The sequence below is a fragment of the Salvelinus alpinus genome, chromosome 5, assembly GCF_045679555.1.
Source record: "Salvelinus alpinus chromosome 5, SLU_Salpinus.1, whole genome shotgun sequence".
Classification (NCBI taxonomy): Eukaryota; Metazoa; Chordata; class Actinopteri; order Salmoniformes; family Salmonidae; genus Salvelinus; species Salvelinus alpinus.
In genome coordinates this window covers 22,143,537-22,214,625 of record NC_092090.1, presented here as the reverse complement: position 1 = coordinate 22,214,625, position 71,089 = coordinate 22,143,537, and the positions used below count along the sequence as shown (strand labels likewise).

General features: G+C 45.7%; 2 protein-coding genes across 4 annotated transcripts in view; both read right to left on the bottom strand.

Annotated features, from left to right (window-relative positions):
* Window positions 1-3,672, bottom strand: part of lysmd2 (LysM, putative peptidoglycan-binding, domain containing 2) — a 15,766-nt gene extending 12,094 nt beyond the window's left edge. Inside the window, exons 1-3 of one of the 2 annotated variants that reach the window (XM_071400984.1) lie at window positions 3,157-3,672; window positions 1,770-2,122; window positions 1,203-1,260 (exon numbers count right to left, since the gene is read on the bottom strand). In XM_071400984.1, coding sequence (XP_071257085.1) covers window positions 1,218-1,260; window positions 1,770-2,122; window positions 3,157-3,408 — 648 coding nt within the window. In that variant the 5' untranslated portion in view covers window positions 3,409-3,672 and the 3' untranslated portion in view covers window positions 1,203-1,217. Of the gene's footprint in view, window positions 1-1,202; window positions 1,261-1,769; window positions 2,123-3,156 lie in introns of those variants that run through there. The other variant, XM_071400983.1, reaches the window with a different exon arrangement.
* A 41,239-nt stretch (window positions 3,673-44,911) lies between these two features.
* LOC139575736 (monoacylglycerol lipase ABHD2) lies at window positions 44,912-70,297 on the bottom strand. Of its 2 annotated transcripts, none has more exons than XM_071400979.1 (11): window positions 70,052-70,297; window positions 68,221-68,310; window positions 67,427-67,651; window positions 62,966-63,141; window positions 61,713-61,880; window positions 61,307-61,490; window positions 58,762-58,854; window positions 58,176-58,274; window positions 56,601-56,670; window positions 56,302-56,386; window positions 44,912-50,252 (listed from the first exon to the last, which is right to left on the bottom strand). In XM_071400979.1, exons 3-11 carry the CDS (start codon window positions 67,642-67,644, stop codon window positions 50,041-50,043), a joined length of 1,305 nt encoding a protein of 434 aa, XP_071257080.1. In that variant the 5' UTR covers window positions 67,645-67,651; window positions 68,221-68,310; window positions 70,052-70,297; the 3' UTR covers window positions 44,912-50,040. The 2 variants fall into 2 exon arrangements, with proteins under 2 accessions (XP_071257080.1, XP_071257081.1); XM_071400980.1 differs by lacking the exon at window positions 70,052-70,297 and adding an exon at window positions 68,490-68,622.
* Between the last annotated feature and the right edge of the window lie 792 nt (window positions 70,298-71,089).

Below are 71,089 nucleotides of genomic sequence, written 5' to 3'. Positions count from 1 at the left end.
ATAGTATGTGTGTGTGTGTGGAGAGTGTGTGCATTAGTGTGCACATGCCAGTCAACTTGCCGATCTTCACAGACGTGACTGTGTCTCAGCACGCATAGTCAGCGAGACAAGCTCAGGCCTGACTTATGCTGAATTCCAAATAGACCCCACTCCCCTAGAGACCCTACTCCCCTAGACGGCCCCTACTCCCCTAGACGGCCCCTACTCCACTAGACGGCCCCTACTCCACTAGACGGCCCCTACTCCACTAGACGGCCCCTACTCCACTAGACGGCCCCTACTCCACTAGACGGCCCCTACTCCCCTAGAGGGACCCTACTCCCCTAGACGGCCCCTACTCCCCTAGACGGCCCCTACTCCACTAGACGGCCCCTACTCCACTAGACGGCCCCTACTCCACTAGACGGCCCCTACTCCACTAGACGGCCCCTACTCCACTAGACGGACCCTACTCCCCTAGACTCCTGAAATCTGAAATGGTTGAATAGGTGGAGGACTTCTCCCTCCCTCCCTCTTTCAGTCTTCCCTTTCTATCTCACTCTTCCTCTCTTTCTCAGTCTGGGATCTACAAACTACTCTGCAAAAACAAAACATGTCATTGCTTGTTGTTTGCTTGTCTCTCAGTCGTGTAACGTCATCCGTTTGGAATGTAATCTGAGCAGTAATAGAGGTTTAACAGATAGGCTGTACTGAGAGTCAGGTGGCCTGGGATCAGACCAAGACACTGTGGATGGACATCTCTCTCCTGACGCATCAGTACACACACACAGGGTGAAGGCATCTGCAGTGACAACATCTTCTGCTCTCAGCCTCCTACGCCACACTCACTCACTGTCTCTCTCACACACACACACCTGATCTCAGCCCCTCACCACCCACAGTTTGGCAGGAAGTCTGCATGACTCAACATTTATGACTAGCAGCCAATCGCAGGCCAGGAGAGAGGGGCACTGGCCAGTGGGAACTCAGAATCCGACAGGCATCCGTCACCTGCATCTGAGTAAGCAGGACGTCACACTTCCACAGGCAGCTTTCTGATTCGACGTCTCGCTCACAGGCAGTCTGCTGATTTGACTGCTGGTTTGAGTGATGCGCCTGGACGAAGCAACTTTTAACTAAGACAAGAGTTGGCTAAAGGACAACTGCTAGTCTGAATTTCTAGTCTGAAAACCACTGCTAGCTCCTACCACTTCGTTAGACTTGAGGATTTGTGTTACCTACCCCAAGCTGATTGGTTTTATCTTAGCGGGCGAACACGTCCTGTGGTATGCAGAAGGGATAAGGTGAATGGTTGTCAACTCAGTTGTTCAGTTCAATGTGGTTCACTGAGTGTGCCAGGGGCAAATCTGACATTGAACACTATTACCTATATAGTGCACTATTTCAAATGGCACCCTATTCCGAACATAGGGCTATGGTCAAAAGTAGAGCACTATAGGCTCCCGAGTGGCGCAGCGGTCTAAGTGCTGGAGGCGTCACTACAGACCCTGGTTCGATTCCAGGCTGTGTCACAACCGGCCGTGATTGGGAGTCCCATAGGGCGGCTCAAAATTGGCCCAGCGTTGTCCGTGTTAGGGTTTGGCCGGGGTAGGCCGTCATTGTAAATAAGAATCTGTTCTTAACTGACTTGCCGAGTTAAATAAAGCTTAAATAAAAATAAATAAATAGGCCCTGTTCAAAAAGTAATGTACTAAATATGGACTAAGGTGCCATTTTGGACGAAACCCATGTGACTGGCTATCACCACATTGGCGTATTCCAACTCTTACCTCACTTCCTCTTCTTTGAGCCTGCGTGCTGCCTGCTTTGACTGTTTAATCTGCAAGTCCAGTCTGTGCAGGAAGTCTTGAGCCGACAGCTCTTCTGGCTGGGGCCGTTTATAACTACTACTGTCCTTATCCCCAGGGCCAGGGGCCGGAGGCGGCGAGGGGTCCTCCTCAGTGTCCCTGTCCTGCCCCACAGACAGGGGGTGGAAGTCCTGGTGCTGGGGATCTCCGTCGGGGGACTCTAGAGACAGGCCGTTGAAGGGAGAGTTCTCTGAGACCACAGGGATGTTGAGGGTGTTACGCAGGAAGATACAGTCGTTACTGAACAGCTTGTTAGTCCTCTTGATCTGCTCCATCTGGAATCATATATGTGACATAACGATTATAACACATTAATAACATGGTATAACAAAACAATAACAGTATTAATAACAGGTTAACAAAGCAATAACATCAGTATTAATAACTGCAGTCACAAAGCAGTCATAACATATAGAAATACTAACAAGATTGTAATAACAAGGCAGTAACAACAGTATCAATACTGATAGAAATGTAGGTAGTAACACATGTTGTTATTGAGTGAGAGATGAGCAATGTACTCTGTCAGGAAGTACATTGTCTGTCAGGAAGACAGACACTCCTAGAAGCCCCTAGGGCAGGGATGGGCTACTCCAGTCCTGGAGGGAGAGTGTGTGCAAGCATTTGTTTCACCACAATACTAACACACCAGATTAAAGGAAAACCAGCACACTGTGCTCCTTCAGGACTGGAGTAGTCCACAATGGTCATCAGTGACAGTGAGCTACAGAGATGGGAATGATGACTGCCAAACACTGCACGTGGCTGAAGTTCCTCACACAAGATCACATGACCCTTTGTGTAGCCTGTTCGTTCCAGTACTCTATTGCACTGGTGTCCTACAGGTATGGAGACAGTAGCCAACAGTGCTACACAGCACATTCTGTTATGAGTCATGATGACCATGTTGTTAATGCAACAATGTGACAATGTAGCTAATGTGGAGCAGGGACGCAACGCTCAGGCCTTGAATGGGATGAAATCTGATACTGAAGTTTCTGGGTCGAAGCCTGCCCAGTCCGTCCGTTGCATTCAGGTATCATGAGAGTAAGTCATAAATGTTTGGATCTAATAATAATTTAATCGTGTAGTAGGTCTATGCTAGTTCAATCTTGCAAGCCCTGGTTTTATTATACTCGCGACCATGATATGACAGCGTAGCAAATAGGTGGTCCCAAAAAAATGCTCGCATGCATGACAGTTGATGAAAACAAATGCGCGGTGAATGAGATTTCACATTTTAATATCCACAACCATAACACACAAGACATTCACACAAGACGTGTGTGTGTGCCGGTAATAACCTTACCGTTACTTCGTATTTGAGGGCTATGCCCTGCAAAGTGTCGCTGTCTGTGACCCGATGCTCTATGTATTTCTCGCCGAGAGAAGCCGCGACGCTAGCCGTACTCCCGTAAGACCGGATCTTGGTTCGGGCCAGACTCTGAGACAGTTCACTATCGGATTCTGAACCGGACCGGGACCGGGGAAAGATGGGCTGTCCGATACCAAACCTCGCTCCACCATCCCTCATCGGCAGGACAGGCGAGTACTCCGCCATCTTCTCTCGGTAGCTGCTGGTTGGTTTGTGATGCGCCGACTGCACTCAGCTAACCTGGGCTAGGAGGTAGCCAAGTGGCTGGCTAGCTTACTCAGTCAGGCTGCGGGAAGATTGCCATTTCTAGTTTGGTGACACATGTCGATCCTGTGTGAATGTGGCATATTTCAGGTCAGGCAAAACCGAGCCGTTCGCTGTTTGGTGCCACAGACAGACAGACAGACACTCACATACAGTCGTTACTTACTTACGTTGCAGACGTAAAAAAAAACGTACGCTCGGTGTGAATTTGGGGCAATGCAATTGGATACGCACTCCAGCGTGTCTTCGCCGCTCCAAGCCTGTGACGTCACCAGTGTCATTTGAGAGTACAGTTTTGGCATACTGCCAGCTAGGGCCCAAACATGCAGATGTTGTTTTACAGTAGGCCTATCTGATAAAAAAAAAATCAGTCTACTTTAAAAATATATATATGTTCACACCAAACCATTGTGAAATAGAGTGAATATATATTTTATTGTCGATTTGATTAGAATAGCACCCATGGATGGAGAGCAATTTTGGGGTTAAGTGCCTTGCTCAAGGACACAGCAGTGGTTTGTGGGCCTACCTACCAGCCTGAGGCTGCTGCTACTGCCTGGTTGTCCTTCTTGGTAAGTTCCATGTCCCTGTGAGCTGTGTGTCTGTGGAATGTAACAATGACCAGGGACACAGGGGCAGGGGAGGAGGAGAGGGGGGGGGGGGGGGGGGGGTGATGGGGGGAGGGAATATGGGGGAGGTATAGGTAGGGAGAAATCATTTTCATGTGGGAAGAACATTCAGCAACCCACGTCACCAATGTGATTCCTTGTGAGTGTGTGTGATTATTTCACTTTTGTTTATTCATTTCACTTGCTTTGACAATGTAAACATATTTTTCCCATAAAGCCTCTTGAATTGAATTGACTATTAAAACACTGTAAATAGCCGTAATATTTGAAATGCGTCTATTCCTTTGAAACTTGTGAGGGTAATGTTTACTGTTCATTTTTGATTGATTATTTCACTTTTATTTAATATCTATCACTTGCCTTGGCAATGTAAACTTAGAGAGAGAGAGAGAAAGAGAGAGAGAGAGAGAGAGAGAGAGAGAGAGAGAGAGAGAGAGAGAGAGAGAGAGAGAGAGAGAGAGAGAGAGAGAGAGAGAGAGAGAGAGAGAGGGGTGGATGGTGGTTTAGGAGAGTCTCTCATAGAGGAGTGGATGGTGGTTTGGGAGAGTCTCTCATAGAGGAGTGGATGGTGGTTTGGGAGAGTCTCTCATAGAGAGGAGTGGATGGTGGTTTGGGAGAGTCTCTCATAGAGGAGTGGATGGTGGTTTAGGAGAGTCTCTCATAGAGAGGAGTGGATGGTGGTTTGGGAGAGTCTCTCATAGAGGAGTGGATGGTGGTTTGGGAGAGTCTCTCATAGAGGAGTGGATGGTGGTTTGGGAGAGTCTCTCATAGAGGAGTGGATGGTGGTTTGGGAGAGTCTCTCATAGAGAGGAGTGGATGGTGGTTTGGGAGAGTCTCTCATAGAGGAGTGGATGGTGGTTTGGGAGAGTCTCATAGAGGAGTGGATGGTGGTTTAGGAGAGTCTCTCATAGAGGAGTGGATGGTGGTTTAGGAGAGTCTCTCATAGAGGAGTGGATGGTGGTTTGGGAGAGTCTCTCATAGAGAGGAGTGGATGGTGGTTTGGGAGAGTCTCTCATAGAGAGGAGTGGATGGTGGTTTGGGAGAGTCTCTCATAGAGAGGAGTGGATGGTGGTTTGGGAGAGTCTCTCATAGAGAGGAGTGGATGGTGGTTTGGGAGAGTCTCTCATAGAGAGGAGTGGATGGTGGTTTGGGAGAGTCTCTCATAGAGGAGTGGATGGTGGTTTGGGAGAGTCTCTCATAGAGGAGTGGATGGTGGTTTGGGAGAGTCTCATAGAGGAGTGGATGGTGGTTTGGGAGAGTCTCTCATAGAGAGGAGTGGATGGTGGTTTGGGAGAGTCTCTCATAGAGGAGTGGATGGTGGTTTGGGAGAGTCTCTCATAGAGGAGTGGATGGTGGTTTAGGAGAGTCTCTCATAGAGAGGAGTGGATGGTGGTTTAGGAGAGTCTCTCATAGAGGAGTGGATGGTGGTTTGGGAGAGTCTCTCATAGAGGAGTGGATGGTGGTTTGGGAGAGTCTCTCATAGAGGAGTGGATGGTGGTTTGGGAGAGTCTCTCATAGAGGAGTGGATGGTGGTTTGGGAGAGTCTCATAGAGGAGTGGATGGTGGTTTGGGAGAGTCTCTCATAGAGAGGAGTGGATGGTGGTTTGGGAGAGTCTCTCATAGAGGAGTGGATGGTGGTTTGGGAGAGTCTCTCATAGAGGAGTGGATGGTGGTTTGGGAGAGTCTCTCATAGAGGAGTGGATGGTGGTTTGGGAGAGTCTCTCATAGAGAGGAGTGGATGGTGGTTTGGGAGAGTCTCTCATAGAGGAGTGGATGGTGGTTTGGGAGAGTCTCATAGAGGAGTGGATGGTGGTTTGGGAGAGTCTCTCATAGAGGAGTGGATGGTGGTTTGGGAGAGTCTCTCATAGAGAGGAGTGGATGGTGGTTTGGGAGAGTCTCATAGAGGAGTGGATGGTGGTTTGGGAGAGTCTCTCATAGAGGAGTGGATGGTGGTTTAGGAGAGTCTCTCATAGAGAGGAGTGGATGGTGGTTTGGGAGAGTCTCTCATAGAGGAGTGGATGGTGGTTTGGGAGAGTCTCTCATAGAGAGGAGTGGATGGTGGTTTGGGAGAGTCTCTCATAGAGAGGAGTGGATGGTGGTTTGGGAGAGTCTCTCATAGAGGAGTGGATGGTGGTTTGGGAGAGTCTCTCATAGAGAGGAGTGGATGGTGGTTTGGGAGAGTCTCTCATAGAGGAGTGGATGGTGGTTTGGGAGAGTCTCTCATAGAGGAGTGGATGGTGGTTTGGGAGAGTCTCTCATAGAGGAGTGGATGGTGGTTTGGGAGAGTCTCTCATAGAGGAGTGGATGGTGGTTTGGGAGAGTCTCTCATAGAGAGGAGTGGATGGTGGTTTGGGAGAGTCTCTCATAGAGAGGAGTGGATGGTGGTTTGGGAGAGTCTCTCATAGAGGAGTGGATGGTGGTTTGGGAGAGTCTCTCATAGAGCGGAGTGGATGGTGGTTTGGGAGAGTCTCTCATAGAGGAGTGGATGGTGGTTTGGGAGAGTCTCTCATAGAGAGGAGTGGATGGTGGTTTGGGAGAGTCTCTCATAGAGAGGAGTGGATGGTGGTTTGGGAGAGTCTCTCATAGAGAGGAGTGGATGGTGGTTTGGGAGAGTCTCTCATAGAGGAGTGGATGGTGGTTTGGGAGGGTCTCTCATAGAGAGGAGTGGATGGTGGTTTGGGAGAGTCTCTCATAGAGGAGTGGATGGTGGTTTGGGAGAGTCTCTCATAGAGTAGTGGATGGTGGTTTGGGAGAGTCTCTCATAGAGAGGAGTGGATGGTGGTTTAGGAGAGTCTCTCATAGAGAGGAGTGGATGGTGGTTTGGGAGAGTCTCTCATAGAGAGGAGTGGATGGTGGTTTGGGAGAGTCTCTCATAGAGGAGTGGATGGTGGTTTAGGAGAGTCTCTCATAGAGGAGTGGATGGTGGTTTGGGAGAGTCTCTCATAGAGGAGTGGATGGTGGTTTAGGAGAGTCTCTCATAGAGGAGTGGATGGTGGTTTGGGAGAGTCTCTCATAGAGGAGTGGATGGTGGTTTAGGAGAGTCTCTCATAGAGGAGTGGATGGTGGTTTAGGAGAGTCTCTCATAGAGAGGAGTGGATGGTGGTTTGGGAGAGTCTCTCATAGAGGAGTGGATGGTGGTTTGGGAGAGTCTCTCATAGAGGAGTGGATGGTGGTTTAGGAGAGTCTCTCATAGAGAGGAGTGGACGGTGGTTTAGGAGAGTCTCTCATAGAGAGGAGTGGATGGTGGTTTGGGAGAGTCTCATAGAGGAGTGGATGGTGGTTTGGGAGAGTCTCATAGAGGAGTGGATGGTGGTTTGGGAGAGTCTCAGAGAGGAGTGGATGGTGGTTTGGGAGAGTCTCTCATAGAGAGGAGTGGATGGTGGTTTAGGAGAGTCTCTCATAGAGAGGAGTGGATGGTGGTTTCGGAGAGTCTCTCATAGAGAGGAGTGGATGGTGGTTTGGGAGAGTCTCTCAGAGAGGAGTGGATGGTGGTTTGGGAGAGTCTCTCATAGAGAGGAGTGGATGGTGGTTTAGGAGAGTCTCTCATAGAGAGGAGTGGATGGTGGTTTAGGAGAGTCTCTCATAGAGAGGAGTGGATGGTGGTTTGGGAGAGTCTCTCATAGAGGAGTGGATGGTGGTTTGGGAGAGTCTCTCATAGAGGAGTGGATGGTGGTTTGGGAGAGTCTCTCATAGAGGAGTGGATGGTGGTTTGGGAGAGTCTCTCATAGAGGAGTGGATGGTGGTTTGGGAGAGTCTCTCATAGAGAGGAGTGGATGGTGGTTTGGGAGAGTCTCTCATAGAGGAGTGGATGGTGGTTTGGGAGAGTCTCTCATAGAGGAGTGGATGGTGGTTTAGGAGAGTCTCTCATAGAGAGGAGTGGATGGTGGTTTGGGAGAGTCTCTCATAGAGGAGTGGATCGTGGTTTGGGAGAGTCTCTCATAGAGGAGTGGATGGTGGTTTGGGAGAGTCTCTCATAGAGGAGTGGATGGTGGTTTGGGAGAGTCTCATAGAGGAGTGGATGGTGGTTTGGGAGAGTCTCTCATAGAGAGGAGTGGATGGTGGTTTGGGAGAGTATCTCATAGAGGAGTGGATGGTGGTTTGGGAGAGTCTCTCATAGAGGAGTGGATGGTGGTTTGGGAGAGTCTCTCATAGAGGAGTGGATGGTGGTTTGGGAGAGTCTCTCATAGAGGAGTGGATGGTGGTTTGGGAGAGTCTCTCATAGAGAGGAGTGGATGGTGGTTTGGGAGAGTCTCTCATAGAGGAGTGGATGGTGGTTTGGGAGAGTCTCTCATAGAGAGGAGTGGACGGTGGTTTGGGAGAGTCTCTCATAGAGAGGAGTGGATGGTGGTTTAGGAGAGTCTCTCAGAGAGGAGTGGATGGTGGTTTGGGAGAGTCTCTCATAGAGAGGAGTGGATGGTGGTTTGGGAGAGTCTCTCATAGAGAGGAGTGGATGGTGGTTTGGGAGAGTCTCTCATAGAGAGGAGTGGATGGTGGTTTGGGAGAGTCTCTCATAGAGAGGAGTGGATGGTGGTTTGGGAGAGTCTCTCATAGAGGAGTGGATGGTGGTTTAGGAGAGTCTCTCATAGAGAGGAGTGGATGGTGGTTTGGGAGAGTCTCTCATAGAGGAGTGGATGGTGGTTTGGGAGAGTCTCTCATAGAGAGGAGTGGATGGTGGTTTGGGAGAGTCTCTCATAGTGAGGAGTGGATGGTGGTTTGGGAGAGTCTCTCATAGAGGAGTGGATGGTGGTTTGGGAGAGTCTCTCATAGAGGAGTGGATGGTGGTTTGGGAGAGTCTCTCATAGAGAGGAGTGGATGGTGGTTTGGGAGAGTCTCTCATAGAGAGGAGTGGATGGTGGTTTGGGAGAGTCTCTCATAGAGAGGAGTGGATGGTGGTTTGGGAGAGTCTCTCATAGAGAGGAGTGGATGGTGGTTTGGGAGAGTCTCTCATAGAGAGGAGTGGATGGTGGTTTGGGAGAGTCTCTCATAGAGAGGAGTGGATGGTGGTTTGGGAGAGTCTCTCATAGAGGAGTGGATGGTGGTTTGGGAGAGTCTCATAGAGGAGTGGATGGTGGTTTGGGAGAGTCTCTCATAGAGGAGTGGATGGTGGTTTGGGAGAGTCTCTCATAGAGAGGAGTGGATGGTGGTTTGGGAGAGTCTCATAGAGGAGTGGATGGTGGTTTGGGAGAGTCTCTCATAGAGGAGTGGATGGTGGTTTAGGAGAGTCTCTCATAGAGAGGAGTGGATGGTGGTTTGGGAGAGTCTCTCATAGAGGAGTGGAATGGTGGTTTGGGAGAGTCTCTCATAGAGACGAGTGGATGGTGGTTTGGGAGAGTCTCTCATAGAGAGGAGTGGATGGTGGTTTGGGAGAGTCTCTCATAGAGGAGTGGATGGTGGTTTGGGAGAGTCTCTCATAGAGAGGAGTGGATGGTGGTTTGGGAGAGTCTCTCATAGAGGAGTGGATGGTGGTTTGGGAGAGTCTCTCATAGAGGAGTGGATGGTGGTTTGGGAGAGTCTCTCATAGAGGAGTGGATGGTGGTTTGGGAGAGTCTCTCATAGAGGAGTGGATGGTGGTTTGGGAGAGTCTCTCATAGAGAGGAGTGGATGGTTGTTTGGGAGAGTCTCTCATAGAGAGGAGTGGATGGTGGTTTGGGAGAGTCTCTCATAGAGGAGTGGATGGTGGTTTGGGAGAGTCTCTCATAGAGAGGAGTGGATGGTGGTTTGGGAGAGTCTCTCATAGAGGAGTGGATGGTGGTTTGGGAGAGTCTCTCATAGAGGAGTGGATGGTGGTTTGGGAGAGTCTCTCATAGAGGAGTGGACGGTGGTTTGGGAGAGTCTCTCATAGAGAGGAGTGGATGGTGGTTTGGGAGAGTCTCTCATAGAGGAGTGGATGGTGGTTTGGGAGAGTCTCTCATAGAGGAGTGGATGGTGGTTTGGGAGAGTCTCTCATAGAGGAGTGGATGGTGGTTTGGGAGAGTCTCTCATAGAGGAGTGGATGGTGGTTTGGGAGAGTCTCTCATAGAGAGGAGTGGATGGTGGTTTGGGAGAGTCTCTCATAGAGGAGTGGATGGTGGTTTGGGAGAGTCTCTCATAGAGAGGAGTGGATGGTGGTTTGGGAGAGTCTCTCATAGAGGAGTGGATGGTGGTTTAGGAGAGTCTCTCATAGAGAGGAGTGGATGGTGGTTTGGGAGAGTCTCTCATAGAGAGGAGTGGATGGTGGTTTGGGAGAGTCTCTCATAGAGAGGAGTGGATGGTGGTTTGGGAGAGTCTCTCATAGAGAGGAGTGGATGGTGGTTTGGGAGAGTCTCTCATAGAGAGGAGTGGATGGTGGTTTGGGAGAGTCTCTCATAGAGGAGTGGATGGTGGTTTAGGAGAGTCTCTCATAGAGAGGAGTGGATGGTGGTTTGGGAGAGTCTCTCATAGAGGAGTGGATGGTGGTTTGGGAGAGTCTCTCATAGAGAGGAGTGGATGGTGGTTTGGGAGAGTCTCTCATAGAGAGGAGTGGATGGTGGTTTGGGAGAGTCTCTCATAGAGGAGTGGATGGTGGTTTGGGAGAGTCTCATAGAGGAGTGGATGGTGGTTTGGGAGAGTCTCTCATAGAGGAGTGGATGGTGGTTTGGGAGAGTCTCTCATAGAGAGGAGTGGATGGTGGTTTGGGAGAGTCTCTCATAGAGAGGAGTGGATGGTGGTTTGGGAGAGTCTCTCATAGAGAGGAGTGGATGGTGGTTTGGGAGAGTCTCTCATAGAGAGGAGTGGATGGTGGTTTGGGAGAGTCTCTCATAGAGGAGTGGATGGTGGTTTGGGAGAGTCTCTCATAGAGAGGAGTGGATGGTGGTTTGGGAGAGTCTCTCATAGAGGAGTGGATGGTGGTTTGGGAGAGTCTCATAGAGGAGTGGATGGTGGTTTGGGAGAGTCTCTCATAGAGGAGTGGATGGTGGTTTGGGAGAGTCTCTCATAGAGAGGAGTGGATGGTGGTTTGGGAGAGTCTCATAGAGGAGTGGATGGTGGTTTGGGAGAGTCTCTCATAGAGGAGTGGATGGTGGTTTAGGAGAGTCTCTCATAGAGAGGAGTGGATGGTGGTTTGGGAGAGTCTCTCATAGAGGAGTGGATGGTGGTTTGGGAGAGTCTCTCATAGAGAGGAGTGGATGGTGGTTTGGGAGAGTCTCTCATAGAGGAGTGGATGGTGGTTTGGGAGAGTCTCTCATAGAGAGGAGTGGATGGTGGTTTGGGAGAGTCTCTCATAGAGAGGAGTGGATGGTGGTTTGGGAGAGTCTCTCATAGAGGAGTGGATGGTGGTTTGGGAGAGTCTCTCATAGAGGAGTGGATGGTGGTTTGGGAGAGTCTCTCATAGAGGAGTGGATGGTGGTTTGGGAGAGTCTCTCATAGAGAGGAGTGGATGGTGGTTTGGGAGAGTCTCTCATAGAGAGGAGTGGATGGTGGTTTGGGAGAGTCTCTCATAGAGAGGAGTGGATGGTGGTTTGGGAGAGTCTCTCATAGAGAGGAGTGGATGGTGGTTTGGGAGAGTCTCTCATAGAGGAGTGGATGGTGGTTTGGGAGAGTCTCTCATAGAGAGGAGTGGATGGTGGTTTGGGAGAGTCTCTCATAGAGGAGTGGATGGTGGTTTGGGAGAGTCTCATAGAGGAGTGGATGGTGGTTTGGGAGAGTCTCTCATAGAGGAGTGGATGGTGGTTTGGGAGAGTCTCTCATAGAGAGGGAGTGGATGGTGGTTTGGGAGAGTCTCATAGAGGAGTGGATGGTGGTTTGGGAGAGTCTCTCATAGAGGAGTGGATGGTGGTTTAGGAGAGTCTCTCATAGAGAGGAGTGGATGGTGGTTTGGGAGAGTCTCTCATAGAGGAGTGGATGGTGGTTTGGGAGAGTCTCTCATAGAGAGGAGTGGATGGTGGTTTGGGAGAGTCTCTCATAGAGAGGAGTGGATGGTGGTTTGGGAGAGTCTCTCATAGAGGAGTGGATGGTGGTTTGGGAGAGTCTCTCATAGAGAGGAGTGGATGGTGGTTTGGGAGAGTCTCTCATAGAGGAGTGGATGGTGGTTTGGGAGAGTCTCTCATAGAGGAGTGGATGGTGGTTTGGGAGAGTCTCTCATAGAGGAGTGGATGGTGGTTTGGGAGAGTCTCTCATAGAGGAGTGGATGGTGGTTTGGGAGAGTCTCTCATAGAGAGGAGTGGATGGTTGTTTGGGAGAGTCTCTCATAGAGAGGAGTGGATGGTGGTTTGGGAGAGTCTCTCATAGAGGAGTGGATGGTGGTTTGGGAGAGTCTCTCATAGAGAGGAGTGGATGGTGGTTTGGGAGAGTCTCTCATAGATGAGTGGATGGTGGTTTGGGAGAGTCACTCATAGAGAGGAGTGGATGGTGGTTTGGGAGAGTCTCTCATAGAGAGGAGTGGATGGTGGTTTGGGAGAGTCTCTCATAGAGAGGAGTGGATGGTGGTTTGGGAGAGTCTCTCATAGAGGAGTGGATGGTGGTTTGGGAGAGTCTCTCATAGAGAGGAGTGGATGGTGGTTTGGGAGAGTCTCTCTTAGAGGAGTGGATGGTGGTTTGGGAGAGTCTCTCATAGAGGAGTGGATGGTGGTTTAGGAGAGTCTCTCATAGAGAGGAGTGGATGGTGTTTTGGGAGAGTCTCTCATAGAGGAGTGGATGGTGGTTTGGGAGAGTCTCTCATAGAGAGGAGTGGATGGTGGTTTGGGAGAGTCTCTCATAGAGGAGTGGATGGTGGTTTAGGAGAGTCTCTCATAGAGAGGAGTGGATGGTGTTTTGGGAGAGTCTCTCATAGAGGAGTGGATGGTGGTTTGGGAGAGTCTCTCATAGAGAGGAGTGGATGGTGGTTTGGGAGAGTCTCTCTTAGAGGAGTGGATGGTGGTTTGGGAGAGTCTCTCATAGAGTAGTGGATGGTGGTTTGGGAGAGTCTCTCATAGAGGAGTGGATGGTGGTTTGGGAGAGTCTCTCATAGAGGAGTGGATGGTGGTTTGGGAGAGTCTCTCATAGAGAGGAGTGGATGGTTGTTTGGGAGAGTCTCTCATAGAGAGGAGTGGATGGTGGTTTGGGAGAGTCTCTCATAGAGGAGTGGATGGTGGTTTGGGAGAGTCTCTCATAGAGAGGAGTGGATGGTGGTTTGGAAGAGTCTCTCATAGAGGAGTGGATGGTGGTTTGGGAGAGTCTCTCATAGAGAGGAGTGGATGGTGGTTTGGGAGAGTCTCTCATAGAGAGGAGTGGATGGTGGTTTGGGAGAGTCTCTCATAGAGAGGAGTGGATGGTGGTTTGGGAGAGTCTCTTTTAGAGGAGTGGATGGTGGTTTGGGAGAGTCTCTCATAGAGAGGAGTGGATGGTGGTTTGGGAGAGTCTCTCTTAGAGGAGTGGTTGGTGGTTTGGGAGAGTCTCTCATAGAGTAGTGGATGGTGGTTTGGGAGAGTCTCTCATAGAGGAGTGGATGGTGGTTTAGGAGAGTCTCTCATAGAGGAGTGGATGGTGGTTTGGGAGAGTCTCTCATAGAGGAGTGGATGGTGGTTTGGGAGAGTCTCTCATAGAGGAGTGGATGGTGGTTTGGGAGAGTCTCTCATAGAGAGGAGTGGATGGTGGTTTGGGAGAGTCTCTCATAGAGGAGTGGATGGTGGTTTGGGAGAGTCTCTCATAGAGGAGTGGATGGTGGTTTGGGAGAGTCTCTCATAGAGGAGTGGATGGTGGTTTGGGAGAGTCTCTCATAGAGGAGTGGATGGTGGTTTGGGAGAGTCTCTCATAGAGAGGAGTGGATGGTGGTTTGGGAGAGTCTCTCATAGAGAGGAGTGGATGGTGGTTTGGGAGAGTCTCTCATAGAGAGGAGTGGATGGTGGTTTGGGAGAGTCTCTTTTAGAGGAGTGGATGGTGGTTTGGGAGAGTCTCTCATAGAGAGGAGTGGATGGTGGTTTGGGAGAGTCTCTCTTAGAGGAGTGGATGGTGGTTTGGGAGAGTCTCTCATAGAGTAGTGGATGGTGGTTTGGGAGAGTCTCTCATAGAGGAGTGGATGGTGGTTTAGGAGAGTCTCTCATAGAGGAGTGGATGGTGGTTTGGGAGAGTCTCTCATAGAGGAGTGGATGGTGGTTTGGGAGAGTCTCTCATAGAGGAGTGGATGGTGGTTTGGGAGAGTCTCTCATAGAGAGGAGTGGATGGTGGTTTGGGAGAGTCTCTCATAGAGGAGTGGATGGTGGTTTGGGAGAGTCTCTCATAGAGGAGTGGATGGTGGTTTGGGAGAGTCTCTCATAGAGGAGTGGATGGTGGTTTGGGAGAGTCTCTCATAGAGGAGTGGATGGTGGTTTGGGAGAGTCTCTCATAGAGAGGAGTGGATGGTGGTTTGGGAGAGTCTCTCATAGAGGAGTGGATGGTGGTTTGGGAGAGTCTCTCATAGAGAGGAGTGGATGGTGGTTTGGGAGAGTCTCTCATAGAGGAGTGGATGGTGGTTTAGGAGAGTCTCTCATAGAGAGGAGTGGATGGTGGTTTGGGAGAGTCTCTCATAGAGAGGAGTGGATGGTGGTTTGGGAGAGTCTCTCATAGAGAGGAGTGGACGGTGGTTTGGGAGAGTCTCTCATAGAGAGGAGTGGATGGTGGTTTGGGAGAGTCTCTCATAGAGAGGAGTGGATGGTGGTTTGGGAGAGTCTCTCATAGAGGAGTGGATGGTGGTTTAGGAGAGTCTCTCATAGAGAGGAGTGGATGGTGGTTTGGGAGAGTCTCTCATAGAGGAGTGGATGGTGGTTTGGGAGAGTCTCTCATAGAGAGGAGTGGATGGTGGTTTGGGAGAGTCTCTCATAGAGAGGAGTGGATGGTGGTTTGGGAGAGTCTCTCATAGAGGAGTGGATGGTGGTTTGGGAGAGTCTCTCATAGAGAGGAGTGGATGGTGGTTTGGGAGAGTCTCTCATAGAGAGGAGTGGATGGTGGTTTGGGAGAGTCTCTCATAGAGAGGAGTGGATGGTGGTTTGGGAGAGTCTCTCATAGAGGAGTGGATGGTGGTTTGGGAGAGTCTCTCATAGAGAGGAGTGGATGGTGGTTTGGGAGAGTCTCTCATAGAGGAGTGGATGGTGGTTTGGGAGAGTCTCATAGAGGAGTGGATGGTGGTTTGGGAGAGTCTCTCATAGAGGAGTGGATGGTGGTTTGGGAGAGTCTCTCATAGAGAGGAGTGGATGGTGGTTTGGGAGAGTCTCATAGAGGAGTGGATGGTGGTTTGGGAGAGTCTCTCATAGAGGAGTGGATGGTGGTTTAGGAGAGTCTCTCATAGAGAGGAGTGGATGGTGGTTTGGGAGAGTCTCTCATAGAGGAGTGGATGGTGGTTTGGGAGAGTCTCTCATAGAGAGGAGTGGATGGTGGTTTGGGAGAGTCTCTCATAGAGGAGTGGATGGTGGTTTGGGAGAGTCTCTCATAGAGAGGAGTGGATGGTGGTTTGGGAGAGTCTCTCATAGAGAGGAGTGGATGGTGGTTTGGGAGAGTCTCTCATAGAGGAGTGGATGGTGGTTTGGGAGAGTCTCTCATAGAGGAGTGGATGGTGGTTTGGGAGAGTCTCTCATAGAGGAGTGGATGGTGGTTTGGGAGAGTCTCTCATAGAGAGGAGTGGATGGTGGTTTGGGAGAGTCTCTCATAAAGAGGAGTGGATGGTGGTTTGGGAGAGTCTCTCATAGAGAGGAGTGGATGGTGGTTTGGGAGAGTCTCTCATAGAGAGGAGTGGATGGTGGTTTGGGAGAGTCTCTCATAGAGGAGTGGATGGTGGTTTGGGAGAGTCTCTCATAGAGAGGAGTGGATGGTGGTTTGGGAGAGTCTCTCATAGAGGAGTGGATGGTGGTTTGGGAGAGTCTCATAGAGGAGTGGATGGTGGTTTGGGAGAGTCTCTCATAGAGGAGTGGATGGTGGTTTGGGAGAGTCTCTCATAGAGAGGAGTGGATGGTGGTTTGGGAGAGTCTCATAGAGGAGTGGATGGTGGTTTGGGAGAGTCTCTCATAGAGGAGTGGATGGTGGTTTAGGAGAGTCTCTCATAGAGAGGAGTGGATGGTGGTTTGGGAGAGTCTCTCATAGAGGAGTGGATGGTGGTTTGGGAGAGTCTCTCATAGAGAGGAGTGGATGGTGGTTTGGGAGAGTCTCTCATAGAGAGGAGTGGATGGTGGTTTGGGAGAGTCTCTCATAGAGGAGTGGATGGTGGTTTGGGAGAGTCTCTCATAGAGAGGAGTGGATGGTGGTTTGGGAGAGTCTCTCATAGAGGAGTGGATGGTGGTTTGGGAGAGTCTCTCATAGAGGAGTGGATGGTGGTTTGGGAGAGTCTCTCATAGAGGAGTGGATGGTGGTTTGGGAGAGTCTCTCATAGAGGAGTGGATGGTGGTTTGGGAGAGTCTCTCATAGAGAGGAGTGGATGGTTGTTTGGGAGAGTCTCTCATAGAGAGGAGTGGATGGTGGTTTGGGAGAGTCTCTCATAGAGGAGTGGATGGTGGTTTGGGAGAGTCTCTCATAGAGAGGAGTGGATGGTGGTTTGGGAGAGTCTCTCATAGATGAGTGGATGGTGGTTTGGGAGAGTCTCTCATAGAGAGGAGTGGATGGTGGTTTGGGAGAGTCTCTCATAGAGAGGAGTGGATGGTGGTTTGGGAGAGTCTCTCATAGAGAGGAGTGGATGGTGGTTTGGGAGAGTCTCTCATAGAGGAGTGGATGGTGGTTTGGGAGAGTCTCTCATAGAGAGGAGTGGATGGTGGTTTGGGAGAGTCTCTCTTAGAGGAGTGGATGGTGGTTTGGGAGAGTCTCTCATAGAGGAGTGGATGGTGGTTTAGGAGAGTCTCTCATAGAGAGGAGTGGATGGTGTTTTGGGAGAGTCTCTCATAGAGGAGTGGATGGTGGTTTGGGAGAGTCTCTCATAGAGAGGAGTGGATGGTGGTTTGGGAGAGTCTCTCATAGAGGAGTGGATGGTGGTTTAGGAGAGTCTCTCATAGAGAGGAGTGGATGGTGTTTTGGGAGAGTCTCTCATAGAGGAGTGGATGGTGGTTTGGGAGAGTCTCTCATAGAGAGGAGTGGATGGTGGTTTGGGAGAGTCTCTCTTAGAGGAGTGGATGGTGGTTTGGGAGAGTCTCTCATAGAGGAGTGGATGGTGGTTTGGGAGAGTCTCTCATAGAGGAGTGGATGGTGGTTTGGGAGAGTCTCTCATAGAGAGGAGTGGATGGTTGTTTGGGAGAGTCTCTCATAGAGAGGAGTGGATGGTGGTTTGGGAGAGTCTCTCATAGAGGAGTGGATGGTGGTTTGGGAGAGTCTCTCATAGAGAGGAGTGGATGGTGGTTTGGAAGAGTCTCTCATAGAGGAGTGGATGGTGGTTTGGGAGAGTCTCTCATAGAGAGGAGTGGATGGTGGTTTGGGAGAGTCTCTCATAGAGAGGAGTGGATGGTGGTTTGGGAGAGTCTCTCATAGAGAGGAGTGGATGGTGGTTTGGGAGAGTCTCTTTTAGAGGAGTGGATGGTGGTTTGGGAGAGTCTCTCATAGAGAGGAGTGGATGGTGGTTTGGGAGAGTCTCTCTTAGAGGAGTGGATGGTGGTTTGGGAGAGTCTCTCATAGAGTAGTGGATGGTGGTTTGGGAGAGTCTCTCATAGAGAGGAGTGGATGGTGGTTTAGGAGAGTCTCTCATAGAGAGGAGTGGATGGTGGTTTGGGAGAGTCTCTCATAGAGAGGAGTGGATGGTGGTTTGGGAGAGTCTCTCATAGAGGAGTGGATGGTGGTTTAGGAGAGTCTCTCATAGAGGAGTGGATGGTGGTTTGGGAGAGTCTCTCATAGAGGAGTGGATGGTGGTTTAGGAGAGTCTCTCATAGAGGAGTGGATGGTGGTTTGGGAGAGTCTCTCATAGAGGAGTGGATGGTGGTTTGGGAGAGTCTCTCATAGAGGAGTGGATGGTGGTTTGGGAGAGTCTCTCATAGAGGAGTGGATGGTGGTTTGGGAGAGTCTCTCATAGAGGAGTGGATGGTGGTTTAGGAGAGTCTCTCATAGAGAGGAGTGGATGGTGGTTTAGGAGAGTCTCTCATAGAGAGGAGTGGATGGTGGTTTGGGAGAGTCTCATAGAGGAGTGGATGGTGGTTTGGGAGAGTCTCATAGAGGAGTGGATGGTGGTTTGGGAGAGTCTCATAGAGGAGTGGATGGTGGTTTGGGAGAGTCTCTCATAGAGAGGAGTGGATGGTGGTTTAGGAGAGTCTCTCATAGAGAGGAGTGGGTGGTGGTTTAGGAGAGTCTCTCATAGAGAGGAGTGGATGGTGGTTTGGGAGAGTCTCTCATAGAGGAGTGGATGGTGGTTTAGGAGAGTCTCTCATAGAGGAGTGGATGGTGGTTTGGGAGAGTCTCTCATAGAGGAGTGGATGGTGGTTTGGGAGAGTCTCTCATAGAGGAGTGGATGGTGGTTTGGGAGAGTCTCTCATAGAGAGGAGTGGATGGTGGTTTAGGGGAGTCTCTCATAGAGAGGAGTGGATGGTGGTTTGGGAGAGTCTCTCATAGAGGAGTGGATGGTGGTTTGGGAGAGTCTCTCATAGAGGAGTGGATGGTGGTTTGGGAGAGTCTCTCATAGAGGAGTGGATGGTGGTTTAGGAGAGTCTCTCATAGAGAGGAGTGGATGGTGGTTTGGGAGAGTCTCATAGAGGAGTGGATGGTGGTTTGGGAGAGTCTCTCATAGAGAGGAGTGGATGGTGGTTTGGGAGAGTCTCTCATAGAGAGGAGTGGATGGTGGTTTGGGAGAGTCTCTCATAGAGAGGAGTGGATGGTGGTTTGGGAGAGTCTCTCATAGAGGAGTGGATGGTGGTTTGGGAGAGTCTCTCATAGAGGAGTGGATGGTGGTTTGGGAGAGTCTCATAGAGGAGTGGGTGGTGGTTTGGGAGAGTCTCTCATAGAGAGGAGTGGATGGTGGTTTGGGAGAGTCTCTCATAGAGGAGTGGATGGTGGTTTGGGAGAGTCTCTCATAGAGAGGAGTGGATGGTGGTTTGGGAGAGTCTCTCATAGAGGAGTGGATGGTGGTTTGGGAGAGTCTCTCATAGAGAGGAGTGGATGGTGGTTTGGGAGAGTCTCTCATAGAGAGGAGTGGATGGTGGTTTGGGAGAGTCTCTCATAGAGGAGTGGATGGTGGTTTGGGAGAGTCTCTCATAGAGGAGTGGATGGTGGTTTGGGAGAGTCTCTCATAGAGAGGAGTGGATGGTGGTTTGGGAGAGTCTCTCATAGAGAGGAGTGGATGGTGGTTTGGGAGAGTCTCTCATAGAGGAGTGGATGGTGGTTTGGGAGAGTCTCTCATAGAGAGGAGTGGATGGTGGTTTGGGAGAGTCTCTCATAGAGAGGAGTGGATGGTGGTTTGGGAGAGTCTCTCATAGAGAGGAGTGGATGGTGGTTTGGGAGAGTCTCTCAGAGAGAGGAGTGGATGGTGGTTTGGGAGAGTCTCTCATAGAGGAGTGGATGGTGGTTTGGGAGAGTCTCTCATAGAGAGGAGTGGATGGTGAGACTGTCAGAGAGGACTGCTCTCTATAGTCTGTCTCTTCTCAGATGACATGAAGAGGAAGCAGGGACAGATTGGGACCAGAAACCGGACCACTTTTTTATCTCGAGGCCCCCATATTAGTCAAACAATAATCATTTTGCGCAAAAACACAAATTTAGACAGGCCCACAGGGCTAAAAATGGACCAGTCCACCTGGCATTTACCTGAAATGTCCTATGACCAGTCCTCCCCTGAGAGGAAGTGTATATGTGTCTTTATAGCAGACATGTTCCGAAAACAAACACATTTCCATGACAATCAACCACTTCTGGGTAGTAGGGCCACTCTCTCTTCCTCATTGGGGAAACCCAAGCAGCTGTTGCCACACACTATTGGGTGTAGTAACCAATGTATCTAATGATTAACTGAAATGCCCTATGACCAGTCCTCCCCCGAGGGGTCAGTGGGTCAGTGTGATGTGTGCTATCTGCTCAATGAAAAAAGGAACAGAAAACAAATGTCCATTGTTCTCTGTTAGATATGGACAATAAAGTTGTATTGTATAGTATCAACATTAAACAGTCTGTACCATTAAACAGTATCTACTCTGTTATTGTATACTGAAGTGACCCAGAACATCAACCACATATCACAGTCATAGTCAGTAAAACTTTCCTATTCTATAGTAGTCACTGTTATGCTCATCTTGGACAAGCCGGCAGTACTGTAGTGATGGCACGGTCTCAGATGCAGAGATTACACAGGGACACAACGACCAGCGAGTGCTGATGTCTCATACATAGACACAGACACACACACACGTACACACACATTTCTCTGAATGCATCACCATATTGAAATGTAATTTGCTCAAAAAACAAATATTGTGTTACTGAGGGAACAAAAGTGGAGGAATAGAATCATGAACCCTGTATGATTAATTCATATCATTAGATGGAGATTATACTTCTGTCATGTCCTTTTTTCTCTGACATTTAACTAATGGAAATCACATCATTAAAACACATGTACGGGCAGATGAACAGAGAGAGAGAAAGAGAGAGAGAGAGAGAGAGAGAGAGAGAGAGATGAAGGGAGAGAGATCGAGAGAGAGAGAGAGAGAGAGAGAGAGAAAGAGATGAAGGGAGAGAGATCGAGCAGAGTAAAATAGATTTGAAGGGTAGAGAAAGAGAGAGAGAGAGAGATGAAGGGAATAGAGAGAGCAGAGGGAAAGAGATAGAGATGAAGGGGAGAGGGAGAGAGAGCAGAGCGATAGATAGATGAAGGGAGAGAGAGATCAGAAAGAGCAGGGAGAGAGATGGAAAGAGAGAGGGGGAGAGTGATGGGGAGAGAAAGATAGAGAGATTGGGGCATAGAGATCCTATAATTGACTGTTGTATATAATTGTGTGGATGGGGAAACTGCAACAACAAGTGGGGTGGTGAAAGAACAAGAAGAGAGAGAGAAAAAGAGAGGGAAAGAAAGAGGACGAGAAAGAGAGCGAGAGAAAGTGTATGCACACATACACATACACACATTTCTCTGAATGCATCACCATATTGAAATGTAATTTACTCAAAAACAAATATTGCATTACAAGTGGGAAACAAGAGGAGAAATATATTAATGAATCCTGTATGATTAATTCATATAATTAGATGGAGATTATGGTTTTGTAACATTCTTTTCTCTCTGAAATTCAACTTATGGAAATCACATCATTAACACACATGTAAGGGCAGATGGGCAGAGAGAGAGAGAGAGAGAGAGAGATGAAGGGGGAGAGAGACAGCAGAGTGAGAGAGAGTAGAGCGCAGAGAGAGTGGAGAGAGAGAGCAAAGAGAGAGAGAGAGAGCTGACCACTTTGACTGACCCCAAATTAAGAAAATCCTTGACTATTTGCAGACTCAGTGAGCATAGCCTTGCTATTGAGAGAGTCTGCCATAAGCAGACCTGGTTCTCGAGAGAAGACAAAATGAGGTGGAAACTGAGCTACACTTCCTAACCTCCTGCCAAATGTATGACCACATTAGAGACACATACAGTACCAGTCAGAAGTTTGGCCCCACCTACTCATTCAAGGGTTTTTCTTTATTTTTACTATTTTCTACATTGTAGAATAATAGTGAAGACATCAAAACTATGAAATAACACATATGGAATCATGTAGTAACCAAAAAAGTGTTAAACAAATCAAAATGTATTTTATATTTGAGATTCTTCAAAGTAGCCACCCTTTGCCTTGATGACAGCTTTGCGCTCTCTTGGCATTCTCTCAACCAGCTTCATGAGTTAGTCACCTGGATTGCATTTCAATTAACAGGTGTGCCTTGTTAAAGGTTCATTTGTGGAATTTCTTTCCTTCTTAATGCATTCGAGCTAATCACTTGTGTTGTGACAAGGTAGGGGTGGTATACAGAAGATAGCCCTATTTCAGTCCCTCCAGGATTCTGCAATCAGCGCGGAATTATGCGAGAGCTCACAATCTTTATCAATCCCCGCACTTTTTTATTTTTTATTTTATTTTACCCCCTTTTCTCCCCAATTTTCGTGGTATCCAATCGCTAGTAATTACTATCTTGTCTCATCGCTACAACTCCCGTACGGGCTCGGGAGAGACGAAGGTCGAAAGCCATGCGTCCTCCGAAGCACAACCCAACCAAGCCGCACTGCTTCTTAACACAGCGCTCCTCCAACCCGGAAGCCAGCCGCACCAATGTGTCGGAGGAAACACCGTGCACCTGGCCCCCTCGGTTAGCGCGCACTGCGCCCGGCCCGCCACAGGGGTCGCTGGAGCGCGATGAGACAAGGATATCCCTACCGGCCAAACCCTCCCTAACCCGGACGACGCTAAGCCAATTGTGCGTCGCCGGCTGCAACAGAGCCTGGGCGCGAACCCAGAGACTCTGGTGGCGCAGCTAGCGCTGCGATGCAGTGCCCTAGACCACTGCGCCACCCGGGAGGCCCCCAATCCTCGCACTTTTAGCGCATAAAAGGGTCCAATCAAAAGCGGGGTTCGTAATTTTGACCAATTACTGCACTGTACCGTTGAAAATTGCCCAATCCAACCACACGTCAACAATGTTTTTCCCCCCTGGCCTGTCAGCGTATTCATGTGCGAAGGTGATGGGTGATTGTCGATGTCTGACAGTACAATGAACAGAAATCAATCTCATTTGCCAACAAAAATAACAGCTAAAGACCGTGCGAAACAATATCCAAATGTTTTTGGAAACTAGAGAAAGTCACTCCGAATCAGCAAAGCATATGAGAATGTCAGAACAGTTCCCACAGTGGTGGCAGATCACCATGACTGAAGTGGTAGCAGGGAAGACTGTGGGAAGCACTGGAAGAATCAAGGTGAGGGGTGTTTTACTCAACTTTTACTCCGCTAACCTTGGCTTTAGTAGGGTGGTCGGCACTCTGCTCTCCCAGTCTAACCTTGGCTTTAGTAGGGTGGTCGGCACCCTGCTCTCCCCAGTCTAACCTTGGCTTTAGTAGGGTGGTCGGCACCCTGCTCTCCCAGTCTAACCTTGACTTTAGTAGGGTGGTCGGCACCCTGCTCTCCCCAGTCTAACCTTGGCTTTAGTAGGGTGGTCGGCACTCTGCTCTCCCCAGTCTAACCTTGGCTTTAGTAGGGTGGTCGGCACTCTGCTCTCCCCAGTCTAACCTTGGCTTTAGTAGGGTGGTCGGCACTCTGCTCTCCCCAGTCTAACCTTGGCTTTAGTAGGGTGGTCGGCACTCTGCTCACCCAGTCTAACCTTGGCTTTAGTATGGTGGTCGGCACCCTGCTCTCCCAGTCTAACCTTGGCTTTAGTAGGGTGGTCGGCACTCTGCTCTCCCCAGTCTAACCTTGGCTTTAGTAGGGTGGTCGGCACTCTGCTCTCCCCAGTCTAACCTTGGCTTTAGTAGGGTGGTCGGCACTCTGCTCTCCCAGTCTAACCTTGGCTTTAGTAGGGTGGTCGGCACTCTGCTCTCCCAGTCTAACCTTGACTTTAGTAGGGTGGTCGGCACTCTGCTCTCCCAGTCTAACCTTGACTTTAGTAGGGTGGTCGGCACTCTGCTCTCCCAGTCTAACCTTGGCTTTAGTAGGGTGGTCGGCACTCTGCTCTCCCAGTCTAACCTTGACTTTAGTAGGGTGGTCGGCACTCTGCTCTCCCAGTCTAACCTTGGCTTTAGTAGGGTGGTCGGCACTCTGCTCTCCCAGTCTAACCTTGGCTTTAGTAGGGTGGTCGGCACCCTGCTCTCCCAGTCTAACCTTGGCTTTAGTAGGGTGGTCGGCACTCTGCTCTCCCCAATCTAACCTTGGCTTTAGTAGGGTGGTCGGCACTCTGCTCTCCCCAATCTAACCTTGGCTTTAGTAGGGTGGTCGGCACCCTGCTCTCCCAGTCTAACCTTGGCTTTAGTAGGGTGGTCGGCACCCTGCTCTCCCAGTCTAACCTTGGCTTTAGTAGGGTGGTCGGCACTCTGCTCTCCCAGTCTAACCTTGGCTTTAGTAGGGTGGTCGGCACTCTGCTCTCCCAGTCTAACCTTGGCTTTAGTAGGGTGGTCGGCACTCTGCTCTCTCAGTCTAACCTTGGCTTTAGTAGGGTGGTCGGCACTCTGCTCTCCCCAGTCTAACCTTGGCTTTAGTAGGGTGGTCGGCACTCTGCTCTCCCAGTCTAACCTTGACTTTAGTAGGGTGGTCGGCACTCTGCTCTCCCCAGTCTAACCTTGGCTTTAGTAGGGTGGTCGGCACTCTGCTCTCCCAGTCTAACCTTGGCTTTAGTAGGGTGGTCGGCACTCCGCTCTCCCAGTCTAACCTTGGCTTTAGTAGGGTGGTCGGCACCCTGCTCTCCCCAGTCTAACCTTGGCTTTAGTAGGGTGGTCGGCACTCTGCTCTCCCAGTCTAACCTTGGCTTTAGTAGGGTGGTCGGCACCCTGCTCTCCCAGTCTAACCTTGGCCTTAGTAGGGTGGTCGGCACTCTGCTCTCCCCAGTCTAACCTTGGCTTCAGTAGGGTGGTCGGCACCCTGCTCTCCCAGTCTAACCTTGGCTTTAGTAGGGTGGTCGGCACCCTGCTCTCCCAGTCTAACCTTGGCTTTAGTAGGGTGGTCGGCACTCTGCTCTCCCAGTCTAACCTTGGCTTTAGTAGGGTGGTCGGCACTCTGCTCTCCCAGTCTAACCTTGGCTTTAGTAGGGTGGTCGGCACTCTGCTCTCCCCAGTCTAACCTTGGCTTTAGTAGGGTGGTCGGCACTCTGCTCTCCCAGTCTAACCTTGGCTTTAGTAGGGTGGTCGGCACTCTGCTCTCCCAGTCTAACCTTGACTTTAGTAGGGTGGAGAATTTCAGAAAAGTTGCTGCAAAATCAAGCATTTTTGGCTGCAGAAATCACCCCCAGAAAATCCTGGATGGACTGTTAAAAAACCAAGTCCATATTATGGCAAGAACAACTCAAGTAAGCAAAGAGAAACGAATGCAGTCGCAAAAACCATCAAGCGCTATGATGAAACTGGCTCTCATGAGGACCACCACAGGAAAGGAAGACCAAGATTTACCTCTGCTGTAGAGGATAAATTCATAATAGTTAACAGTTCATTAGAGTTAGCAGACACATCTCATCATCAACTGTTCAGAGGAGACTGCATGAATCAGGCCTTCATGGTTCGAATTGCTGCAAAGAAACCACTACTAAAAGGACACCAATAAGAAGAGACTTGCTTGGGCCAAGAAACACGAGGAATGGACATTAGACCGGTGGAAATCTGCCTTTTGGTCTGATGAGTCCAAATTGAGATTTTTGGTTCCAACCGCCATGTCTTTATGAGACGCAGAGTAGGTGAACGGATGATCTCCGCATTTGTGGTTCCCACCGTGAAGCATCGAGAAGGAGGTGTGATGGTGTGATGGTGCTTTGCTGCTGACACGTAGTCATTTATTTAGAATTCAAGGCACACTTAACCAGCATGGCTACCATAGAATTCTGCAGCAATAAGCCATTTCCATGTTTTTTGCGCTTAGTGGGACTATCATTTGTTTTTTAACAGGACAATGACCCAACACACCTCCAGGCTGTATAAGGGCTATTTGACCAAGAAGGAGAGTGCTGGAGTGCTGCATCAGATGACCTAGCCTCCACAATCATCCGACCTCAATCCATTTGAGATGGTTTGGGATGAGTCAGACTGCAGAGTGAAGGAAAAGCAGCCAACAAGTGCTCAGCATATGTGGAACTCCATCAAGACTGTTGGAAAAGCATTCCTCATGAAGCTGGTTGAGAGAATGCCAAGAGTGTGCAAAGCTGTCATCAAGGCAACAGGTGGCTACTTTGAAGAATCTAAAATGTTAAATATATTTGGATTTGTTTAACACTTTTCTGGTTACTACATTATTCCATATGTTATTTCATTGTTTTGATGTCTCTAACACAGTTCGCTTTGATTACTCTACAATGTGGCAAATAGTAAAAAAAAGAAAAACCCTTGAATGAGTAGGTGTGTCTAAACTTTTGACTGGTACTGTAGTTCCCACAGATCACTCAGACGCACAAAGAATTTGAAAAACAAATCAAACAACTCCCATATCTGTTAGTCGAAATAACGCAGTGTGCGATCACAGCAGCGAGATGTGTGGCCCGTTGCCATGAGAAAAGGGCAACCAGTGTACAAACAACATTGTAAATACAACATATATTTACTGTATCTGTTTATTTATTTTCCCTTTCATACTTCAACTACTTGCACATGATTACAACACTGTACATGGACAATAATATAACATTTTAAATGTCTATATTCTTTTAACTTTTGTCAGTGTAATGTTCACTAATGTTTCCCTTGTTTATTTCCCTTTTGTTTATTGTCTCTTCCATTTGCTTTGGCAATATAAATATATGTTTCCCATGCCAATAAAGCCTCTTGAATTGAAATTGAGAGAGAGCAGAGAGAGAGCAAGGAGAGAGCAGAAAGAGACCTGAAAGAGGGAGATGAAGGGAGAGAGCAGAAAGAGAGAGATAAAGGGAGAAAGAGAACAGAGAGAAAGACACAGAACAGAGGGAAAGAGAGAGAAAGACAGAACAGAGGGAAAGAGAGAGAACGAGCAGAGAGAGAGCAGGGAGAAAGACACAGAACAGAGGGAAAGAGAGAGAAAGAGCAGAGAGAGAGCAGGGAGAAAGACACATAACAGAGGGAAAGAGAGAGAACGAGCAGAGAGAGAGCAGGGAGAAAGACACATAACAGAGGGAAAGAGAGAGAAAGACAGAACAGAGGGAAAGAGAGAGAACAAGCAGAGAGAGAGCAGGGAGAAAGACACAGAACAGAGGGAAAGAGAGAGAAAGACAGAACAGAGGGAAAGAGAGAGAAAGAGCAGGGAGAAAGACACAGAACAGAGGGAAAGAGAGAGAAAGGGAGAGAGAGAGAGCAGGGAGAAAGACAGAACAGAGGGAAAGAGAGAGAAAGAGCAGAGAGAGAGCAGGGAGAAAAACACAGAACAGAGGGAAAGAGAGAGAAAGACAGAACAGAGGGAAAGAGAGAGAAAGAGCAGAGAGAGAGCAGGGAGAAAGACACAGAACAGAGGGAAAGAGAGAGAAAGAGCAGAGAGGGAGCAGGGAGAAAGACAGAACAGAGGGAAAGAGAGAGAGAAGGAGAAAGTAAAGAGAAGGAGACAGAGAGTGAAAGGGACAGTGATAACAGAACGAGAGAGACTGTGAGGCTATGTGTCATCAATTATACATAGCAGTGAGCATGTGAGGTGATATATTTTCTCTGTCTGGCATAACCTGTTGGATGTGTTTAAATCAGTTCATTAGTGTCATGTAATAATACCAGCCCTCTGAGACAGCTGCTCACCTCAACACTACACCTTTAAAATACATCTACAGGGAGAAAGAGATAGAGAGAGCAATGGGGAGGGACTGAGAGAGATTGAGAGAGACAGAGAGATAGGGGAGAGAGTGAGAGAGATTGAGAGAGACAGAGAGAGAGAGAGAGAGAGAGAGAGAGAGAGAGAGAGAGAGAGAGAGAGAGAGAGAGAGAGAGAGAGAGAGAGAGAGAGAGAGATAGAGAAGGGGAGAAAGAGAGAAAGAGAGATGTGAGAGAAAAAGAGATTGGGGCAAAGCGATCCTATAATTGACTGTTCTATATAATTCTGTGAATGAGGAGACAGAGCAGCAACAGGTAGGATGGTGAAACAAGAGAAAACAAGATAGAGAAGAAGAGAGAGAGAGAGAGAGAGAGCAAGAGAGAGAGAGAGAGAGAGAGAGAAAGAGAGAGAGAGAGAGAGAGAGAGAGAGAGAGAGAGAGAGAGAGAGAGAGAGAGAGAGAGAGAGAGAGAGAGAGAGAGAGAGAGAGAGAGAGAGAGAGAGAGAGAGAGAGAGAGAGAGAGAGAGAGAGATGAGGGAGGGAGATAGAGAAGGGGAGAAAGAGAGAAAGAGAGATGTGAGAGAAAAAGAGATTGGGGCAAAGCGATCCTATAATTGACTGTTCTATATAATTCTGTGAATGAGGAGACAGAGCAGCAACAGGTAGGATGGTGAAACAAGAGAAAACAAGATAGAGAAGAAGAGAGAGAGAGAGAGAGAGAGAGAGAGAGAGAGAGAGAGAGAGAGAGAGAGAGAGAGAGAGAGAGAGAGAGAGAGAGAGAGAGAGAGAGAGAGAGAGAGAGAGAGAGAGAGAGAGAGAGAGAGAGAGAGAGAGAGAGAGAGAGAGAGAGTTTTAAATCATCTTTATTGGGTCTGGGAGCCCACAACACAATAAAAACTCATACAAAACCATAATTACACATCAATTAAAAACACAACACCAAATCCTCCTCCACAGTAACTAAACACAACAGACTCTGAATACCCAATATACTCATAAACAGATCAATATTGTTAACCAGTTTGTAATAGGCTGTCCCCGAATGACCTGTACTTTAGCCCAAATATATACAGTTGGGAAGAGAAAACCTCTCCCAAAGCTGAGAACCAAGAAGTGATCAGGTCAATCATCCCGACCAACCTGGGACACTGTAAAAACAGATGTGCCAGAGTTTCAGACTCAGCACAGAATGCACATCCTTCCCCAACTGTCGGATCCAGGTGTACCAGATGCATATTGGTGGCTATGGCTCCATGTATTATCCTCCATTGGAGGTCAGCTGTCCTCTTATCAATAGGAAGTTTGTGAAAAGAGGCTCTTCAAAAAGCCACATCCCTGGTGGCGTGCCGGTCTTACGGGACTTGACAAGAACTCTCCAAGCCTGCATTACAGACTCATAACATGGAGTCAGGCCAGACAACTCACCCCCCTCCAGCTTTAAGAGGAAACTCTCCAAGCCTGCATAACAGACTCATAACATGGAGTCAGGCCAGACAAATCACCCCCCTCCAGCTTTAAGAGGAAACTCTCCAAGCCTGCATAACAGACTCATAGAATGGAGTCAGGTCAGACAAATCACCCCCCTCCAGCTTTAAGAGGAAACCCTCCAAGCCTGCATTACAGACTCATAACATGGAGTCAGGCCAGACAAATCACCCCCCTCCAGCTTTAAGAGGAAACCCTCCAAGCCTGCATAACAGACTCATAAGATGGAGTCAGGCCAGACAAATCACCCCCCTCCAGCTTTAAGAGGAAACTCTCCAAGCCTGCATTACAGACTCATAAAATGGAGTCAGGCCAGACAAATCACCCCCCTCCAGCTTTAAGAGGAAACCCTCCAAGCCTGCATTACAGACTCATAAGATGGAGTCAGGCCAGACAAATCACCCCCCTCCAGCTTTAAGAGGAAAAGGTGCTTGTCTAAGCCCAAACAGCCCGCTCTCCTCGTCAATGTGTAGGCTATGTCGACCCAGATAGAACAGTCACTGTACAACAGTCTCTGGGCTGCTTGAAGACGGAAAACCATGATCCTGTAAAAAATGTCCACCAGGCCTTGCCCACCCTCGTGCAGTGGCAGGTACAGGGCTGCAGCTTTAATCCAGTGTTGTCCAGACCAGAAGAAATTGACAAGGGTCCACTGAAGCTCTTGTATCAGACCCCCCGGTGGCTGTAAAATACACTGCTCAAAAAAATAAAGGGAACACTTAAACAACACAATGTAACTCCAAGTCAATCACACTTCTGTGAAATCAAACTGTCCACTTAGGGAGCAACACTGATTGACAATAAATTTCACATGCTGTTGTGCAAATGGAATAGACAAAAGGTGGAAATTATAGGCAATTAGCCAGACACCCCCAATAAAGGAGTGATTCTGCAGGTGAGAAGGTGAGAAACCAAGATATCTTACTCTACATAACACTCACACAATTCCCAGCATGCACCAAACACTCCCAGCATGGCACAGAGAGAGAGAGAGAGAGAGAGAGAGAGAGAGAGAGAGAGAGAGAGAGAGAGAGAGAGAGAGAGAGAGAGAGAGAGAGAGAGAGAGAGAGAGAGAGAGAGAGAGAGAGAGAGAGAGAGAGAGATAGCATGTCCTTCAGTGGGCCAGTGTGACATGTGTCTCAGAGCACCTGGACAACAAGAGAATCTCTTTAATAGCAATCAGCTCAACACAAGGCCTGTCTCCCCTACTTAGTTACACCACTGAGCCCTGGACAGGGCCAAAGGAAGGTGTGTATGTGTCCTTCCCCTTTACCCACAGCTGCAAAGAGGCAGTCAACAGGTCAGTCAACAGGTCAGTCAATAGGTCAGTCAATAGGTCAGTCAATAGGTCAGTCAACAGGTCAGTCAACAGGTCAGTCAATAGGTCAGTCAACAGGTCAGTCAACAGGTCAGTCAACAGGTCAGTCAATAGGTCAGTCAATAGGTCAGTCAACAGGTCAGTCAACAGGTCAGTCAATAGGTCAGTCAATAGGTCAGTCAACAGGTCAGTCAATAGGTCAGTCAACAGGTCAGTCAACAGGTCAGTCAATAGGTCAGTCAATAGGTCAGTCAACAGGTCAGTCAACAGGTCAGTCAATAGGTCAGTCAACAGGTCAGTCAACAGGTCAGTCAACAGGTCAGTCAATAGGTCAGTCAATAGGTCAGTCAACAGGTCAGTCAACAGGTCAGTCAATAGGTCAGTCAATAGGTCAGTCAACAGGTCAGTCAACAGGTCAGTCAATAGGTCAGTCAATAGGTCAGTCAACAGGTCAGTCAACAGGTCAGTCAATAGGTCAGTCAATAGGTCAGTCAACAGGTCAGTCAACAGGTCAGTCAATAGGTCAGTCAACAGGTCAGTCAACAGGTCAGTCAATAGGTCAGTCAATAGGTCAGTCAACAGGTCAGTCAACAGGTCAGTCAATAGGTCAGTCAATAGGTCAGTCAACAGGTCAGTCAACAGGTCAGTCAATAGGTCAGTCAATATGTCAGTCAACAGGTCAGTCAATAGGTCAGTCAACAGGTCAGTCAATAGGTCAGTCAATAGGTCAGTCAACAGGTCAGTCAACAGGTCAGTCAATAGGTCAGTCAACAGGTCAGTCAATAGGTCAGTCAACAGGTCAGTCAACAGGTCAGTCAACAGGTCAGTCAACAGGTCAGTCAATAGGTCAGTCAACAGGTCAGTCAACAGGTCAGTCAATAGGTCAGTCAACAGGTAAGTCAACAGGTCAGTCAATAGGTCAGTCAACAGGTCAGTCAATAGGTCAGTCAACAGGTCAGTCAACAGGTCAGTCAACAGGTCAGTCAATAGGTCAGTCAATAGGTCAGTCAATAGGTCAGTCAACAGGTCAGTCAATAGGTGAACAAAGACATGGAAAGAAGGAACAAAGTCATGACTCACTACTCATCCTTCAGAACGGGATCTCCATAACAACACACACACAATGTTAACCTCAGCATCACAATAGGAGTGCTAAAATCAACAACCTCTCCCTCAACGTCAGTAAGACCAAGGAGTTGATCGTGGACTACAGGTAACGGGGGGCGAGCACGCCCCCATCCACGCTGATGGGGCTGTAGTGGAACGGGTCGAGAGCTTCAAGTTCCTCTGTGTCCAAATCACTAAGAACATAAAATGGTCCACACACGAGTACACAGTCGTGAAAAAGGAGTAACAGCGCCTCTTCCCCCTCAGGAGGTTGAAAAGGTTTGGCATGGGCCTTCAAATCCTCAAAAGGTTCTACAGCTGTACCATTGAGAGCATCTTGACTGACTGCATCATTGTTCGGTATGACAATAGCACCGCCCTCGCTCACAGTACATCACTGGGGCCGAACACCCTGCCATCCAGGGCCTCTATATCAGGAGGTATGAAAGGAAGGCCCGGAAAATCGTTAAAGACTCCAACCACGCAAGCCATAGACTGTTCTCTCTGCTTCTGCACAGCAAGCGGTACCGGTGAATCAAGTCTGACACCAACAGGCTCCTGAACAGCTTCTACCCCCATGTCATAAGACTGCTAAATAGCTAACTAAATATCTAACAGAATGGCTACACAGACTGAGTTGATCTTTATATTGTATTTGTATTTTTGCGCTGTCTCTATGCACTCACAGGGTCCTACACACACTGATACTCCAACACACATACAAACACTCACTCCATCATTTGCTCACACACACATAATATGCACATGCATTTATACTGACTCTACACACACTCACATCCACTCACATACAACCATCATTTACGTTGCTGCTACTCTGTTTATCATATATCCTGATGCCTTGTCACCTTACCCCTATACGTATCTACCTCTATTGATCCAGTATCCCTGCGCATTGTAAATATGGTATTGGAACTGACCGTGTATATATACTGAACAAAAATATAAACGCAACAATTTCAACAATTTTACTGAGTTACAGTTCATGTAAGGAAGTCAGTCAATTGAAATAAATTCACTAGGCCCTAATCTATGGATTTCATATAACTGGGCAAGGGCGCAGCCGATGGTGGGCCTGGGAGAGCATAGGCCCTCCCACTGGGGAGCCAGGCCCAGCCAATCAGAATGAGTTTTTCCCCACAAATGGTTTTATTACAGACAGAAATACTCCTCAGTTTCATCAGCTGGCTTCTCCGGGTGGCTGCTCCGGGTGGCTGCTGTCCGGGTGGCTGCTGATGTGGAGGTCCTGGGCTGGTGTGGTTACATGTGGTCTGCGGTTTTGAAGCCGGTTGGACATACTGCCAAATTCTCTAGAATGACGTTGGAGGCGGCTTATGGTAGGTAGAGAAATTAACGTTAAATTCTCTGGCAACAGCTCTGGTGGACATTCCTGCAGTCAGCATTTCAATTGCACGCTTCCTCGAAACTTAAGACATCTGTGGTATTGTGTTGTGTGACAAAACTGCACATTTTAGAGTGGCCTTCTATTGTCCCCAGCACAAGGTGCACCTGTGTAATGATCATGCTGTTTAATCAGCTTTTTGATATGCCACACCTGTCAGGTGGATGGATTATCTTGGCAAAGGAGAAATGCTCACTAACAGGGATGTAAAAACATTTTGAGAGAAATAAGCTTCATGTGCGAATGGGACATTTCTGGAATCTTTTATTGTTGCGTTTATATTTTATTCAGTGTATAATGCTTTTGTCCATTTCAATGTGTGACACCTACCAATAACCAAACCAAAGATGCAGTTCCATCTTGAGTCTCAGAGTATTGTATGCATGCACGCAAACACACACACACACTGAGAACATATCAAATCAAATCAAACTTTATTTGTCACATGCGCCGAATACAAGTGTAGACCTTACCGTGAAATGCTTACTTACAAGTCCTTAACCAACAGTGCAGTTCAAGAAGAGTTAAGAAAATATATACCAAATACCTAAAGTAAAAAATGATAAAAAGTAACACAATAAAATAACAATAACGAGGCTACATACAGGGGTACCGGTACCGAGTCAGTGTGTGGGGGTAGAGGTTAGTTGAGGTCATTTGTACATGTAGGTTGGGTGAAGTGACTATGCATAGATAATAAACAGCCAGTAGCAGCAGTGTACAAACAAATGTAGGGGGGAGAGGGGTTTATTGTAAATAGTCCGGTGGCCGTTTGATTAATTGTTCAGCAGTCTTATTGCTTGGGAGTAGAAGCTGTTAAGGAGCTTTTTGGACCTAGACGTGGCGCTCCGGTACCGCTTGCTGTGCGGTAGCATAGAAAACAGTCTATGACTTGGGTGACTGGAGTCTCTGACAATTTTATGGGCCTTCCTCTGACACCGCCTATTATATAGGTCCTGGATGGCAGGAAGCTTGGCCCCAGTGATGTACTGGGCCGTACACACTACCCTCTGTAGCGCCTTACGATCAGATGCCGAGCAATTGCCAAACCAGGCAGTGATGCAACCGGTCAGGATGCTCTCGATGGTGCAGCTATAGAACTTCTTTAGGATCTGGGGACCCATGCCAAATATTTTCAGTCTCCTGAGGGGAAAAGGTTCTGTTGTGCCCTCTTCATGACTGTCTTGGTGTGTTTGGACCATGATAGTTCGTTGGTGATGTGGTCACTAAGGAACTCGAAACTCTCGACCCGCTCCACTACAGCCCCGTCGATGTTAATGGGAGCCTGTACGGCCCACCTTTTCCTGTAGTCCACGATCAGCTCCTATGTCTTCCTCACATTGCAGGAACGGTTGTTGTCCTGGCACCATACTGCCAGTTCTCTGACCTCCTCCCTATAGGATGTCTCATAGTTGTCGGTGATCAGGCCTACCACTGTTGTGTCGTCAGCAAACTTAATGAGAGAGTTGGAGTCGTGTTTGGCCACGCAGTCGTGGGTGAACAGGGAGTACAGAAGGGGACTAAGTACACACCCCTGAGGTGCCCCGGGGTTGAGGATAAGTGTGGCAGACATGTTGTTGCCTCCCCTTACCACCTAGGTTCGGCTAGGTGATGAGCTTCGTGGGCACTATGGTGTTGAACGCTGAGCTGTAGTCAATGAACAGCATTCTCACATAGGTGATCTGTTGGGGCGGTATGCGAATTGGAATGGGTCTAAGGTGTCCAGGAGGATGCTGTTGATGTGAGCACTTCATGGCTACCGACGTGAGTGCTACGGGGCGGTAATATTTTAGGCAGGTTACCTTCGCTTCCTTGGGCACAGGGACTATGGTGGTCTGCTTGAAACATGTAGGTATTACAGACTCGGTCAGGGAGAGTTTGAAAATGTCAGTGAAGACACTTACCAGTTGGTCCGCACATGCTTTGAGTACACGTCCTGGTAATCCATCTGCCCCGCTGCTTTGTGAATGTTGACATGTTTAAAGGTCTTACTCACATCGGCCACCGAGAGCGTTATCACACAGTCATCCAGAACAGCTGGTGCTCTCGTGCATGCTTCAGTGTTGCTTGCCTCGAAGCAAGCATAAAAGGTATTTAGCTAGTCTGGTAGGCTCTCATCACTGCACAGCTCACGTCTGGGTTTCCCTTTGTAGTCCGTAATAGTTTTCAAGAGCTGCCACATCCGACGAGCGTCAGAGCCTGTTTCTTAATATTAATCCTGTATTGACGCTTTTCTTGTTTGATGGTTCGTCTGAGGGCATAGCGGGATTTCTTATAAGCGTCCTGATTAGTGTCCCGCTACTTGAAAGCGGCAGCTCTAGCCCATAGCTCGATGCGGATGTTGCTTGTGGTTGGGATATGTACGTACGGTCACTGTGGGGACGACGTCGTCGATGCACTTATTGATGAAGCCGATGACTGAAGTGGTATACTCATCAATGCCATTGGATGAATCCCGGAACATATTCCAGTCTGTGCTAGCAAAACAGTCCTGTAGTGTAGCATCCGCGTCATCTGACCACTTCCGTATTGAGCGAGTCACTGGTACTTCCTGCTTTAGTTTTTGCTTGTAAGCAGGAATCAAGAGGATATAATTATGGTCAGATTTGCCAAATGGAGGACGGGGGAGAGCTTTGTATGCATCTCTGTGTGTGGAGTGAAGCTGGTCTAGAATTTTTTTCCCTCTGGTGTCCCACCCACCACCCGCCACCCACCACCCGCCAACCCCTCTTTAACGCTACTGCTACTCTCTGTTCATCATATATGCATAGTCACTTTAACCATACCTACATGTACATACTACCTCAATCAGCCTGACTAACCGGTGTCTGTATGTAGCCTCGCTACTTTTATAGCCTCGCTACTGTATATAGCCTGTCTTTTTACTGTTGTTTTGTTTCTTTACCTATCTATTGTTCACCAAATACCTTTTTTGCACTATTGGTTAGAGCCTGTAAGTAAGCATTTCACTGTAAGGTCTACTACACCTGTTGTATTCAGCACATATGACAAATAAACTTTGATTTGATTTGACATGTGACATGCTGGTAAAATGTGGTAAAACTGATTTAAGTTTGCCTGCATTAAAGTCCCCGGCCACTAGAAGCGCCGCTTCTGGATGAGCATTTTCTTGTTCGGTTGAGTGCGGTCTTAGTGCCAGCATCGGTCTGTGGTGGTAAATAGATGGCTACGAATAATATAGATGAGAACTCTCTTGGTAGATAGTGTGGTCTACAGCTTATCATAAGGTACTCTACCTCAGGCGAGCAATACCTTGAGACTTCTTTAATATTAGACATCGCGCACTAGCTGTCATTGACAAATAGACATACACCCCATCCCCCATCTTACCAGACGTAGCTTCTCTGTTCTACCGGTGCATGGAAAATCCCGCCAGTTCTATATTATCCGTGTCGCCGTTCAGCCACGACTCAGTGAAACATAAGATATTACAGTTTTTAATGTCCCGTTGGTAGGATAATATTTTTTATTAATCTTTTATATTTTTTATGAATTTTATTTTCCAATGATTGCACGTTAGACAGTAGGACGGATGGCAGTGGGAGTTTACTCGCTCACCTACGGATTCTCAGAAGGCAGCCCGACCCGCGCCTCCTTTTCCTCCGCCTTTTCTTCACACAAATTATGGGGATTTGGGCCTGTTCCCAGGAAAGCAGTATATCCTTGTTAAAGGAAAATCTTCTTCCAGTTCGTGGTGAGTAATCGCTGTTCTGATGTCCAGAAGTTATTTTCGGTCATAAGAGACGGTAGCAGCAACATAATGTACAAAATAAGTAAAAAAATAAGTTACAAACAACGCAAAAAAACTAACAAAATAACACAGTTGGTTAGGAGCATGTAAAACGTCAGCCATCCTCTTCGGCTCCGTCTTAACATATCCAGAGGTTTATATGCAGAATTAAATCCTGTTTCATAACACCAGAAATGAAACATAATCAATGAATCTGATCACTAAATAGCCTCCTGTAGTCAGAAAGGATCTCCTCTCCAGTCATCTGTATTGATAATGACAGATGTTTGTAAACAGAAGAGTCAACCTGGGCTGATACAGCTGTATCCTCATTACTGTGACAGGATCACTTTCATCACTGTTCAGTATAGTTAGCTTACTTACTTTATCGTGTTCTTCCTATTTATTATTATATATCTTGTGTGTTTTTGTTCTACCTTGTTATTTTTACTATTACATTGTTATTGATTACAGCATTGTTGGGGTTAGAGCTTGCAAGAAAGGCATTTCACTGTACTTGTGCATGTGACATTGAAACTTGACACACTATGTCAGCTCCAAGCTAGAGGATGGTCAAGAAAATATAAGGGTAGAAAACAGAGACATCACAGAGGAAGACAGGGTATTGTGTCCTTACCAGTCCATCTCTGTCTGTTTAGAAGGATAAAGATGCAAAGACAGCTGTTCTCTCTCTCTCCTCTACCTCCTCTCTCCCCTCCCTCCTCTGTGTACTGCTGTGATTGTGTAGAGGACTAACAGAGCAGGGTCGTTAAACAGATAGCGAAATAAGAGATGTGGGTGACATTTAAAACTGTGAGACCATAACGCCTGCTGCATTAACCCCCCCTCCTATCTTTCTCTCTCTTTCTTTCTCTCTCCCCTCAGCCTACGCTGCCTCCCTTAGCCTCTCCTGACCCCTGCTGGTGACATACTGATGTTACATCTTTATTTATTCACGACTGCTGTTCTCTTGTCTGTCAAATTCATTGGCTGATCCCTCCTGAAGACGTGGATGGAATTGTTTGCTCCTTCCTTAAACCATAGGAAGTCCCACCCAGTTCAAATAAAATAAAATGTTATAGGTTGCTTACACATATTTAGCAGATGTTACGGCAGGTGCAGCGAAATACCTATGTTTCTAGCTCCAACAGTTCAGTAATACCTAACAACACAAAACAATACACACAAATCCAAAACATTAAGAGAAAGGAATTAAGAAATATCAGAATGAGCAATGTCAGAGTCCGGAATATAAAAATATACACGAGTGTACAAAACATTAAGAACACCTGCTCTTTCCATGACATAGACTGACCAGGTGAATCCAGGTGAAAGCTATGATCCCTTATTGATGTCACTTGTTAAATCCACTTTAATCAATGAAGGGGAGAAGACAGGTTAAAGAAGGATTTTTAAGCCTTGAGAAAATTGAGACATGGACTGTGTATGTGTGCTTGCCATTGAGAGGGTGAATGGACAAGGCAAAATATTTAAGTGCCTTTGAACGGGGTAGTGTCAAGTTTGTGTCAAGAACTGCAATGCTGCTGGGTTTTTCACACTCAGCAGTTTCCAGCGTGCATCAAGAATGGTCCACCACCCAAGCATTGGAGTCAACATGGGCCAGCATCCCTGTGGAACGCTTTCGACACATTGTAGAGTCCATGCCCCGACAAATTGAGGCTGTTCTGAAAAAAAGGGGTGCAACTCAATATTAGGTGTTTGTAATGTTTTGTACACTCAGTGTACGTATAGGGTTGCACATTTTGGGGAATATTCAGAGGTGGAAACTTTCCGTGGGAATTAACAGGAATATATGGGAATTAATATTAATACCATTTAAATGTAGATGTTTTTGCATTGGATATATTTACCATATCATATGGAGACAGAAACATAAACCTTTTACCTTGTCATAAGTAGACATAATTGCAAATGATTAAATCCTTCCAAAATACATTTTAAAAACTATTTAGTTACGAACTGAACTTTAATTAAATGAGTTGACTCTTCACATGGGATGATTTCACTGAACAACAAAAGAAAGGGAATATTGAATGATCCCCAATGATCCATCGCATCTCCCAAAAATGTTTTCAACATACATCTTTAAAATTATAGTCTAGAAACTAAAGCTTTGGTTGTCTTCCTCTCAGGCTTCCATGTCTTCTCTCTGGACCTCCTCAATGTCCACCTCTTGAACATCAGACTCCGAGGCCTCATCTTCACTGTCACTTTCCAACCTTGTTGAGGATGGTTCGTTGTCAGGCTCAAAAAACCTCAAATTTGCCCGGATGGCCACCAATTTTTCAACCCTTGTATTGGTCAGCCTGTTGCGTGCTTTGGTGTGTGTGTTTCCAAACAAGGACAAGTTGCACTCTGAGGTGGCTGATGTTGGTGGGATTTGGAGGATGATGGAGGCAACAGAGGAAAGAGCCTCAGATCCACAGTCCCTTCCACCAGGTGGTTGATGAGATATGTTGGCACGAATGCCATATTGCATCTCCATCCCAAAGCCCTTGCTTGGAAGTGTACTTCGCCAGACAGCCAAGAACCTTGCCTTCATCTAGGCCAAGGTGGCTAGACACGGTAGTGATGACACCATAGGCCTGGGTGATCTTTGCACCAGACAGGATGCTCTTGCCAGCATACTTGGGGTCCAACATTGTACGCTGTGGTGTGTATGGGCTTCAGGCAGAAGTCTGCACGCTTTTTGATGTATTTCAGAACTGCAGTTTCCTCTGCTTGGAGCTATGCTTGGACCAGGGCAGTACGGATTTCTTCTCTTACATCTGCAAGCAGAGTCTGAACAGCAGACAGGATGGCATTGTCTCCCTCAATCCGTGCAATGGATACTGCTATAGGTTTCAGGAGTTTCAGGCTGCTTACCACTCTCTAACAAAATACATCATCCAGGAGGATCCTCTTCATGGGGCTGTCCATATCGGCAGACTGTGATATGGCCATTTCTTGGAGACTCCTTCCCCTCCAGGAGACTGTCAGCTTCAATGTGGTGCTCTTATTCTTCTCACTTTGCCTGGTGAGGTAGATTGCTGTTATAACCTGATGACCCTTCACATACCAAACCATTTCCTTGGTTCTCTTGTAGAGTGTATCCATTGTTTTCAGTGCCATGATGTCCTTGAGGAGCTTGAGGAGCTCCACTTTAGACCAAGCAGCCTTCATGTTCGCGGCATTGTCTGTCACCAGTGCAAATACCTTCTGTGGTCCAAGGTCATTGATGACTGCCATCAGCTCATCTGCAATGTAGAGACCGGTGTGTCTGTTGTCCCTTGTGTCTGTGCTCTTGTAGAATACTGGTTGAGGGGGAGATGATGTAGTTAATTATTCCTTGCCCACGAACATTCGACCACCCATCAGAGATGATTGCTATGCAGTCTGTGGCTACGAGGTCCTTGATGATCTTCTTGGCCTTCCTGTTACACCGGGTGCTGTAAATGTCCTGGAGGGCAGGCAGTGTGACTCTGGAGAGCCCTGCAGTTGCAGACAGTGCAAATTGCCGTACCAGGTGGTGATACAGCCCGACAGGATGCTCTCAATGATGCATCTGTTGAAGTTTGTGGGGGTCTTAGGGGCCAAGCCGAATTTCTTCGGCCTCCTGAGATTGAAGAGGTGCTGTTGCTCCTTCTTCACCATATTGTCTGTCTTGATGTACCATTTTAGATTGTCAAGAACGTGTATGCTGAGGAACTTGAAGTTTTCACCCTATCCACTGCCGACCTGTCAGTGTGGATGGGGGCTTGCTCTCTCTACTCTCTCCTGAAGTCCATGATCAGCACCTTCGTTTTGACGTTGAGGGAGAGGTTATTTTCCTGGCACCACTCCACCAGGGCTCTCCCCTCCTCCCTATAGGCTCTCTCATCGTTTTTGGTCATCTGCAAACTTTCTGATTGTGTTGGAGACGTGCATGGCCACGCAGTCATAGGTGACCGGAGTGTAGGACCTACCTTCACCACCGGGGTCAGCCCGTCAGGAAGTCCAGGACCCCACTACTTTACTACTTCAAAATGGTGAAAGTCCTCAATGCCGCTGCCCATGGTAAAATAGGCATTTTGGACACTAGAGTCCTGTATACATCTCTGTGCCTTGCTCCTCTACAGTCTACATACAGAAACGTTTTAAAAAACAAAATGGCCTGTGATCTTAACCATACTGTATGAGTGACACCCAATGTCTGTTTCTAAATATTTCTCTAGAAACAGTGAATACGTTTCAGCTGGAAGTTGACACAGCGATGAGAGAGCCTATAGGGAGGAGGGGAGAGCCCTGGTGGAGTGGTGCCAGGAACCTCTCCCTCAACGTCAAAACGATGGTGCTGATCATGGACTTCAGGAGAGAGTAGAGAGAGCAAGCCCCCATCCACACTGACAGGTCGGCAGTGAGCCAGGCAGTGCCTTCAAAAAGGATTCACACTTCTTGACTTTTTCCACATTTTGTTGTGTTACAGCCTGAATTTCAAATGGATTAAAGTGAGATGTTTTGTCACTGGCCTAACACACAGTACTCCATCATTTAGATTTACATTTTTTTATTAATTAAATATGAAAAGCTGAAATGTCTTGAGTCAATAAGTATTCAACCCGTTTGTTATGGCAAGACTAAATACGTTCCAGAGTAAACATTTGGTTAACACTTTACTTGAAACCCAGCGTCATAACACTTTACGACACGGTCATAACCATGTCATAATGTCATTTGGGTCATGATAGTGTTATATTTACACCTGTTAAAATGTGTCACATGCGTCGAATACAACAGGTGTAGACCTTACCGTGAAATGCTTACTTACAAGCCCTTAACCAACTATGCAGTTTTAAGAAAATATAGTTAAGAAAATATTTGGTGCGGCTGATATACACTGCTCAAAAAAATAAAGGGAATACTTAAACAACACAATGTAACTCCAAGTCAATCACACTTCTGTGAAATCAAACTGTCCACTTAGGAAGCAACACTGATTGACAATAAATGTCACATGCTGTTGTGCAAATGGAATAGACAACAGGTGGAAATTATAGGCAATTAGCAAGACACCCCCAATAAAGGAGTGGTTCTGCAGGTGGTGACCACAGACCACTTCTCAGTTCCTATGCTTCCTGGCTGATGTTTTGGTCACTTTTGAATGCTGGAGGTGCTTTCACTCTAGTGGTAGCATGAGACGGAGTCTACAACCCACACAAGTGGCTCAGGTAGTGCAGCTCATCCAGGATGGCACATCAATGCGAGCTGTGGCAAGAAGGTTTGCTGTGTCTGTCAGCATAGTGTCCAGAGCATGGAGGCGCTACCAGGAGACAGGCCAGTACATCAGGAGACGTGGAGGAGGCCGTAGGAGGGCAACAACCCAGCAGCAGGACCGCTACCTCCGCCTTTGTGCAAGAAGGAGCAGGAGGAGCACTGCCAGAGCCCTGCAAAATGACCTCCAGCAGGCCACAAATGTGCATGTGTCTGCTCAAATGGTCAGAAACAGACTCCATGAGGGTGGTATGAGGGCCCGACGTCCACAGGTGGGGGTTGTGCTTACAGCCCAACACCGTGCAGGACATTTGGCATTTGCCAGAGAACACCAAGATTGGCAAATTCGCCACTGGCGCCCTGTGCTCTTCACAGATGAAAGCAGGTTCACACTGAGCACATGTGACAGACGTGACAGTCTGGAGATGCCGTGGAGAACGTTCTGCTGCCTGCAACATCCTCCAGCATGACCGGTTTGGCGGTGGGTCAGTCATGGTGTGGGGTGGCATTTCTTTGGGGGGCCGCACAGCCCTCTATGGGCTCGCCAGAGGTAGCCTGACTGCCATTAGGTACCGAGATGAGATCCTCAGACCCCTTGTGAGACCATATGCTGGTGCGGTTGGCCTTGGGTTCCTCCTAATGCAAGACAATGCTAGACCTCATGTGGCTGGAGTGTGTCAGCAGTTCCTGCAAGAGGAAGGCATTGATGCTATGGACTGGCCCTCCCGTTCCCCAGACCTGAATCCAATTGAGCACATCTGGGACATCATGTCTCGCTCCATCCACCAACGCCACGTTGCACCACAGACTGTCCAGGAGTTGGCGGATGCTTTAGTCCAGGTCTGGGAGGAGATCCCTCAGGAGACCATCCGCCACCTCATCAGGAGTATGCCCAGGCGTTGTAGGGAGGTCATACAGGCACGTGGAGGCCACACACACTACTGAGCCTCATTTTGACTTGTTTTAAGGACATTACATCAAAGTTGGATCAGCCTGTAGTGTGGTTTTCCACTTTAATTTTGAGTGTGACTCCAAATCCAGACCTCCATGGGTTGATAAATTTGATTTCCATTGATCATTTTTGTGTGATTTTGTTGTCAGCACATTCAACTATGTAAAGAAAAAAGTATTTAATAATAATAGTTCCTTCATTCAGATCTAGGATGTGTTATTTTAGTGTTCCCTTTATTTTTTTGAGCAGTGTATATATATATACACACACATACAGTGCATTCAGAAAGTATTCAGACCCCTTGACTTTTGCCCCAAAATTTTTACGTTACAGCCTTATTCTAAAATGTATTAAATACAAATTTTTCTTCAGAAATCTACACACAATACGCCATAATAACAAAGCGAAAACAGTTTTTTTTACATTTTTGCCAAAAAAACTGAAATAGCTTATTTACATAAGTATTCATACCCTTTGCTATAAGACTCATGACAGTCCGCTTGGAGTTTGCCAAAAGGCACCTAAAAACTCTCAGAACATGAGAAACAAGATTCTCTGGTCTGATGAAACCAAGATTTCTTTAGTCTGAATGCCAAGCCTCACGTCTGGAGGAAACCTGGCACCATCCCTACGGTGAAGCATGGTGGTGGCAGCATCATGCTGTGGGGATGTTTTTCAGCGTCAGGGACTGGGAGACTAGTCAGGATCAAGGCAAAGATGAACGGAGCAAAGTACAGAGAGATCCTTAATGAAAACCTGTTCCAGAGCTCTCAGGACCTGACTAGGGCGAAGGTTCACCTTCCAACAAGATAACGACCCTAAGCACACAGCCAAGACAACGCAGGAGTGGCTTTGGGACAAGTCTCTGAATGTCCTTGAGTGGCCCAGGCAGAGCCCGGACTTGAACATCTCTGGAGACCTGAAAATAGCTATGCAGCAACACTCCCCATCCAACCTGACAGAGCTTAAGATGATCTGCAGAGGAGAATGGGAGAAACTACCCAAATACAGGTGTGCCAAGCTTGTAGCATCATACCCAAGAAGACTCAAGGCTGTAATCGCTCCCAAAGGTGCTTCAACAAAGTACTAAGTAAAGGGTCTGAATACTTACGTAAATGTGATATTTCAGTTTTTTATTTTTAATACATTTGCAAAAATGTCTAAATCCTGTTTTTGCTTTGTCCTTATGGGGTATTGTGTGTAGATTGATGATGGGGGAAAAACAATTTATTCTCAAATTTATTAAGGCTGTAACATAACAAAATGTGGAAAAGGTCAAGGGTGTCTGAATACTTTCCGAAGGCACTGTATATATTTACTAATTAAACTAAAGTAAAAATATATATATATTGTGTTATTCTATGGCTGGTTATGGCACCTACTCAAGGGTGTCAAAACCCACATTTATTCAAATGTGTTTTTTCCTTGCCAAGAAGTTTCCTTTCTTTGAAAGTTTGTTTCTTAAGTCCTTTGTTGTAATGAATTCTTTAGTCATGTTTTCATAACATTTTAAATAACTTGTAGAAAATACACTGTCATGAAGCATTAAGGCTATACTGTGTCTCTTTACTTGGACTAAGAAAATACACCTCATGACACTGTCAAGAAGCATTATGACCATCATAATCATATAAGCCAGATAGGCCTATCACGTACATGCCCTTATGTCAGTCATCAGTCAAAAAGATGGTGTCTTGTCCTGCTCCTGAAATCTGCTCCTGCATTCACCCGTCATCAGCAACAGAGCATTGGGGTAGGTGCATGTCTGACCTCAATGTGTGCATAATTACAATAATTGAATATGGTACATTTCAGAAAATGTTATATAATAAACATACTGTTGACAAGTAGGCTATGGTGTAATGGAATGTTTTGCCTTGTGTGGTAGGTTTTGTGGGTTTTGACACTCTTATGTGGGTGTCATAACCAGCCATAAATTAACACAAAATGTTCATGAAACTGTCATGACATATATTACGACAAGTTGTCAGTTATGACATTATGATGATGCTGGTTGTCAAGTGTTACCAAGTTGAATACTTTTCTAATCAAGATGTTATTTTTCATTGTTAGTATTTTGTTTAGATCATTGACAAAAAAAATGACAATTAAATCCATTTTAATTCCACTTTGTAACACAACAAAATATGTAAAAAGTCAAGGGGTGTGAATACTTTCTGAAGGCATTGAACATGAGATCAATCATACCACCAGTTGCTCATGAAGACAAGAAACTTTTTACAAGAAAATAATTTATTTTTGGAACAACCATATTTGTTTTATTCTTACATCACACACACCATTGGGTTTCTTTACAAAAACACACCAGTGATCTGAATTCATAATTTCATACTGTATGATTATATCAGTGCACCAAAATTACATTTCCACATCCACCACCCTTCCAGAACAGCTAACATCTTCATACAATGAAACGGATTGTAAACACAAGAATAAAGCTCTAGAATGTTAAAAGTGAACATTTGTTGATGTCATGGATCACTGTGTTCTTATTGGTGGAAAGGGCTCCATTCCCCATATCTTAGCTGTGTTCACCAGCTTCAGGCATGGTCAGAACGTTTCAGATAGAAATGGATTGCATAGCATTTACAGAGCTTTCTTTCTTGTGGAATCATGTTGGTTCTATGCACTACTTTTCTATGAGCATCGTTCTGGACATTTCACCCCATGGAATAAACCCCTGGGGCTGTAGGAGTGCTGATCTAGGTCCCCAATGTCCATACAACCAATGAAATATTTTGATTTAACAGCCAAAACTGATCCTAGATCAGCACTCCTACTCTGAGACACTAATTACATTTGGCCTCTGATCTCAGTGTGGTGAGCTCATCCAGTCTCAAAAGGTTGTTTCTCAAAAGCAGGACCTGCAAGACCATAGTCAGTCACACTTACACAATTAGTTTCAACAAGCGGAAGTTAAGATTAATACATTGTTTCATATCAATCCTAAAATAAACTCAGAACATCGGACATGGATTGGAGGCCATTCTCTATGTTGAAACAGAACTGCATAAATAAGATGGTTCTCCCACTTTCATTTTACTCATCTTTCCCCTCACATGTCTGCATTCACACCTTGAGAGAAACAAAAATCCCTATTGATTATTGCCTTAATCTGTTATAAAATGGCCCCTGGTCCCTGTCATACAGTAACATATAACTGGGTCGTTTCACCAAATGACTGCCTTTTGTATCCTTTTGATAGTTGAAGTAGAAATGATGTTCCAATATTGAATTTTAAAAGCCTGCTATTCATTGAAGTGCCCTTTAATATAGACCACATGGAGAATTCAATAAATCACATGTTTTATATGAATAGACTTCCTAAAGTGCAAAAATTCGGCATTAACATGTCCCTCCATGAACTCTGTTTCCTCCAGGAAGATTTTAACCCACTTAAGCTCAACATTTCTCCATCATTGTAAAGCCCTAGTTATTTAGTTGCTTTGGCAGTCATTTCTGAAGATTGTAATTAATTTCAAGAGAAAAAAAAGTCCCTTCATTTTAAGGTTAACTCTGTTACGTAAACTGAACTTTCGATTTAAAATGGTGAAACTATAATAATAACCTAAATACACTAATATCTAATAGTCAAATCACAGTGTAAAAGCAGATGAGCTGGTTCTGGTGTTTTGTGGTGGGAAACTGAGTGGGTCGAGCATAACACGTCAACCCTGTTACCCCATATATAGACAGGCTAGAAATGTTTTAACTTGTATTTTATTAAAGCTTGCATTCAATGGCCCCTCCTGGTTGTACACAACAGGCTCCCATTCCCTCCATCACAATGGGATTTATGGCTTATTTATGATCACCAACCCTATTACTTTATTTCAAACTTAATATAGTTGCTTTTTTATTTAACCTCTTGAGATGGAAAAGTGTTTTTAATGAAGTTGAACATGTGCACTTTGAGAGAATGTTACCAGCTGAATTCTAAAAAGGCACTGAATTGGTGGAACGACCGAACTATGTATACATTTTAATTCATTTGTATCTTTAAAAAGTGAAGACATGTTTTGGTTTTCCAAACCAGAGATGGTGTTAGGACTCAGCATACACACCTACATTCATTCATATACTCTCACAAATCTGCACATACAAGAAAATAATAAGTCACCGTAACAATACAAAAAACATTTCGAAAATAATTCTGAAAAACAAACAAAATGTTGAATTCTGTAAGTAGTTTGAAGAGATACAATCCAAACCTGCATTTCTGTGCAAAGTTAGGTGATAAGTGGATTTCTATAGACAGAACACACCCTGTTGGTGTGGAGTCATAGCAAAGACGGCTTGTTATGCTGGTGTATCAAGACTCAGATCTTACTCGCTGGGATATCTCAGAACGACATGACTATCGGTTAGACTGGACGAGTCACTGACTAACTCATTTCCTATCAACTTTTAACTAAAACTGAAGTGTCCTTAAAAAGTGGTAACAAACATTGGTAATAAACATCAGTTAGTTCAACAGCTGTATTAAAATCTTGTCTCACTGAGTTAACATCAATAATGTCTAAAGGACTACAGTACAGTAACCTACTGGCTGGATTTAAGACAGTAGTTGTAGTTTGCTCTCCAAGCCTGCAGATGGCACCCTTGTGTTTGGATGCCAGTTGACTGAGGAAGTTCGAGAAGGGAGTGACGTTTACAAGGCTGAAAGAACTCAGCCAGCCAAATGACTGGCAGGAGGTGATGTTGAAAGAGCTCATTATGGTACACAGATGGTATGGGTTGGGTGAGACTGATACGCCTGGCAGCATCCCAAATGGCACCTTAATCCTTATATAGTGCACTACTTTTGACCAGAGTCCATAGGGATCAGGTTAAAAGTAGTGCACTATATTAGGGAATATGGTACCATTTAGGACATAACACTAATGTACAGTGAATCACCAGCTTTCCCTCCCTACAGTTCACTTGGCTGGACCTCTGGACTGGACAAGTCATGACAACACACCACCAGCATGGCTGCCACTGCAGGCTTTGAAGGGGAAAATGCATGGCCATTATATAGAAGAAGAGGAAACACGGAAAGCTATGACGTCTCAGCTATAACATCTAAACTTTATCTTTTTCGCCACTCCCCCTTGACTTCGGGGTTGTGTCTTTGCGAACCTCATCAGATTCTCACCTACACATCGTTCTCATACACCTCAGCATCTTTCAGCATTAACATTCCAGCATTCCTTCAAACATAAACGTGTGTGCTAAGACCTTCGGTCCTGACAACTAAATGGAAAGAAGTTCTCTCCCCCGTTGAAAGATAATGTTCCCTAGCAACAAAGTTGGGCCATTCCCATGTATAATATACTTCCTCTCTGGTAGACCTCAACACTGCCACCAATATTCTATCAGTATTCTACCGCTGGTCAACTAAAAACCTTTTCTGTGACGACTTTTGGTTCAACAAAATGGAGTCTGTTGGAAGTCATAAACACAATGATTATGGCCATCCTACTCAGCACACCTCACAGCTCAGGTCCCATGAACACATGGTCTATAAAACCAGTCATCTACATGATTGTATGTTCACCTCTGTACAGTGCCATCGACAATTAAGGGTTCAACATCAGATGTGATAAACCAGTTATCACAGCAGTTATGTACGTTGTGACTTTGGTTGAAAATGTATTTGTGATATTATTGAGTCAGAGCTGCTAGCCCAAACAAGTACACCTAGGTCCATTTCCATACGAGTGTCTGACACTGGAGTGTCTGTGTATTGGCAGTGGGCTACTCTCTGTGTCTAAGGGAATGACTCCATAGTCAGTCATGCTTCAGAAGACCTGGAGCTGATCAAGGGTATAGGACTGAGTAGGTTAGGGTTAGTAGTAAGGCTGAGTAGGTTGACTGCACAGGACAGACAGCCAAGGAAGACTCACCCTGAGGGCTAATCTCAAATGACACTATTCCCTACATAGTGTACTAACATGTAGGGCACTATATTGGAAAAAGTGTCTTATTTTTATATACAAAAATCCTCTACTGGGAGGGTGGACTGTAGGGTTTAGTGAACGTGGGGATCATTTGGGCCGTCTAACTTGAAGAGTTATCAACCTCTCTCCCTCCCGTTCGTTAGTGTCACTGAACTAAACGTTAAGCAAAAAAAAAAAAGTTTCTAAACCTTTGTCTTCCGCTAGTCCCATAAAAGAATAACAAAATGGTTGAATAAAGAAAGAAACGTGACATACAACGTATAAAGTGCATTGAATAAAAGTGATAGAATAACGAGACAGTAGGAATGTGCATGGATCTCATTGAGATTGACCACAGGTCAGGTCCGCTAGGTAAAAACCTACCTCCACTGCTTAATATCACTGAGGGGCGAGTGAGATCTTGGATGCATCCCAAAAGGCACCCTATTCCCTTTGTAGTGCTCTACTTTTGACCAGGTCCACTATATTTCACCATAGGATCTAGGGTGCATTGTGAGACATACCCCTTGATTCTACATGGAATCAAGTGCGAAATAGATACTCATTTTATGGGGGACTCGTGATCTGAAAATAATTGTATAATAAAATGACTATAATAATAATAAACTAATTCAATATTTGTATACCTTCCAAAAAGGGCTGATATTCACCAAGAAAACATATTTAGGACTAAAACAGACTGAACAGAGAATCAGATCAACCTAATAGAAAAGGTCACATACTAACAGAGCTATCCCGTAGCTCTCCTTCTCAGCACACACGGCCTGCTAAACTAAACTGGCTTTTTATACAGTATTTGTGAGTAACATACATTGTATAAAGAGGCGGTGTTGGTTTAAGACGGCAAACTAGGCTAAAGCCTTGGCAGTCGTCAGCAGTGAGCGCACTGTAACGTACAGTAACTGCAGCTTCATTAGTCCTCAGAGATAGTACTAGGAGGTTTCTTCTGTGCTGGTTTTCTCTACGACTACACATCTACCATGTCTCTCTCTCCCTCTCTACTCGTAGGATGCCAGTTTGATTCATCCCTTTTTAGTGAGTATTTGGTCAAAGTCTCCATGGTTGGATCTCAGGGATCTCTCTTGGTAATGTTTACGTAAGGACAAAAGTAGTTGTTCCTCTCCACTCCACTAGTTCCCCTCAGAGACAAAGCACAAAGGCATTTAGTCATTTTAGTTCCTTCACGTGTAAGGTGGTTTTGGTTAGAGGGGGGCAGCAGGAGGAGTAGAGGCTGAGGGAACAGGGGTACCAGGGAGGGGAGGGTTGAGACAGTAACCCGAAAGAGGCGTGAGAGGAGAGAGAGAGAGTAGTAGTTCAAGTTTGGTTAAGGTTTCTCCTCAGTGAGTGGGGAGGGGGGGGGGGGTCAGAGGTGAGCGAGAGAGGAGTTCAGGAAGTTAAAGGTTACGCTGCCTTCTCTTCAGGACAGGGTGTATTCAGGTTCCCGCTTTTTTGGCATGGCGGTTTCTGTTTTTCCCATTGGCACATGGCGTTGGCGTAACCCACGATCACCTTGTCCATCCAGGTGAGGGGCTGGGGGACGAGCACGGCCCCCTCAAAGAAGCCCAGGTGCCCCCCATGTAGTGTCAGGGCGAAGATGACATTCTGCTTCTTCTCTGGAGGGGGATAGGGAACAGAAAGGGAGAGGGTAGAATATGAAGATAGCGGCATCTTTTAAAACATATTTTTAAGTTGATAGACAAATGGATAGAAATGTATGAGAGGGAGAGAGATAAGAGGGATACAGTACAGAAAGCAAGTGGAGGAACGGGAGATGGAACTGCTGCCTCCAGGGGCATGTGATCCGGGTCGGCAGCACTACCACCAGACCAGCCCCCGGAACCACATGGGAGTCATTGTTTAGTGACAGTTATGTCAGGAATGATGCCATACATTCTGTAAAATGACGAACACAGCACATAATGTTACACCAAGGTCGTAAAATGGCGTCATCTGTGTAATGGGACAGAGATATTGAGTCAGGCGTCTAGGAGGACAGGGAGAGAAGGAGAGCAGGGTCCAGTGTATTAACACCCATCACTATCCCCAGTTAGCTCAATAACCCTGATGAAAGATAAACAGCACCTTGATAAAGGCAATAAACATGTAATATCTATCAGGATCGACCAACTAGAACAATTAACTCATTACTCTGTAGCTGAGCTACTTCATACCGTTCGGTTTTGGTTTTTGTTGAAACACCAATTGTTCAACCCAATCCACTGGGAGGTGCACGTCAACCAAAATGGGACAAGTCACTTTGATTGGCTGTACAGTACAGCCTATTTATAACCTATTTAGTGAGGTTAGTGTTCATATATTAACTTGAAATAAACTGTTAGAACATTGTAAATAACAGATTAAAATGACACAACATAACCTTTTATGAAATGACTAAGCATGTAGCAAGTAACAGTATTAGAACAGAATCAGGGTTGGGCTGATTAAGGAAGTAAATTGATATTCCAATTCAATAATAAAAATGGACCCCTATTTTCCATTACTTCTAAATTAAACAGAGAAGTAGAAGATTTTTTTTCTCCCACAATTGAAATCACTTTCTGAATGGACCCCAACCCTGAACAGAACACTAGCGTGGGATCCAGACATGTAGCTGTAATTTCTCCAGCTCTAACTGGGTTAGTGGGGAACACTGCAGTGTCCGCCTGGTGAGCGCGATCCCACAGGGCTTGTACCAACCATAGACTATCTGCTAACATCTACCAGCGGTTATAATAGCCTAGGTGATTCTAGGAAATGACTCATATTTATAAAAAAAATTCAAGGACACCCCAGCTTTCCATTTGGCTGAACCCTGAAGAGGGTTTGATGTAGGAACACATTCATAATAAACCATTCAGTTTGGCTGGCTGCATCTTTTGGGAAGCAGTGTCCTATCAATTGTTTAATAGCGTTTTAAAAAAGGACCATTAACTAGACGCAAGGAAAAGTTGAAGCTTGCTTTAAAACAGAAATAATGTCTAATATGCAGCTTCCATTTTGTGACACAGAAGATAAGTATGAGCAAAGCATCATGAGGTGGCCCAAGTTGAGGTCAATTATACAGAAGCCTAATTCATCTAAACTACACACTGTTAAGTCATAATAATACTGTCATATTCTTCATTTGAATAACATTTAATTTGAATCCTAAAATGAAATGGAATTTAACTCTGGGTTAAGCACTATGCAGCACGAGACTCCTGACTGAGGATTGTTGGCTGGATTTGTCCACCAGACAGTCCTAATGACATGTGCCAACTACCATGCAGCTTAAAGTTTGATTCCAGGTGAGGTGACTACAATAGTTATACAACAGCTTCTGCATGTTTCCAGGCTTCCTGTGGCCAGTGTGAGTCTGCCTGACTCTTCTAGGGCAAAGGGGACAGAACCACCAGCTGATATCCCCTTTCAGAGAGTTAGGCAGGGCACCAGCTGATTTCCCCTTTCAGAGAGTTAGGCAGGGCACCAGCTGATTTCCCCTTTCAGAGAGTTAGGCAGGGCACCAGCTGATTTCCCCTTTCAGAGAGTTAGGCAGGACACCAGCTGATTTCCCCTTTCAGAGAGTTAGGCAGGACACCAGCTGATTTCCCCTTTCAGAGAGTTAGGCAGGGCACCAGCTGATTTCCCCTTTCAGAGAGTTAGGCAGGACACCAGCTGATTTCCCCTTTCAGAGAGTTAGGCAGGACACCAGCTGATTTCCCCTTTCAGAAAGTTAGGCAGGACACCAGCTGATTTCCCCTTTCAGAAAGTTAGGCAGGACACCAGCTGATTTTCCCTTTCAGAAAGTTAGGCAGGACACCAGCTGATTTCCCCTTTCAGAAAGTTATGCAGGACACCAGCTGATTTCCCCTTTCAGAGAGTTAGGCAGGACACCAGCTGATTTCCCTTTTCAGAAAGTTAGGCAGGACACCAGCTGATTTCCCCTTTCAGAGAGTTAGGCAGGGCACCAGCTGATTTCCCCTTTCAGAGAGTTAGGCAGGACACCAGCTGATTTCCCCTTTAACTTCTCTAGGGTAGGGGGCAGCATTCAGAATTTTGGATGAAAAGCATGCCCAAATTAAACTGCCAGCTACTCATCCCCAGAAGATAAGATATGCATATTATTAGTAGATTTGGATAGAAAACACTCTGAAGTTTCTAAAACTATTTGAATCATGTCTGTGAGTATAACAGAACTTATGTAGCAGGCGAAACCCCGAGGACAAACCATTCAGATAAAAAAAAAAATAATTGAGGTCACCCTGTTTTCAATGAGTTTTCATTGGGAATCCAGATTTCTAAGTGACTTGCTTGCAGTTCCTACTGCTTCCACTGGATGTCACCAGTCTTTAGAAATTGGTTGAGGTTATTCCTTTGTGTAATGAAGTACGGCCATCTTGAAAAAGTGTATCTTCATGTGTACTGTTTGATAGAGGCGCAAAGACCAGAAAGCATGCTTGAGTTTGTTTTCTTCCTGTATTGAACACAGATCATCCAGTCTTCAATTTTATTGATTATTTACTTTAAAAAATACCTAAAGTTGTATTACAAAAGTAGTTTGAAATGTTTTTGCAAAGTATAGGTAACTTTTGAGATATTTTGTCGTCACGTTGCGCAACTTGGAACCGGTGTTTTTCTGGATCAAACGCGCCAAATAAATGGACATTTTGGATATATATCGACGGAATTAAATCGAAGAAAAGGACCATCTGTGATGTTTATGGGACATATTGGAGTGCCAACAACAGAAGCTCGTCAAAGGTAAGGCATGAATTATATTTTTATTTCTGCGTTTTGTGTCGCGCCTGCAGGGTTGAAATGTTTTCTCTTTTGTTTACTATGGTGCTATGCTCAGATAATAGCATCGTATGCTTTCGCCGAAAAGCCTATTTGAATTCTGACATGTTGGCTGAATTCACAACACGTGTAGCTTTAATTTGGTATCTTTCATGTTATTATTTAATGAAAGTTAGATTTTTATAGTAATTAATTAGAATTTGGCGCGCTGCATTTTCTCTCGCTTTTGGCCTAAACTCCAATTTTTGGATATAAATATGAACTTTACCGAACAAAACATGCATGTATTGTGTAACATGAAGTCCTATGAGTGTCATCTGATGAAGATCATCAAAGGTTAGTGATTCATTTTAACTCTATTTCTGCTTTTTGTTACTTCTCTCTTTGGCTGGAAAAATGGCTGTGTATTTCTGTGGCTATGTACTGCCCTAACATAATCGCAAGGTGTGCTTTCACCGTAAATCCGTTTTGAAATCAGACACTTTGGTTGGATTAATGAGGTTTATCTTTAAAATGGTGTATAATGCTTGTATGTTTGAGGAATTTTAATTATGAGATTTCTGTTGTTTTGAATTTGGCACCCTGCAATTTCACTGGCTGTTGGTTAGGTGGGATACTACCGTCCCACATACCCTAGAGAAGTTAAGAGTTAGGCAGGGCACCAGCTGAGAATCTCCTATATCTCCACCCTGCATCTCTGTGTAGTGGTGGACACAACAGTGGTCTAGGGCACTGCATCGCAGTGCTAGCTGCGCCACCAGAGTCTCTGGGTTCGCGCCCATGCTGGGCTGGGTTCGCGCCCAGGCTCTGTCGCAGCCGGCCGCAACCGGGAGATCCGTGGGGCGACGCACAATTGGCATAGCGTCGTCCGGGTTAGGGAGGGTTTGGCCGGTAGGGAGGGTTTGGCCGGTAGGGATATCCTTGTAAAAAAATAAAAATGTAATAAAATGTATGCACTCTACTGTAAGTCGCTCTGGATAAGAGCGTCTGCTAAATGACTAAAATGTAAAATGTAAATGTAACAAGCCAGTGGGCTAGTGTTACCCTCCATCCCAGCTCTGGGACTCTATAAATAACAGGACACAGGAGGCATCACATCACCACCACACATTGTGCACCACTGAGGAAACGGGATCATTTCAGTAGGGAACTTCTCTTTGGACCTACGCCTTCAATGTTTGCAGATCTGTAAGGTGGGAAGCAATATGGTGGAAGCTCTACCACTACACAGCTTATACCTAACCAGACCCTTCAGACATGCTTACATTAAAGGGTAAGGGCCAAGGGGGAGGGATAGAGGGCAATTTGGGATGGGCTGTTCCAGAAATCCCGTGAGAGATGAGAACTGGCTGGAGTACTGTACACTCCATGGATCTAATATAATCCAACACATGGTGACTAGTTGGTAGTGCTGAGGTGGTTGTTTCCATAAATAACATGCTTTCCTTTACTGCTCCCTTTGATCAACCCAGTAAACCCTTGAGGATTGAGCTGATTGGCCGCTATTCTCAGTGTTCTATTTTAAAATGACAGGTTACCATGATGGGTGTTCTATCAGTCATTAGAATCAGTTAGTGTGGAAGAAAATAACAGACTTTAGTTTGCATATCTAAAAAGGTAAGGAGGCCTAGCGGTGTCTACAGTCTAAGTCACGAGCACACGAGGAGACAGAGGCTCTCATCTGTGTGATACACTACAGTGTGTGTGTGTGTGTGTTTGAGTTACTGAGCCAGTGTTAACCAGTCAGACATTCCCAACACACCTAGTTCTACATACCGCCCCCTCCCTGGCCTGGGTGTGGGAGTTAAAGGATTCCTCTGCCTATTCCAGCTCTGCTGTTTCAGAGACAAAGGGAGATCTTTGTACCAGGTGTTGAACTGGTGAAAATACAGTAGACTTCTAATGATTTCCCTTGTGTTAGTACACAAATAACATGTGCACATACTGTTCTGGACATTAAAAAGTGACTTTTCAAAGTAGCTTGCTGACACCAAGTTCATTTCAGCAATGTGTTTTTCTTCCTGCGTTACAGTACTGGCTAACTTCTTATGGAGTGGCTGCATGATCGGATTCTCTGGACGCCTCTCCTCAATAGCTAAAAAAAAACATAACTTCAACGCACAATTATGTTAATGTAGCTCCGCTGCTCCCTCTGCTCTGCATAAAGGCATGTTGTACAACGTCTGTTGTAACTAGAAATGCCACCATCCACATGTGGTACAAACATCTGTGTCTATTGTCTGTTGTAAATATAAACATGATCGACGTGTTGTACAAACATCTGCGTCTATTGTAAATATAAACATGATCAACGTGTTGTAGCCTACAAACTTCTGTTGTAACTATAAACATGTTGTCCAGACTTCTGTGTCAACTATAATGACATGATCAACATGTTGTCCAGACTTCTGTGTTAACTATAATGACATGATCAACATGTTGTACAGACTTGTGTGTCTGTGTTAACTATAATGACATGACCAACATGTTGTACAGACTTCTGTGTCTGTGTTAACTATAATGACATTGCATTATAACAGAAGCAGGACACAGACAGTCCAAGTAGAGATGTCATTTTATCAAGTGGGGAATGCGCATGTTTAGCTCTGGGGAAAAGGTGTCCTGGGGACGGGATAGGGCGGTTTGAGCCGGTCATGCAGCCTCTGACAACTTTTTAAATGCCCAGAACTGTCCTGTGATTTTAGAGCCAGTACCAACAGTCAGATCAGTCTACTGGCTCTGAATGTGCACCTCAGCAAGTCTTAGGTTGAAGACAATAGCCTGACTGACAGATTGACCAGGCACTGCCGAGTGGCCCTGTGTCTCTGTAGGGACGAGCTCTGAGTAGATAAACTCTGTGTGTGTACTAATGCAGGTGTGTGTTACCTGCCAGTGTGCGAGGGATGGTGAGCAGAGACCCGTGGACCAGAGGATCGTCTGCAGAGTTGACCAGCAGAAGTGGCACGTCAACCTACAAAATACAACCATAATTAGATATACTGTATGCAATACACAAGCCCAATAAGTCCACTTAGACAAGCTTAAATCATGAACTCTCCAAAGAACCTCACACTGTTCTAAGCACTTCCTTTAATACATTTCTGATATTCATACACACATACATGTTTAGAAAAGTATTGTTAATTCACACAGGAGAGAAGTAGGGATAGAGAGTATCAACCTACATTGTGAATATAATGCACACAGCTCTCCTTCTCGTAGTATTCTTTGAGGGAGTTGTGCCCGTGGAACTTCCTGCAGAGACAGGAGGGGTGACAGGTCACAAAACAAAGCAGCATGCTGTGGAAACTGGAGGGATTATTAAGTGACATACTAAGTGTGTGCGCACATCCCTACGAACCGTGCACAGCAAGATACTCAGAGGCCTTTCTTAGAGCTTGGCGATATAGCAAATTAATGTTTTAGCACACTGTTCAAAATGCCTGTATTGAAAAATCAAGGTAAAAAAAAAATATATTTTAACTGTCTTTTTTCTCGTCTCCTTTGCTCCTTCTGTGCGGTGTTCACTGTGCACCTTCCCACTGACACACAGCAAGCCCCTCCCCCTGCCACTCACCACAACAAAGACTAAAGAGCACTTCTTCCTCTCTGACAACAAGCAGTTTAAACTCTCTATCTGCATTTAAACTAAACCTTTCTAATGACACCCTATTCATGTCTCAGCTCCCAACATGTAGAACAGAGCAGACCTTACTAAGACGTGTGTATCAACGACTTGGGCAAAAGTATGCTAAGTTCCTGTCGTGCGCGGCATTGCGGTAACACCACCGCTAGCAGCATTTTACCCACATGCTGTTATGTGCTAGCTGTCTAGTATGTGTTTTATAAATGTGCAATGAGCATAACAAGACACATTAATATCAGGAATTGGCAACTCGTTCTCACTTGATTTCAATATCTAAACAAAGTGAACAGTTTGTTCGAACAGGTGGAGATGGACAGGAGGGTGTATTCATAACAGTTCAACTGTTATACCATGTTAGCAAGCAAATACACCCAACTTGGCTAGACTTGAAATATAAAGATTAGCTGGCTACCCACTAGAAGGTGAGCTTGAGAGGTTGACCTGTGTTCATTATCAATAATTCCTGCTACCTTAAGTTAGTCATTATTAGTGAATGTACATTGTGCCTGGTTCTGGTTAAATATGTAACAAAAAGGGTATTTTCATAGATTTAAAAGCCAGCGCAGCGATTATTGCAAAAAAGCAGGTTAATCTATTTTGATAAAATACATTTAATTATTAATGGGTAAAAAGCTTAAGTATAATTTTACAAGCCCTGAATTCATCATATTATTCCAAACTGTTTGAAATGCAGTGTTTTGACCTTAAATTGTGCAACAAAGCTTATTTCAAGATTTAAATCGAGAAACTCCCATTAGTTAGAATTTGTTTTAGGCCATAATCGCCCAGCCCTGCTCAATGGCTCCTAGCATAGTGTTCCTACGTATTGACAAAACTCGAAAGGTTTGGCTTGAACTTCAGCAGGTGCTGATGAGTGTTGACAGTATTTTAAACATACAGCCATAAATCTCACATTGACCCCCTGTGAAATCAGTCCTAAATATTGTAGTGTTGAGGACTCAACACTGATTTCACAGGGGGTCAATGTGAGACCGGTTGCTCACAGGAATAATTGCGTTAGATTCTATTTAGTGTCTTTTACTAAAATGTATTGGGTGGAAAGAAAAACACTGATTTGATTCTGAGTCTAGTTTATTTTCAGCATGTGCTATACCTCATGATGGTTTCATCGATCTGCATGAGGGAGGTGGCCGTGTAGAGCCGGCTCAGGTCTGCGTCCTCCATCTTCGTTGCACTTCCAAACAGACTGCCCCTGTAAACACACACACAAAATGTTGAGACATGCCATTGAAACACGTGACAACACTAGTTATTCTCAGTAAAATCCATACCTATACCAGGAAATTCCGTGCCATCGCTAATTGCCTCCATTTCATTAGTTAAATAGTTTGCCTCAGGGAGCTGCTGTGTACACGTTTGGTGTTTCTCCTCTATGGGGAATTTCACTGATCTGCTGGGTTGTGACTATGAGTTAAGTCCAAGCCATTTGTCATAGATCTTAAATAATATAAGCCATTTAGCAGACAGTTTGTTTTCCTATGGGTGGCCCCAGCAGGGCTTGAACGGGTGTTATGATAGCTCCCAATCACCACATGGAGTTTCCACCATATCGCTTTTACAGTAATTTGGCCATTTCAGATGCATGAGAAGTGTCATGGCCCTAGGGTAGGGGCTAGGGGTTTCTTTGGGACTGGGCCTACCAGTGTGACTGTGCTAAGTATTGGAACAGGGCTGAGTACCTGTGTGAGAGGATGATCTTCTTCATGTTGTCGGCCATGAGGAAGTTGTAGAAGCGTCTGCACTGGTCCCACTGTAGGAACGTCTCCTGGGCCCTGTACACACACACACCAGGAAGTCAGTTGTGTGTAGAGAGAGAACAAATTATATTGTTGTCATGGTTATATCCGTTTGGCCTGAGAACCAACATTGTCAAAAGTTGTCTAAAGCATGCAACACGGGTTATCACGTTAGGCCAATACAGGACAACAACAACAAACTGCTGCCAACAACACTTTGTACTCTTGAAGCTGACATGCTAACCATCACCCCACACGTTAAATCCACAGAACAATCTCTCACTGCACTATGAACTCACCAACACTACCTAGCTAGCAACAAGCTATCAACAAGCTAGCAGTACTAGCAACTAGCTAATAACTAGCTAGCAGTACCCATCTAGCAATTAACTAGTCCAACTTCATATCTGCTAGTGCACATGTAATCAGTTACTCCTCAACCTTGTTTCACATGTTATCAGTTACATGTAGGCTTAATCAGATTTTTTTGCCTGACCATAAGTCCAGAGACCTCTATGATGACACACCAAATGTGTTTGATGGATCCTTTTTGTCTTCTTCTAATGCCTCTTAAGGGGAAAGTAATCAAAAAGTAACTTAAAGTAATCAGACAATGTTACCGGGTTTGGACAATCCAAAAGTTACATTACTGATTACAATTTCACAGGTAACTAGTAACTAACAAATTGCATTTAGAACGTAACCTACCCACCCAACCCTGATGAGAAATACTACAGAGGTAGCATATATAGTGAGAACTACGCAGCAGGCATAACAATCCCATTCAACAGATGGCATGGGCAATGACAAAAGACAAGGCTTTAGCTATGACAGACAGGAATGGAAAATAAAACAGAGGTATAAAGACTAATCCCATTTCACAAAAGGCCAGTCTGCCTGGTCCTGACACACACACGAACACACGGTTTACTCTCTGGACAGAGCAGACAGTGTTCCTGCCAAGAGAAGTTGGCCACGTTTCACACTCTAAAAGGTGTGGTTCAAAAACACGTTTCACAGAGTTCCATCTTTCCGTCCCAGAGCTTGTGCAATACCACATCTAGAAACACTGGAGTTGTGCGTTTTCAGTCACTGTGTCGTGACAAAACAGTTTTCCCCGTCACGACAGAAGCTCAAGTGTTTACAAAGTCTATGCTCATTATGATAACAGGGAGTCTGCTGCAGACCCAAGTGTAATCAAATAGATTACAGGGACTAAGAACAGAAAACCCTGAAACCACCTCCATGGAAGAACTGCATGGTGCATGAACAATAACACTAACAACCCAGGTTAACGGAGCAGCCAACAGTATGAGTCTGTTTCACTATTCAATAACACAGAACTTCAGTACTGTAGCCTAGCCTACATCTTTGCCTACCTCAAAAGACTTGGCAAGGCAACAACCAGTTGTCTACAGCTGAGACAGACCGGCACCCAGGCAAGGATAAAAGGCAGGGCATCTGTCCTCTGTCTTTGTTGTGTTAGTCACCAGTCCACTGAGATCACAGATAAAGCCAAACTACAGGAAATGATCAATGTTTGCTGGAGAAAAAACAGGATCCCAGCTACTCTCAGCCTTGTTGCCATCTTTGTCAGACAGAAAGCTGCTGGGCAAAGTGAATTCCATCTGAGTGAACCTCCTTTTACAGAGTAGCAAGGCTCAGAAGTAAGAGAGACAGAGCACTTGCATTCAAAGCAATACACTTGGAAAGTATAAAGGTGCATAAAAGATGACGGCCCCCCATGTACTTACCATAAAACGCCTCGTTCGCCATATTGTACACAGCTCTCTGTTACTCATTTATTCTACTGGCATTATCACAGTATACATGATTCTAATTCTCACGCCAAGACAGTGGCAATTTGAGAAAAAAAAGTTAATTGTGCTTATTTACTGGCACATTGAACCATGTCGCGTGCCGTAGTTTACAAACTCAGTGGATCGTGCTCAAACTAAGAAATATCTGAATTCCTTCATCTTTAGAAGCCTTCGCCAATGGTAAAACCCAACTGAACAGTATCATTTTTGACAGCTGTTTTACCATAGCTTGCAAAAGAGTAGCAATGGATGCTAACCAACTGTACAGTAAATAACTTCAGCTAGCGAGCTAACTTCACTAAGGTGGGGCAAAACAATTCACTTATTTACATTAAGTTAGCTATGTTACAGCTCATTGATAACAAGCATAACACTGCCTTTAAAAAAGACAATGTGTCTACACTGTTTATATTTTGATGGTTATGACACCTTCACTGACCAAGTATACAGCTGTGTGTAAAAAGGGGATATAGTATGTAATGCAACAAACACCCTTAGCTAGGCAAAATGGCCGTTCAGCATCCTTGCGCAGCAATTATAATACACAAAATTGTGCAGCACTGCAATTTGTAACCCCACGGAAAAACACGGGACAGCCATTTTGAGTAGCTCTTACATGTTGCTTTTGCGTACTTGCACAGGGTATAAGTCTTAAGACCGTAGCCCACCTGAGTGCACTGTATCCCTGGCAGACGCTGACGCAGCACAGCACTCTCTCCTGATTGGTCCGGTTCTCTCCCAGGAACTTGCACACGATGTTGCCTCCCAGGCTGAAGCCCACCACTATGAGGTGGGTGTGAGGGAACATTTTCTTGATGTAACCCACCATGGACGCAAACTCCCACGTGCAACCTACCAGAACAAGCACACGGACCAGAGCAAAGACATTACATACTGGGGCTTTGAGTTGGTTCATTTCCTTGGGAGCATAATTCATGGCCACTGATCTGAAATGAGGGTGGTGTGGTGAAAACCTATCCTGTCTTTTCACCTATAAAACTTATTGTTGTTGCTTTTGTGTGTTTTTTTTATAAGGAGTATGTGTGTGTTTGTACACGTCTGTGTAGTCCTCACCGTAGGTGAACATGCGAGGTGAGGTGAGCTCGATGTTGGGCAGAGCACCCAGGTGATTGAGCACAGCACACCTGTAACCCTCCTTCTGAGAGTGACCCACAAAGGTGCGGATGTAGTGCTTCTCGCTATGGTTACCGATCCCCGGGCATATCACCATGGTGACGTCATCTGTTGGAATAGCAAACATACGAACAGATGGATCAGTGAGCCGTTTCCAAATGAAAATATGTAAAAGGCAAGATTACACGTCCTCATTGCACGGTGTCGTACGCAAATATGACAGGCAGCAAACAGAGACAGTATGGTGCCACAATAAAACCTCTGTAGGATGAGATGTCCCAGTCACTCAAATAATAACACAAGTAGTAGCCTAGTTACCAGAGGCTCTTTATTACCTTAATTTAACAGGCTAGTCAATTAAGAACAATTTGTTATTTACAATGACGGACTGACAAGAGGCAAAAGGGATACAAATGTATTTTTTAAATAACTATGTAAGATAAAAGGGACAACAGACAGAAGCCACTGGCAACAGCACAACTAGAACAGGAAACAAACAGTGGATGTGTGTGTAGGCATGTGTGAAGTAAAGCAACATGCTCCCTTCCATATGGCAACGCAAACTAGTGACAATTAGAAACTACTACGTCTCAACTCTGAGGTCAAAACAAATGAACTACGTCCCAAATGGCACCCTATTCAGTACACTACTTTTGACCATGGCCAATAGTCTGGTCAAAAGTAGTGCACTAAATAGGGAATAGGGTACCATTTGGGTCGCAACCCTGATCTCATCACCTTAGCCGAAAGTAGAGTTTACCTAGAGTCACGGTCTGTAAATCTGTGTCCTCAACAACACTGACATAATAATCACCTACACAACGGGAAATGGAACCATAGTGTAAACAGGTCAATGGACCAACAAAGGCGTCAAAACCGCCCTGACAAACTGAGCCCAGACAGGACCGATACTGTACATAGGACAGGTCCATAGCACAACATTGGGCTATGATGAATTTACTCTCATGCTTCCAATGAGCTCATTCAACAGCTTTCCTTCCCATTGCACTTCTCTCCTTGGTCATTGCTGTAAATCAACAGTTAAATCTAGGCATAGAAAAGGTAAGGCAAGCACATCTCAATTGAGGGGGATGTTTTTGTTGTTGACTGTTTATATTGCAAAAAGAGAGTCCTAGGCCAACAGAGATTCTCCATTCTTGATAAATGATCCATAAATGATTGAACTAGCCCACCTCCTGTCCGGTGGTCCCCCATGGGCTCGAAGAGGTCAAAGGTGGCGGTGGCCCCATCCTGCATGGGTAAGTACTTCCTGAGGCCTATGGGGTGAGGGCAGCTGACCCGCCCCATCTTGCCATACAGTGCTGTCTGCAGGTGGCCACTTTTACCCCACAGCAGGGGCGGAATGTACCTGCAAAACACACAAACATTCACTATGGGCTGTTCTGGTTCGGACAAGGCTTACTTACTACATTTACTCAAGAGATGAAAGGTTTATTTGCAGGTAATAAAATACATTGTAATTCTTCGTATAGGCCCTAGGAGCTCTATCACATAGGCTAGTAGCCTACATCGCACACATACAGTACACTCTACATGTGTGGAATGTGCAAGTGTCCATAAGAGGTTCCTGTAAGAAAAACACACAACAGCATTAGGATGTCCCTTGAAGTAATAGAATAACTTTACTTGATGACTTGTTCTTGCTGACAGTTTTATTTTGGTCAGTCAGCTAATGTAGTATACTATTTTATTTGTATTCAACCTTTAACTAGGCAAGTTAATTAAGAACTCATTGTTATTTACAATGACGGCCTACAAAGAGGCAAAAGGCCTCCTGCGGGGAACGGGGCTGGGATAAAATTTTAAAAAAGGTAGGACAAAAGAGACTTCATGACAAAAGAGACACCAACACTACATAAAAAAGAGAGACCTAAGACAACATGGCAGCAGCACAACATGAAAACACAGTATCAGCACAACATGGCAGCAGAACAACACGACAACAACACAGTGGCAGCACAACATAACACAGTAGCAACACAACATGGCAGCAGTACAACATGACAACACAGTAACACAACATGGCAGCAGTACAACATGGCAGCAGTACAACACAGTAGCAACAACAAAGAGGCAACAACATGGCAGCAGCACAACATGACAACAGCACAAACGTTGTTAGGCACAGACAACAAGGGCAAAAAGGTGGGTGGTTTATTTGCTGTGTTGACTCTGTCACAGTGCGTTGGAACAACATTTACACACAGCGGGGGACAGGGAAGAGATTCACATTCCTAAGTAAAAAACACACGAAGCTGACCATCCTTGATAATGCATCTGCCCTGGTACTGTATCTGTATGGGAGCAGACGTATGTAAGGGTCCAACCCTGCAGGAGATCAAAGTGGATCTATCTGCTGCTAGCACTGCAGTGAGACATGAGCTGGGATAGTCATATCACAGTCATACAATCTACCATCTCACATCCGCACACTGAGTTTAGCACAGAAGGATAAGAGCGTCTGCTAAATGACTTAAATGTAAATGTAAATGTAAGTACACCGAACATTTAGCAGGAAACCCTTGGCAAAAAGCCAAAAACAAGTAGTGGTTTCCATTGTAGGTCTGTTTATAGATTAGCAGCCACGATAACAAAAGAAGGAGATCGATGTTGACAATTGCAATGTCCTCAAATGTAGCTTTGGCCTCCGATGCTCCCTGACTGGAGCGAATAGCTAGGCAGCTCCCTGACTGGAGCGAATAGCTAGGCAGCTCCCTGACTGGAGCGAATAGCTAGGCAGCTCCCTGACTGGAGCGAATAGCTAGGCAGCTCCCTGACTGGAGCGAATAGCTAGGCAGCTCCCTGACTGGAGCGAATAGCTAGGCAGCTCCCTGACTGGAGCGAATAGCTAGGCAGCTCCCTGACTGGAGCAAATAGCTAGGCAGCTCCCTGCCTGGAGCGAATAGCTAGGCAGCTCCCTGCCTGGAGCGAATAGCTAGGCAGCTCCCTGACTGGAGCGAATAGCTAGGCAGCTCCCTGCCTGGAGAGAATAGCTAGGCAGCTGTTTGCAGAGAAAACCAAGGTTAGAGATAACCAAGGTCAGAGATAACCAAGGTCAGGGTGAACCTCTCTGTGTCAAAGGACGGACTGACGGTCCACACACATGGGTGGGGAGTGTACAAACTGGTACAGTAAATATCGTCAGCGAGCAAAGTCTGTTGCTAAATCAACAGTTGCACAACCCCCTCAATCTCATCTTCCTCCACTGTCATTAGAGCAGTCTGAGCACCTGGACATTACTTCCCTTACGTAACGCCCATCTCAAAACACAATGACCGCTGATGCTTCCCCACACCATTACTAATATTACAGATAAGACCTCCAACCCCTGTGTGTAAACAGCATTATCAACTCTGACGTAGGTAGAGTTAGGAAGGTAGCATGAAGTAGAACAGAAAAGCAGGAGTACTCCGGACCTCCAGGCTCTGATTTAAATATCCCCGATATAGACTAATACACTAAAGTCTTGGTCAGGTTTGATTGCCCAGAACATTCTCGCTCTGCGAATAATCCTCGACTGGCAGGGATGACGTAATGTTGTCACAGGAGGACTAAGAGGACAAGGGGAGGAGTCCAGGCAGGCGAGGGGGGGGGCTATGGGCCCAATACTGTCATGACTGATGAAAGCTACACTTTTGAATATCTGTGTGACTGAAATCAGTCTGTCATATTGCCTACACTTTAGAGTGGTGTAGGTCTGGGTGCTCCAGTCAAGACAGAAAGAAAATGAGAATCTGAATCTCGTCTGTGACTGCACACATGTTCCTCCACACACATGTAGCGACATGTCTGTGCGCAAGTTTGTGTCCTCATAGATGTCTATGTGCATGAGTGTGTGCGCTGTAACCTGCTGTCGCCCTTGACAGTCATCAGCAGACCAAAGCAAAGGAAACAGAAGCCAGCGTGGGCTGATAGATAGACAACACCCTTAGTTGTCGGAGGTACAGATCAAAGTCACGGGTCTGTTCTATTGGAAGTCTGATTTAATAACTAGCCTTTTGATATGATGCAATACACAGCCCTCTGATCTACTGCCTGAAGGGGTAACCACAACACTTTTTGGGGGTAAAATCATGGGGTAAGCCAGTTAACCTAAGCTCTTCGAGGCATTCATAAATTATATTCTTCAAAAAAAAAACAATGGCTACATATCATTATTTGAAACATTCAAAAACAGATGAACCAATCCCACATTGCCCCTTTACAGGGCTGGTTTCCTGAACACAAAGCCATCCGAGACGGATTGAGATAAAAGGCCAAGTAGACCTCTGATCATGGAAACCTGGCTTCACTCAGTATCAGAGAAGAATGGCTCTGTTGCACATCACTCCAATGCAGGATCTGCCCTTTCAGAGGCTAACTCCCAAACTCTCCTTGGGCTAAATTGAGTAAAATGTTTCAGCTGCGCCCTTATTTTCTACAATACAATGACAGATGGAATGCATTGACTGCTTTGAACACAGAGTCGTTGCCCCCCTGTCTCGTATTTCCTCCACTGTGTACCTCTCTCCTTCTCCGTGATTGATCTGTCCGTGGTCACCGTGCTGGAAACAGTGTTATGCAACTTGACTGGGTGTCATTAGGAGTTACACAAACCGTCCTGGACCATTAGTCAGCATAAACAGTGCCAAGGAGCAATAGATGAATGAACGACAGCCCTACTAGCCCAATATCCTTTTACACACTTTCTGTCTTGGCTAGCTTTTGACTGAGTACAGCCCAGTGTAAGGATATAGTGCAAAATTAAGATTAAAATGAATCTAATTAAGAAGCAATTCACCTACTAATTAGTATAATGAACCTTATAAATGATAAAATGTGCAAGAGTTGGAGCTAAACAAATAGTCTTATCACATACTTATTAAGCCTATGACTAGATCAAATGAACTGACGGCAAATATTTAACTGGGCATCCCTCCCTGAGGAAGTCTGGAACATTCCAGGTCCATTAGTCACGGCTAAAAACACACCAGTCTTAAAACACACAGACAGACTGTCAAACAAAAGCAAACAGCGCACATGAACACACACAAACCTCAAACTACATCTACAGTCTGCTTGGATAAAAAGTATCTGCATCCCAATTCCCTACATATTGCACTACTCTTGACCAGAGCCCTAAGGACTCGTGGCCAGAGATTTGAGATGAAATAACAGAGGCTTACATAACGAGACAGCAGCTGAGGGAAGCCTCCAGAGTCTCCCACCGGGCTTCAGACTCCCTTAAGACAGGGCTATTAGGCCAGTAGAGTAGAGTACTGGCTCTGAACCATGCCACACATTCAGAGAAACCTCTAGTCATACAGGAGTATCGCTTTATTCCACAACACACAGGAGTTCTTTGGAATGTGGGACTAGATGTAGGCTATAGTGTAGAGTGACAACAGCAGCGTTGGTGCTGTCACGGCAAGGCGATCATGGGTGCAGTGTTCCAATTACGGGCTACTGAAAACTCCCAGAACAAATCATAAGACCCCAATAAGCTATAAAATAGTCATGGCCAACTCGGTGGCCTTGTGGTTAGAGTGTCCGCCCTGAGACTGGAAGGTTGGGTTCCCCGGTCGAGTCATACCAAAGCCTGGAAAAATGGGACATTTAAAACATGGCCAAAGACTGAACGACAGGCCACTCACTCTTTGGTCAGGATGGGGCAGGACTTGAGCAGGAAGCGGTTGAGGGGCGTGTCCTGGTAGGTGATGTCAGGGGCGGCGGTGGGACTCTTGAGGTTCAGGCAGCGGACGATGACATACAGCACCGTTGCGACCGCCGCCAGCTTCATGCCGTCGAACATGGCCGGCATCTCCGGGGCGACGATGGTGTAGTCATAGTAGCCCGAGTCTTGGGTGGCCATGGTGCCTCTGAGAGACAAACACAGAGAAGTAAACAAAGCGTTAGACTGTAAATATTCCACGTAGAACAAATACAGCTAGTACAGATGATCCTGCTACACGGAAAACATTAAATCAACTAGCCTACATCAGCCATGCTCACATGTACACTGATTAACTGTACCCTGGACAACACAACTACATTTATGTCACTTTAAACTTACGTCTTGTTCACCAAACTTAATCAGTGGCAGTAAACAGTGTGGACCATGGAACAAACAGAGGGCACAAAGTGGTCTAGCTATTTCTCTGTCAAAAAGAGGAATTCAAGGCATGTAGCCTAGCAACAGCTAAATATGTTTCAGCTGCCTGCTAGGAGCAATGACAGAAGCAGAAAATTAACAAAGCCAATGATGGTAAACAGACTTGCCAAAACAAAAAGAGATGGTGGAGAAAGAGGTAGGCTGGTTTACAGTCCAAAAAGAAGAACTTGTGGTATGTAAATATGAGTCAGATGAGGTAGTTTAGATAAAACAAACAAACTTCAGAACATGGATAGGAAAGAGTTGAGCAATTCTATCAAACAATTATTTACTTACAATTTACGTTTCAATTCAATAAAAAGATGATCCACTCTGTCCAACAGCCTTTATTTGTGCAGTGACAGAATCACAGTGACGTGGTAAAATCTGGAAGAAAAACAAACACTTTTATTTCATGTTTTAAAACAGGTGTTAAGAATCAGCGTGATCTGGCAACCCAACAGAACATCAGAGAAAATGTGCCTCTTCATATCTCCATACTAGACTTCTTTCCTTTAACATGGTTCTACAATCCCTATAGGTCCTCTTCAATATTAAGCACTGACCTCAAACCAGTCATTTGTGACGGATGTGTTCAAGTTCATCTGTCTCCTTGGTTAACAAGAGAATGTGCAGTGATCAATCCTAACAGCCCCATTACTAACAGTGATCCCCGCTGTCCTCCACTGCTCCAAATGGAATTCCCCGTAGAGCAGGGAATTGCTGCCCTCTCCAATCAGAAAGAACACGGTCTGATAAGAATCAATTACATTAGCCATGGCCACTAAGGTCAGCAGGCCACTAAGGTCAGCACTTCTATGAATCCTTTCTAAGGCTGTGTGCACTAGGCCTATATAGGGAATATGGTGCCATTTGGGATGTAAACTAGGCTCTGTGTGTTCTCCTCTATACCCTCTAGAATGCATTAGTTAAGTCCTAATAATAACTGCAGTAACTACAAGCCACTTCTCGGGGGGGTTTGAAAGCATACTTTGATTTCATGGATGCTCAGATCTTGCATCCATAGCTCTGTCTATGAATTTGAGTGTTTTTACATTTCTCTAACCCCATTCCTCAGCTTTTTACCAAAACAAGTGATGGGTGGCCGCTTTGTTGTTGTTTCGTGTAAACTGCAGATTGCCTCTGATGTGGGAAGGCCAGTCAGTCATCCAGCGTGATCACTGATGTAGCCTTAAATCATTTGGGGGGGAAGCAGGTGCCTCAATAGGCCACGGCTAGCCTGTGCTAAGAATCACAGCCTGCCCTGCCACCATGAGATACAATAACATTCCAGAGCTGCGTAGTTGAGAGATTAGGGAAACCACCACGGGCTCAGCCCCATATCACCCTACTCTTTAATCTGTCGGCCACAGTAGTGAACATTTGCAGCTGGGCATGAGTGAGAATGCATTGAGATGGCTTACCCCAAATTTAACTCTCCTGTTTTAGTTTTCATCACATGGACCACTTTTTTCACATGTGTATTGGTAGGCAGGTGTAGGAATAATTTGCCTAAGTGTGTGATGATGACGATGATAATATAGAAATAGGAACACACTGCATGAGAAGACAATTACCTAGCTAGCTAATTTAGTTAGCCATCTCAGTAAATGCAGATTATCATAGTGCGCAGCAAGTCAAGCCGAGTCAAGGGAAACCCACCACCAGCTACAGTACGCACCATGCAGTCCCCGTTGCTTTATCTATCAATGGCTTTGCCACCGACAAGTAATGCTGGACACAGCAATGTTTTAGATGGCTTTCGTAAAATAAAAATGTTTTTGTCGACATAAGTAATAATATAGTAAACAAGTAAGAGGACTAGTACTGTAACGTTAGCTCGATGCTATTTGGCAAAGGGCCCCAACTCACCATCCCTGCTTTTCACGCATCCACGAGCTAGTGGTGGAATGAATGTTGACAACCTCTCTCGCAGTATGTCAAACCAACATACATCTAGCGAACTAAGCAAGGTATTTGTTCAAATGGAAAATAAAATGTGTTAGGGAGCTAGCATACCTTGCTTAGTTCGATAGTGGTGTGTTCAGCTAGCTAAACCGACGAAAACAACACAGCGCCCTGCGCCCCGTCCCTAATCGTAACAGACAGAGATAGCTGGCAAACTAACCTCGTTACCGTCCTCTCCTACACCGTGTCCAGTCTTTTCCTTTTCTCCTTTGTGTCTGAATCCGTGTCTTTCCATAGGGATGTTTCTATATTTATCTCGAAATAATTTACGGTCCGTCTTTTCTATTATTTCACCCTCTCTGTCGATGGACATGCATTGACATGTAGCTACCGCTAGACTGACATCTCGGAATTCACTTCCTATTCCTATCTCATTTGCATATGATTCCCCTTCTTCTATTGGGTTATAAACGCAGAAACGTAATTTCTCTGACGTATTTTCCCATTTCTTACGCTGCGCGGCTCCAGTTTCTTTACAGCGATTGGCTAAAGAAAATTAATACAATTGTATCCCCCCCAAAACATATTCAGGAAAATAACATGCTTACATATTCATCCGTTAATTTAATAAATAGCTAGCTCAATGATCACAACTTATTGCTGAAACGTGTGGAGAGTCGTGCGTCAATGTATAAGCCAATATAATTGTGTCTCATATAATACATTTTCATTGATCAAAATGATCAATAGCATATAGTCTTTCTTGGAATGTGCAAGAAGCATGAGGATGCCTCCAAACAACAGTTATGTAACATCAATACATTCCCTTTTAGAAAGATATCTGAGCGCTTTGTTCAGATAGCCTACACATTACAGCTGAATATGTACATCCTTTCTTATTCCTTCAAGCAATAACTTTTGTGCAAACACACAACTTTCCTAATGGATCACACACATTCACAACACTATAACAAAATCATTTTCAAATAATCAAATGTACTTGTAGGCTTTTGATCTGTAATTACTGTAATTACTTTATGTAAGTTTGACCCATAGAAATAGTTACAGTAGTGGTTCCCAAACTGTGGAGCGCGCCCCCCCCAGGAGGTTAAATTTTTTAATTGTGTAGTGCATCAGTTTTTCTCTTGTCATGTCAGTCATTACATACATTAGAGAGATATTTATAACTGCCAGAAATGTCCAGATCAACTAGCCCATGTCAGCTAATGTTTTTCAGCTAGGTTTTTTAGCCTATAGA

What these genes read in the sequence shown, in the direction of transcription:
- LOC139575736 (XM_071400979.1), bottom strand. Translation starts at nt 67,644, where the DNA reads ATGGCCACCCAAGACTCGGGCTACTATGACTACACCATCGTCGCCCCG. An exon ending in TGCCCCATCCTGACCAAAGA is followed by an intron (nt 63,142 to 67,426) that starts GTGAGTGGCCTG and finishes TGTGTTTTGCAG; the next exon opens with GTACATTCCGCCCCTGCTGT. An exon ending in GGGGGACCACCGGACAGGAG is followed by an intron (nt 61,881 to 62,965) that starts GTGGGCTAGTTC and finishes CTATTCCAACAG; the next exon opens with ATGACGTCACCATGGTGATA.